The sequence below is a fragment of the Castanea sativa genome, chromosome 2, assembly GCF_040712315.1.
Source record: "Castanea sativa cultivar Marrone di Chiusa Pesio chromosome 2, ASM4071231v1".
Classification (NCBI taxonomy): domain Eukaryota; kingdom Viridiplantae; phylum Streptophyta; class Magnoliopsida; order Fagales; family Fagaceae; genus Castanea; species Castanea sativa.
The window spans coordinates 30,236,959-30,308,732 of record NC_134014.1 but is presented as its reverse complement, the minus strand read 5'-3'; the positions used below and the strand labels follow the sequence as shown (position 1 = coordinate 30,308,732).

Below are 71,774 nucleotides of genomic sequence, written 5' to 3'. Positions count from 1 at the left end.
CATTAGACTTCTTAAAAAAAATAAGGATTACACGGATTAGATGAAGAATTTGGATTATAATTAAATTAAGATTTTTATTAACTTAGAAATTCTAGGAAAGAAAAATTATATATATTTTTTAAAATCTAAAAAAAATAACACTTTAAAATTTGTTAATGTTATTAGATTGTTATTAGAATTATTTTTTTTTTTTTTAGTTTACATTAAAGCTAATAAATATTAGTTTTTTTTTTGTTATTTATTCCAAAAGAAAAAAAATTGAGAAGAAAAAATAATACTTTTAAATTTGTTACTTTATTATTAGGAAATAGATGAAGTAGGATAAATGTTTATCCCAAAAAAAATAAAATACTAAGTAAAATATTTTTTTATAAAATTAAAAGAAGAAGAAGAAGAAGAAGAAGTTCATTAGAACACTTATTGTTACTTTATCCAAAGAAGTTGATAAAGATATAAAAAAAAAAAAATTTGTTTTTATCTAAAAACTTAAGTGAATGAATTTATTGAAAAATCTAAAAATCTAAAAAATATTCTGCAATTTGGTGAAGCCACTTGGCGCAACCACGGAAAAAAATATTACAATTCTAAACATATATAATAATTTAAACTTAATATAACATATTACATGTGTTCCATGGAATGAGGATGTACATTTTTTTTAATATTCTTTGATATTTTCAAATTAGTCAACCGATCATGGTATATTTTTAAAAAAATCTTTTTAATAACATCTTCTCTATTTATATTACATTTATCATATATATAAAACTTATAAAATTGAAAAAAATTATTTAATTTATGTATTGTTGTTGAATGCAAAATACACTATTTAACTTATAAATTTTACATTATATTATTATAAAATACTTATATTACATTTCTCTATATATCGCGTGGATTTATTTATATATATATATATAGACAAATAATATATATTTTTTTGTTCATATTTGTATATCAAATATGATATTATGTCTTATAAAAAAATGATATTATGAAATTGTACGGTTAACAATGTTCATTCTATTTTTATTAAAATAAATTAAAGATTTTATTGCATAGAAAAAACTATACAATAGAGTCAGCCATGCTCCTTCTCAACAAAGAGTTAGCCATGCTAAGGCTGTTTCTACCGAGGGACCAATCCCTTAAACAATACTAGTCTCATCACACGCACTTCGCACATGCGATGAGGCTCTTTTTTTTTAGTGATCCTATTTTTTAAGAAAAAAAAAACTGTATTTAATTATTTTATATAAATAATTTTTGTTTTAAAATTTTAATTTATAAGTGAATAAATCAATTTGAAAATTAATGAAAGAGTGGTCCTATTTTTTAGGTAATGTTTTAGTGGGAGTTAGAGTTGCATTTTTACCAGATTGTCCTTTAGTTTTTATCTCTACTTAAACATAGGACGGGTTGTTTAACTTATTTTTCTATTTAAAAAAAAAAACAATAAATGTATAGTTACTTTGAAGAAGTGGATTAGTGGTAGGCAATATTTTAGTGCAAGTTAGACATGTATTTTTACCAGAGTCCTTTAGTTTTGTCTCTACTTAAACATAGGACTGTAGGAGTATTTTTGAACTAAAAAATGAGGAATCCAAATAGAGAAAACCCCTTAAATAATAGTCTAGATAAAATATTGATAGATAACTTCAGGTAAAGTAAAGTAACGTTAAAGACCTAAAGCAACGGAGCACATCTCCTCCTAAACTTACGGCCACGATGGCCATACTCCTAAAACTAAGACACCACTAACACTAATAACACAATCCAAATACAAATCAGATACTAACAACTTCCTACTCGCACAAATCCCTATCTTAACAAATACCTATATACATGATAATTCTCGATAAACATGAAACAACTAATAAATAAACATTAATATTATTTCCTAACAAATTAACATGCGCCATTGAAATCAGCCTTTGTCCTCAAGGGCTTAATCTAAAATTTATTGTTTGATCTTTTCGGGTTGCTTCTCACTCGCTAGATAACTTCTTGGATGAGAAAAGTCGAGGTGGTACAACTTTTGGTTCAACAAAAATGTCTTCAACCTGATCAAAATATTGCTCCATGAAAACTAAAACTCCAACAATTAGTCTAATGGACCCACAATTCCAAATACATGTACGTTTCATTCCTCTCCCCTTAAAAAAGACCCTTGTCCATAAGTAATTGATCATTTATATTTTGATCATTAATCGAATTTTCAAAATTACATTTTAAAAAAAAAGAAAAAAAAAGAGAGTTAACGTGATACATATAAAAAAAGAAAAAGAAAAAAAGTAGAACTCATAAACCAAAGAAAAGAAAACAAAGAGGAACTTGCAAAAGATAGAACTTGAAAATTTGTTGGTTGAATGTTTCTTTTGTAGCATAAGGCAACCCTGTTTTTGGATCACAATACCTACAACATGAAATGACAATTCATTAAGAAGTATAGTGGTAGAGTATATGAAGGAACCATTCATTTCAAAATTACATTAAAAAAAAGATTTAACATGATACGTAAAAAAAAAAAAAAAAAAAAAAAGTAGAGCTCAAAGAAAGTCAATCATAAACCAAAGAAAAGAAAACAAAGAGGAACTTGCAAAAGATAGAACTTGAAAATTTGTTGGAGCCTCTGAGAAAAAATGTCTTTAATTGAAGAAAAAGAAAGGAGGATGTAGATCTAAACTAAATATCTTTAATCTGAAGAAGAATGAGAGATAGAAAGTGAGATAGAAATTGCAAAGCGTATGTGAGTTTGTGGGTTTTAAAGTGTAGGAGTTTTAATTTACATATTTATTTTCGTTAGTTGAAAACTTGTAAGTGGATATGATGAGGGTACTTTAGGCATCCAAAATGTGGAATCTAAACAGAAGAAGCCCCTTAAATAGTAGTATAGATAACTTGGAAAAGAGTTTGACAAAGACCACTTTGCCAAGACGTGCAACTTTGTTAGTATTCTTCTACATCCAATTAAACTCCAGCTACTCCTACTATCTCGCACATATAGGGTGCACAAGATCTTTGACGAAATCCCAGTATACTAATACAACTAGCAAGAGAGAACTCAATATCAAACCAAATTTGAAATCAACCAAATCCCAACAAAAAAGAGAGAACAAACCAACAAATAGGGGGAAAATAACAAATTGCCACTGAAACCAGAATAAACGGATCGAACTGCGCCGTCTCCCTTTCTCGCAAGTCATGGATGATTGGAAAAACAAAGAGCAAAAAACAAAAAAAAACAAAAAACAAAAGAAGAAGAAGAATAATACCAATGGCAAGACAATGATAGTAATCATGGTGGCCGTCAACGACGGTTCTTCTGGTTTTAACTGTGTCTCTCTTTCTCTGTTAAGCCCTAAGTTGCTCTCTCCTCTCACCCGTTTAGCCCTTGGTAATTTATCATTTTAAAGCTTGAGTGAGATGCACATAAGTATTTCCATTTTGAGTTTTTAACGAGAGAGTAACAGATGTGTTGATTTGACCAAGGGCGTAGATAGAAATTTTTGCTTGAGGGGCCAAATAAAACAATCATATTGATTCGTAATTCAAGAAAAATTCAAAATATGACATTCATATATATATATATATATATATATATATATATATATAGTGTTTTATTAACGTTTGCCTTTAGGGTATAAATTAGTAAACCACTTTAAATAATTTTTTATGGAAAAATGAAAAAGTAATTAACTGATTTAACAGTTTTTTTATTATTTTAATTTCCATAAAAAAGTTTCCTCCAATAGTTTTCAGAAATTGCAGAACGTAAATACAGTATTTAAAGTGTAATTCATTAGGTTTCTTAATTAAATTCAAATACATGTTTACCATGACAAATAATATACAAACAATATTATCATTTCTAAGGACAATTAAATTCAATACAGAGTTTAATTGGGAAACATAATGTACTACACTTTAGTTTTATGACTTTATCCTATTAGAAAAAATGAATAACTAAAAAGTGGTAAAATTGAGGGGGTAAAACTGTAGTAAAGGACATGGACATCAGGACAGGGGATATGGTCTTAGGTTCTTAGCAAAATAATAATTAAATAAATAAAGAAAGGATTTGCCAGTGGCTGTGCTTTTAATGGAGAATGGAAAAAACAAAATGAATGAATCTTTTTGGCTGAAAAGTGGGGATTTGAGGTGAGGGAATGGAATTATTATGAAAGACGTGTAGGAAGGGGGGGGGGAGTTTTTTATTTTGTGGGGGCTAGCTCTTAAATCAAAGGGACTGAGGACTAGTTTTACCTATAATTAGAGAGGATTTAAAAAATTTTGGAGGGGCCATGGCCCCCCCAATGCATTACTTAGCTCCGCCCTTGGATTTGACAGTTGTGTGAAGTTTATGGAATAAATTGGCTAAAATTAAAGTTCAAGGAGTGTCATGACCGCTAGTTTAAAGTTCAAGGGGTGTTTGGGCATTTTTCCCCATGTAATATATGAAATACAAAATTTTTAATTCAACATTTACACTAATTGCAAATCTCTCCCATGACGTCTTATTCAAAAGTTTCAGGGGAGTAGATTAAGGGATATTGTATAGTCGTTGGAGACTTGGAGCTGCAACTAATATAGTTGCTGAATTGTGGACTCTTAGGTTATGTTTGGTTAGAGGTGAAATAGAACAGATAGAAAAGAAATGAGAGTAAATAGGTTTTTGGGTTGTTTGGTTAGGAGAGAAAAATAGAATGATTTTTGGTTGGACCCAAGCATTTTCTCCTCGGACCCACCAAAAAAACAAGTCTCTCAAAAGAAAATAAGGTGGAAAACTTGGTTGTTGGGTGCCAATTGTTTTTACAAAATTAGCCCATTTCTTTAAAATTAGTTACCTTACAAGCCTCATCTTGCTTTCATCAATCTTTGTCTTTTCTTCATTTATTTTTGTCTTTATTAATTTCTATCTATATGCAGTAAGGTGTTAACTCTTTTCTTATTCTTTTGTTTCTCCGGTTCTTTGCTTTTATTTTTTAAAACATTGGGCATGATTTTTTTTTAATGAAGGAAGTTTTAATATTGATTGTTTGTTTATTTTTATATTGAGCACAATACTTTAAAAAGGGCATATGAGTCAATTTATACCAATTTTATTTTCCATCCTCTCATTTTTCTTCTCAACCAAATAAATGAGTTTTTCATCTCTCAACTTTTCTATCCTCCCAATCTAACTAGTTAATATTGAAGGTTCATTTGAATATTCAAAATTTAGTAGTAGAGCTTGATGCTAGTTTAGTAGTCTCTTTTATGAAGGGTACTGGTGTAGCTAATGGTGAGCTTATTGCAGTTATTGATGGTTTCAAGATTTCATTGAGAATGTTTCCTCAAGTTGGGATTAAGCATTGCTATAGGGAAACAAAAGTTGTGTTGATGCTTTAACAAGGAGGGAAGCTTGTTGCAAATCAATTTTATTTTATTGATTTTTATTCTCTCAATTATCTCTCTCCGAGTCTCACTCTTTCAATCACCCCTCTCTCTCTTTCTCTCTCTCTCTCTGTGTATTTGTGGTGGTTGGTTTGCCGATGGAAATTGACGTGATTGTTGGTTTGTTGGTGAAGATCAGCATGGGTTTGCTAGTTTGCTAGTGAAGATTGATGTTGTGTAACGACCCAAAAAAAAGTGCTAGCTACATCTGCACTATACTCAAAAGGACTAGTCAAAATTGAGGCTCTTTGTAGTTGTTAATAAAACCCAGATCTACCCAGTAAATACCCGATGTGGGATTCATCACACACCCACACATATCAATCAAATTGGGGCATCACAATCTCCCTCACTTAAATCCCTGATGTCTTCGTTAGGGCTCACTTTGTGGGGTAATGTCTCTAAGCCCACACGGAGTTACCAGGCTGGCTCTGATACCATATGTAACGACCCAAGGAAAAGTGCTAGCCACATCTGCGTTATATCTTAAAAGAACTAGTCACAATTGAGGCTTCTTGTAGTTATTAATAAAGTCTAAATCTACCCAGTAAATATCCGATGTGGGACTCATCACACACCTACACATATCACGCAATCAATTGAATTGGGGTATCACAATATATATGTAACGACCTAAGGAAAAGCGCTAGCCACATCTGCGCTAGCCACATCTGCGCTAGCCACATCTGCGCTATACTCAAAATGACTAGTCACAATTGAGGTTCCTTGTAGTTGTTAATAAAGTCCAAATCTACCCAGTAAATACTTGATGTGGGACTCATCATACACCTACACACATCACACAATTAATCAAATTGGGGCATCACAATCTCTCCCACTTAAATCCCTAACATCCTCGTTAGGGCCCACTTTGTGGGGTAGTGTCTCTAAGCCCACATGGAATTACTAGGCCGGCTCTGATACCATATATAACGACCCAAGAAAAAACGCTAGCCATATCTGCACTATACCTCAAAAGAACTAGTCACAATTGAGGTTCCTTGTAGTTGTTAATAAAACCTAAATCTACCCAGTTAATACCCGATGTGGAACTCATCACACATCCACACACATCACACAATCAATCGAATTAGGGTATCACAATTTCTCCCACTTAAATTCCTAACGTCCTCGTTAGGGTCCATTTTGTGGAGTAGTGTCTCCGAGCCCACACGGGGTTACTGGGCTGGCTCTGATACCATATGCAACGACCCAAGGAAAAGCGCTAACCATATTTGCACTATACCTCAAAAGGACTAGTCACCATTGAGGCTCCTTGTACTTGTTAATAAAACCTATATGTACCTAGTAAATACCCGATGTGAGACTCATCACACACCCACACATATCAATCAAATTAGGGCATCACATGTTGAATTGGGTTTTCTGGTTTTGAGAGTTGTGATTGTGAATGATATAGGTTTGTTATGGTTTTTTGAATGGGTTTGGTGTCCCTTTTGGTGGGTTGTGGAGATGGTGAGTTTTGTTATGGTAATTTTTTATTTGTTATTTTTTTGAAGGATGTGGTGGTTTCATTTTTTTTTTCTCGAGTGGTAGTGAAGCGATAGATTCAAATGGAGAGGAAGAGAGATAGAGAGAAGAAAGAGCTCTAGAGATAGAGAGAATAGGAATGGCAATGGGGTTGGGTTTCTTGTTTCCCACCCCACTCCACTTTCGCTTCGAACGCCTCCTTCTAGTGGGTACCCATCCCGTCACACCCAAATTAAAACTCATAAAACATTAAAAAAAAAAAAATTTCTAACATTTCAAAACCTTCTCAAAGCATAATAATACAACAATTCAAGTAATAAGAAATACAAAAACAGTTCAAACATAGCAATACAACAATTAAAAATATAAACAATGTAAATACGAAAACATAAAAGTATAAATTCAATAATGCAATATAAAAAATCATCATAAATTTTAAGTTAGTAGGCTAAAAACACATATGTATCTCTTATAAAAAAAACTTTTAAAAATATTTTTTAATTATTTAAATATAAACAGAGTAGGTGCAGAGGAAAATGTTAACCCTCTATCTCTTTCCTATTTGTTATGTGGAGTGAGTAAAACCTGTCCATCGAGAGCGGGTGAGGTGGATATCCTCAGGTGTGGGTTTAAATGGCCATCCCTAAAAGAGAAGAAAGAGAAAGAGAGAGTGAAATTAATAAATAAATGAATAGTTTTGTGACTTTTGCATGTTATGAAATAGAAGGGATTTTTTTTTTTCAAAATAACTACAAAAACCAAATAATTTTGTTAGCTAGCTACGTTTCCAAACTATTTAGGAAACTAACAAATCGATTATGTGAGACTCGATTTCACTGTAGCAAATCGAGTTTAAGAGACTCGATTTCTGTGTGCTGGCAAAGCTGAGGTGGGGTAAAAGATCCACGTGGAATTCGAGTCTTTAAGACTCGATTTCCTGTTCACCATCTTCTTCCTTCTTCCTTTGTTCTTTTTTTTTTTTTTTTTTTTTTTTTTTTTTCTCTTTCTCTCTCTCTCTCTCTCTCTCTCTCTCTCTTTTTTTTTTTTTTCATCTGCCATCCCACTCCCTTCTTCCAAGCCCCCAAAAACCCAAGATAGCGCTTCCTTCTTCATCTATATCAATTTCTCAAAATCCCAAATCCAAATCATGATCTCAATCGAAGCAAAGATCCAAACCCAAAAATCATTTCCTATCTTACTTCCTTGTTTCATGTTGCCCCACCACCGTGCCTCCTTTATTTCCACCGCCATTGCTGTAGTCGGTTTCACTCTCTCCTCGCCACCGGTCGTGGATCTCAACGACAGCCACCACCAATTCAAGCTCTGTTTCACAATCTCAATCTCCAAAAAACCCCTATTCTTTTCCACCAAGTAAATTCAAAAAAGCACACAACTCTTTTTGCTCTCTTTCGTAATTGCTACTACTTGATGACCCTGCTTTCATGGCCTCAAAAATCATCCAAATTGTTTCCTTTGAGGTTGAGAAGCAAACTGAGCTCTCTCTGAGGCAAGCCTTTGAGCTTTTGGAACCAAAACTTAAACTCCCATTTGACTTAACAATCCCAGACCAATTCTGGGTTACTGGAAGGAACTCGAGTCATAAAGACTCGAGTTCCACATGAATTTTTTTAATCCATGTCAGTATTATGACTCGAGTTTCACATGGATTTTTTTAATGCACGTCAGCCACACACCTCATGGAAATCAAGTATTTGAAACTCGATTTGCTATAGTGAAATTGACTCTCTCGGACTTGAGTTGTTACTTTCCTAAATAGTTTGTAAATGTTGCTAACTAATAAAATTGTTTGGGCTTTGTAGTTATTTTGAAAAAAAATCCAAAAAGAAGAAATGAGCTATGTTATCAAATAATGAACGGCCCAAGTGCAATTAAAAGCCCAAATAAGGTATAAACTGAAAAGCCCTAGTCCTCTAAGCCTAACTCTATTTGCTTCGTCTTCATTTCGCCCAAAATCCTAGGGTTTTTTAATTTTTAATTTTATCTCTTTCTCACTGTGAAAAAGAATGACGAAGTTGAGGAAGCTAAATCGGCCCACGGGGCACCGAATTTCCATGCTCAGGTTCTCTTTTCATTTCATTCCATTCCCTTTTTTTTTTTTTCTCAGGTTCTCAATTATCGCAATTTTTTTTAATAAAAATTTGCTATTTATATTTATTGTTCAGAACAATGGTGTCCCAGTTGGTGAAGCATGAGCGTATCGAAACCACTGTTGCTAAGGTACACTTTTTTCGTTTTGTTGTTGTTGTTGTGTGGCTGTTTTTACCATTTCAGGGTTTTTGTAGGGTTTTTAATGTTTTAATTTGATATATCAATCTGGTTCTGATTTTTTATGTTCTTTTAAATCATTAATGAAGTCTGTTTGCTTTTTTTTTAGTGAATTTGTTATTTACAGCAAGTTTTTTTACCCTGCTAACTGGGGTTATGGATTTGGGAAATCTGAATTTGTTTTTTGTTTTTAATAATTAATTGAAGGATTTTTATTTTTATTTTTAATTTGCAGGCAAAAGAAATTCGGCGGCTTGCTGATAACATGGTGCAGCTTGGAAAAGAGGTATATGTAACGGCCGGTCTGTGTTAATTTAGTGTTCTTTAAATGGTTGAGTGTTGTTTTCTTGATGCGATTTACCTGGGCATGTTGTTTGGTAACTGAAAGTTATCCAAGAAAATGAAGTTAGCTGTGTGTACTTATGTGCATATTATGACGTGTGTTAGTTTAATATTTGGATGGTATGGAATTGAATCACATAAAGCAAGAAATCAATATGATGTTTATTTATTTATTTTTGAAAAAGATGATAATTTTTGAAAACCAAGTCATATATTGATATGGTTTGCTATAATCTCAGAAATGCACAGAGGCCGATAGATCCAACTCCCTCACATATTTGTACTTGAGTTATTGCTGTGAAACAAAATCTCAAAATGGGTGGAGAAATATATGTGACAACATAATGAAAGATTAGTTACCTTTGAATAACAAAGATTTTTATTTATTTTTTTAAAATTTCTGAAATAACCAATTAGTTGGTTTATAATATGCACAGTATATTTCACAATGGCCTTAAGTTGCAACTCTGTGCTTCATGTAATCTTCACCATAAAGGATCAAGTTATAGATACTTTAAGCTCCCAAGGGTGCAACCCTGACGCCTCGGTGTGTGGAACGCGGAATTGAAATTCTTATAACTACTGTTTGTGAAGAAGTATTGAATCATCCTGACCTTGTTAATATATGAACATTGAAATCAACTTTAAGATTTAAAGATTTTCTTGATAAGTTGAATGGAGTTTAATTTTTGGGTACATACATTGCAAGATCCTTGGAAGTGAAAGGGGAAAAAAAGTGGCTGCCCTGTTGAAGTTTTATTAATTGTTTATTGAAAAGAGATTATATCATATGGTATTTTCCCCCAGCTTTCATTTGGGTGGTGTGTTGTGGAATAGGCATGTATGTTGATCAATATTTTTTTTAGGAATTAGGATGAGACCAAATTGCTTTTTTCCCCGTTTCCCTGAAATCTGTGTGCATTTCCCTCTCTTTGTAAATCATTCTATAAAATGTTTAATGCAAAGACTCAATAGGATATGGTGAAAATTTTCTTTCAAAGTGAAGAAATTCAGCCACTAAGTTTGGAGGCATAAAGGCCAAAAATATGAGAATGTAGAAGCAATTATATGAATGCACAAAGGACAAATAGAAAGATGAAACAATTAATTAAGATATTCTGAAGAAAAATGGCTTGTCATCTCTGTAATCAGTTCATCTTAAAATAGTAAGTATGGGGCCCAAGTTTCAGATGTTTGAACCTCGTATAAAAGAGCAATAAAAGGATCCGTGGAGGCTTGATTTGAGTGCTCAATAACTTTGTATGAGGAGCCAGCTGCATCAGCACCTCGTCTCTTAGCCTTAACCTAATGTAAAATTCATGAGCAACAGAATAAATTTTCTAATAATGTAGTGTGGGCCACATTCTTATGATTACAAGTATGACTCTTTAGGTGGCATTGTGTGGATCCAAAATCAGTGATATCTAGAGTAGCATAGAGTGACATGTAGTTCTTTATATAGTCTTAATTTACTAGTCTTTGGCTCTTCTTAAAAGTTATTTAAAAATTAGAAGTTACAATATGAGCATTAATGTCTTTTTTATAAAATGAGCTCCTCGAGGATCCTAAACTCGTATATTTTGAAATGTAGTGTTTTGGAGGTGCAACTTCATGAACTGAAGGTTTGAGTTTGAAAATTTATATTATAGTATTGCGACTGCCCTAATAAATTTTGGAGTGGAGGGCCTTGCAAGTTGTGATTCCCTCTCTCTCTCTCTAGGTGCTTTCATGTTGCATTTTCTAAATAACAGATTATGTCCCAAAATATTTTACATGCAATCTACTGGTATCTTAATCTGAAGAAATAACATAAAAGTTTAATTTAAAGAAGCTGATTACGTCTTTCAATCTGTTAACCAACCTGGGTTTTACTGTGCTGGCTATGTTTGTGAACTAGGAACTGAAATCCTGAAAATTGGCAATGCATCATTTCAATTGGAAAGTCCATCGTTTTTTGAATATGTCATGCCTATTAATATATTTAGTTCCTTTCTTATTACAGGGTTCCCTTTGTGCTGCTAGGCGTGCTGCAGCTTTTGTGAGAGGAGATGATGTCATTCACAAGCTATTTACAGAACTGGCTTATCGATACAAGTGAATCTCAAACCTGTTACTTTTTCAGTTATTATTCTTATATTTATTACATTGGGCAAATGTTGTGTTCCAGAGATAGAACAGGTGGATACACAAGACTACTGCGGACTCGTATTCGAGTTGGTGATGCTGCTCCAATGGCCTATATTGAGTAAGGCTGTAATTTATTTCTTGACTGGTAATTTTTGTTTGACTAGGAGACTGGTTTTCCATCTGGTTGAACTATAGGTATATATTTTTAATAGATGGATAGTGATAATAGTAATTAATTGGGTAAATTTTACTAACCTATCATGAGGTTTGGACTAATATCAACCAGGTCCAACGCATTTTAAAATTGACCCATTTGGTCCCAAAAACCAATTTGGTCCTAATTAAACACTGTTAGGCCCATCCCAATAGTCACTTAAGCTCAGATCTATTCTCTTTCTCCTCCCTCTGATTCTCTCGTCTACCTATCTTCTCTCATCTCAAATTTTCTCATCTTTCCCTAACCCTAAACTCAGATCCTCCAAAACCTCATGGCTACCACATCAAGCCACAGTCACCGTGAGCCTTTACCGCGGTGGCTCTCTCTCTCTCTCTCTCAAGCTCAGCCATGGCCAAACACCACAAAGCGCACACCACCACAAATGGCAGCTGAGCTCAACAGCACCACCTCAACCGCCGGCCACTGACTCTTACTCTTTATTTCTCTCTTATTCTCTTCTCTCTTTTTTTTCCTCATTTATTTTCTTCTTTTTTTTTTTCTCATTTATTTTCTAATAAACGAACCCCCTTTTGTGTTTGGTTTTTGGTTTGGTTAATTTAGTTGAGTTTTCTGTTGGCTGTAGGGATTTAGTGATTTTGATTTGGATTTGTAAAATGGAGTACTAGGTGTTTTGAGCTTTGGCTATTAGGGTTTTGAAAATGGGATTTTGGGGTTGATTTCAAAATGGGTTTGGATGTACTGTGTATATGTGCCTGAATCAGTGATGGGTAAGATTTGTATGTGGTGGTGAGGCAGTGATTTTGTTTGGTTTTGTACAGGAGAAGAGTTTGATGGATTCATTAGTCAAAATTTGTGTATATATTTTCTGTGTACATGTTTCACCAATTTGGTATTTGTTTGGCTGAGTTTGGCGTACAAACTGAGGAGAAAAGAGAGGGGTATGGGTTTGGCTAGGTATGGTGTACAAACAGGGAGAGAAGAGAGGGACAAAAGAGAAGATAGAGGGACAAGTTAGAATCAGAGAGAGGAGAGAGAGAAGAGAGGGACTACGGCATTAATGGTGTTTAGGGACTACATTGGTTTAAGGGACGAGGTTGTTTAAAATGTCTTGGACCTAGTTAGCATTAGCCCAAACCTCAGGATAAGTTAGTGAAATTTACCTTAATTATATTAGTGTCTTGTTTGTGGCAATGTTGACTGTCCTCTAAATAAGATGTTACAGTAAGGATTTTTTAACAATTGAAATTTTCAGTTTCAAATTTGTGATTCCATTAAGTTAGCTTGTTGGGGGCAGAGAATACATTTGTGATTCTTGTAAAAGCTTCGTTTGAATTTTTTTTATCAAGTTCCTAGGATAAGCTTCTTTTGAATGGATATCCAAGAGAATCCTTTTTTTTTTTTTTGGATAGGTAATATCCAAAAGAATCTTTATTCTATTTAATGGTTTATTTTCTCTTTTCATAGTTAGATGCATCATTGACACTTCTCAATATTTTTCTAAGTTAAAAAAAAAAGAAAAAAGAAAAGAAAACTATAATGTTGATGCAATGCAGTAGGAAATTCACTCATTTTCCTGAAACAGACTCATTAACTTATTTGAGTTTTTGCTGAATCTTCTGTGAGTTTGGTCTTGTTACTTAAATTGTTAGTCAATATCAAACAGGTTTATTGACCGAGAAAATGAACTTAGACAGTCGAAGCCCCCAACTCCTCAACCACCACAAAAAGCTCCCCTTGATCCTTGGACAAGATCCAGGCTCCAAAAGCAGTTCGCCCCACCTAAAGAGGAGAAATCAGAGCCTGAGATATGAATCCTTACATTGTGAACATCAGATTTTGTTTCATAGTTAGCTTGGAGCCATTGGAACATCCTAATTTCTTCTAGGCTCTATTCATTTTAGCTGAAGAGTGCTGTATGATGTAAAATAAATCATGTGTAAACCCCTTTCACACAGTTTTAAAAAAGTTCATCATCTGTTTTGTTTGGTTTTCATAGAAATATCAGGAGTCCAAGAGGGAATTGGAAGGTAGTTTGAATTCATGTTATAAGCACCGAATTAGTGAATTGCTGGTTATTATTGTTATCAGCACCTAAGGAATTGTACTTGCATATTTCTCATTACTCACCTACAAATATGTATATTTTAGAGAGGTGTGGTAGAGGGCACACATACACATTATAATTAGCGTCTATTAACTAATTTATATAGCAGAATTTGACACTCACCCACAGAAATGGCAATGTATGATATCACTTGAACTGCTGGGCATGCCTAATCAACCGGAGTCCACATCAAAAGAAAGTTGAGGATTGGAAACCAAGGCAACTTTTTAGCATGCTAGTTATAAACTACTATAAAGTTGAGGATTCACGCAACAAGCATAAAATATGGCCCATAGTCTCCTTGTTACTTTGTAGACATCCTTTAAACTTGGCCATATGCAGAGATTATGTTATATTATATCTAACGTTTGAATATTACAGAGGCTGCACGGTTTTGCTAGTAATCGAAACAAGCATTGCATTTTTTATATACTATTCTACCATAAAGACAAATGCAATAAGACCAATCTGGTCAATATATGTTACAGTTTAACCACACTTGACACAACATAACGTAACTCAAGTCGATCTTTTTCTTGTTGATACTCAGTTATCAAAAGCGCTGAGAAACCCACATCAAAATCAATTTGGTAGTGGTTCTCACATCTTATAGAATGTACAATAGTCAAAATCCAACACGTCAGTATGGACTATGGATGATACAAAAAAAAAAAGCCAGACTAGACTGCCATTCGGTCGCTTTGCTTCCAATACAATACAACATACAGACTGTGTTACGTCTCTATATTCCCATAGCCTTTTTCCTATTTTAGAGGGAAAATATATTGTACTCTTTTAAAATATAAATATAAATATAAAGTGTATTGTGAATACACGCTGCATGGGAGGGAGATGGAGTAACAAAGAGATACGTAGCGATGGGTGCACGGCTTCCATCAGAAAACAAATAGTCCCTACTCTTTTATCACATAAACGTGTCCAGTTGCCAACCGTGTTGCTCCAAACATTGCTTTCTTAGGCTTTGTACATCATTGTTTGAACTTTTAATACACTGTAAACCTTTTTTTTGTTTTTTGTTTTTGTGGATTGACTCTCTTTACGTGAATGCAAAGATTATAATAAGAGTTGGACCAGAAATGGGCGGTTCATCTTACATATAAGGCAATCGTACTTTTTCCTAATCTCTCTCTCTCTCTCTCTCTCTCTCTCTCTCTCTCTCATTCATTTTTGCCTATTTATTGTGGCTTTGACCAAGTTAATTATTTCTTATATTTTGTGTCTGGTGGCATAGTAGTTTGAAAAAGACCCTTAAACCTATATCACTTATCGAAAATCCATATTACTTATGTGATAAGAAAATTGTCATCTGTAATTATCTGCTTGATTGTCAGTTAGGTGTTGCATTGCATTGTCAGTTTGTCACTCCTATTTCTTGTAAAAACATTCAACGTTCATTACCTTTAAAACTTGACAGAAACTAAATTAATTTGAACTGAAAATCAGTAGTAACAAAATAACAATAACAATAACCACAACCACCTGCTGCTTAACCAATGCAATTGATAAATGAGAGATTAAGGAATTTGTCTAATCGGGTAATTTAAAACGGGAAATTCATGGATTGTATTATCAATCAGACTCATTTTGGGGAATGTTCTCAAAATGACTTCAAAATAATCATTACTTTCTCTCTTTGGTTAGTAAGACGGGACATATAACTCCTTTACTCCAAATCTAATTCAATATCAACTAAAACAGTTGTTTTCATCAACCTAATCTGCCTAGTTGCAACTACTTTCAAATAATGACATTTTTTTTATTGCCTTCTTTTAAAAATATAAGAAAAAAAAAAAGAAAAGAAAAACACTTAACTATAAAATAACTGTTTTATGGTGGTACTTGGTAACCGCACCATTTGATAGATTGGTGGCAACTTCTCTTTTGTTTTTTTTTCCCTCTCTCATATTCAAAGTAAAGAAAGTACTAATAACTAGTATAAACTTTTTACTGTCTTTTCTTGATAAGTTTACTTTGTCAGTGCTTAAATGTTCTATTTAAGGAATTTTAATGTAGTAGTAAATCTTATAAGGCTACCACCAATAACTGATTTAATTCCAAAACCAACAAGCTTAGGTCTAACATATAATGTTTGTCTAACTTGTCATGTTGCATACTAATTAAATCTGTCAACACTGCAGAAACATTAGAATGGATTAATCAACCAAGAAAAAAAATATTTGTCATGATTAATGAGTAACAAGTAACACAGATGAACTCAAGGTGTAACACAATCAGATGGAGACCACCACGTCTCAAGAATTGGAGATCACTAATTCTAATTCACTCTTCTTTATTCTCTGTGGGAGCAAAATACACTTATCCAAAATATGGTCGGAGGATTTTGTGCCTAATTGATGTCATTATTGCTTTTACATAAAAAATCCAACACGATTTGTGGTAAATTACTTATTTGCTAGTGACTGAAATTGCTAAAAAAAAAATAAAAATGCCCTTTAATTTCCTCAGTCCAAACTGTACTTCTAGGTAAAAAGGTGAAGAAAAGGTGCATAACTAAAAAAAATGGAAAAAAACAAAAAGGATAAGAAAAAAGTAGGTGACAAAAAAAAAAACTAAACAAAAATAAAAATTATGAAGTGGAAAGACATTTCAAATAGACGTTACTTTGTCTATATTGTCTCTGCTACCTTACTGTGCTCTCAACCTCCCTCCCTCAACCATCCTCTTATTTAGTAAAGCTCCAAGCATCACAGGTCTGCTATGATCTCTCTCTTTCTCTCAAATGCATGCTGCCTCTTTGTTGCATAGATTGATTCATAGGTTTGACATCTGAGTTTTAGAATTTGGTTTCTAAGTTCCTTGAGTTAAAATATGGTAGCTGCTCGCATGCTATTTTTCTAAAAGCATAATCTATCTTTATCTCTTTCTTATTCTATACATACACACACACACACACACACACACACACACACATATATATATATACACTTAGTTGCTTGTTGACTTCTGTTTTATTAAACCTCAACAACTTGTATACCCAATTCCTAAAGTTTGTATTAATTTTGATATCTTTCTTAAATCTTAAATTTATGTTTTTATTTTCTCACTTACTTCTAGACAGATGTTGCAATCTTCTTTTTCTGATAAATCGGTATGAGAGGAGCAATGGGTACATCCCCTCATGCTGTTGAGGCTAGACATCGGTTGTCTTCATCAATGTGAGTTTATTCTCCTTTGCTGTGCATTATTTACAATATAACAATTATAAAATAAAAAAAGCAACTTTAACCATGAAAGTTCCTATTTTTATGAAGTATCATTTCTGGTTAGATCACTACTTAGGCTCGCTGTCCATATGTTTTGATTCAATGCTTACAGAAATCATGACATGACACTTTCGAACTATAAAATGCTTACATAAAAGGGCTTGGCATTTTTCTTTTTATCTTGAATCTTTTTGTAATTATTAATGATTGAAGCTATTAATATGATATGAAATATGTCTTTCATTTTGTCATAATTTTTAATTGAGATCTTAAAGTTAGCACTTCTTACAAGCTCCTTTGTTTTAATGGGTCCTTTATTATTGAGAAACAGTTTATGCTTCAAAATAATTATTGCATTAGTTTTGCAGTTCCAAAATTTTCTGAGATACACTGTCATTTCATCAGATAAGTATTAAACCGTGTTATTAAGTTGATTGTATATTTGGAACTGATTTGAACAATGTTAATATTCAATCACATTGCCTAGGTAGGAAATAAACATTCCGAGTCTTGAGTTTGATGTATCATAATTGTGTAAGTTTTGAATTCTTGAAAAGATCTTTGGGTATATCTAATCTTAGTGCCGGCTTTCTCCAGATAGATTCCTGGTATAGCATTGATTCAAAAGATCTGCATTCTGAGCTTGACAAGTTTTTCCTTTGTTTGGATCTAAATCTTCTTTAAATTTTCAAAAAATGAACAAAGATTGGACTTCTAGTTTTAGGTTGGAATTATATCTGAAAATTATTAACTAACAGATGTTCTCCACCACGTCTGATTTAATATGCATACATGATGTGTGCTGATAACAATAATGAATTAGTCAGTATTAACACTTCCAATCAAGCTAGCAATAGGAAATTTACAAATTTCTTCCAGAAATCACATATTTGCAGAAATTATAAAGGTGTAAATATCACACAAGTACTATTTATAATTCTAGTGAAGAAATGGGAGTGAGAAGCTTCTAGATGTGTTTGTGACAAAAGCACAAAAGCTAGGCCAATACAACAGAAAAAAATAACATAAGGGAAACTACTGGATCTTGGAAACCTGACCCATATTAACTAAATGTAGGCTATACTGGAAACATATGAGAGAAATTTTCCAGGAAAAATAATATTTACTTTTAAAGAAAAGGTAAGAACTAGGAAAAAAAGAGCATTTGAGATAGGGACTATATATTTTTGGAAGGAGAATATTATGAAGAGTATGAACTCTGTGCCAAAGGAATTAAAATGATCATTTGAGAGGTGAAATCGTACTATCTTTGAAAAAGTTTTCTGAACAGTATAAACTCAAAAGAGAATGACCGGAGTAATTATTTGATTTGTTAACATAATTGATTCTAACTCCATGCCAAAGCATTTGAATTCATGCATGAGTTACGTAGGTTAAGCTTTTTGGTTACCCTAATCTGGAAGTTGACATTTTATAAAATTCTCACTTATGGGGAAAACAAAGAAAATTAAGTAAAAGTAGCATCAACTTAATGTATGTTCTAAAGCAGTTGTCAATTCCTTGTCTTCCATGTTTTCTTCTATTTGTTTGTTCTTTGGTAATACAGCCACTTGAAGCTTTTTACCATCTCAAGTTTCAGCATGAATGTCATGAAGTACCTTCACCATTTCAGTTACCCAGAATGTCATCAATTACACAAAACTTGTATTGATTTTTCTTTTTTCTTATTTATTTACTAATTTGTTATTGAATTTACAACTTGGAACAGTGAAGACATCTATAAAAGAAGAACAAACAAAAGCAAAGCTAAGCCTTTCCATATTTCCTTTCAAGAAAAAAGTTCAAGATGCAAGTTTCCTCTTCTGAAATTTGTCTTACTAATTATTGTATCTGGCACTTTTATAACACTCCTATACTCTCCAGAGGTTTACAATAACAATCAGCCAGTACATGCTGGTTCTAGGTATGTACTGTTCTATTCTTGAAAGTGATTCTACTGATATCTGAACTTTTGCTATGTCATAATTTTTCAATTTCTTCCCCTTGGGAAAGGACTAGAGCCAAGGTATACACACAAGAATAATATTCTAATGTGGTGTAGTGGGGAAAAAGATGAATTACATGTTGGAATCAAGATTGTCGGTAAAATTCTTGATGTATTTGTAAAATCATGCTATGCAATTCCACTATTTTTTGTTCACTCTTTAATCACTTGCTGACCTGATTTTCAATTGCGAAACGACATTGCACCAATGAAATCAAATATTACTAACTGGGTTATAGGTGTTATAAGTTGGCACTTGTAGTGAAGAAAAAAAATTAGCTACTGACTAAAGCAAAATTTAAATAATGCAGGCCGAGTTTCGTGAACAGCTGGATATGGGGTGGATCAGATCCTCGTTATATATCAAATCTTGATATTGACTGGGATGATATTATGAAAGTTCTTGAGAAGGTGACTGATAATAATGAAAATCAGGGAATTGGACTTTTAAACTTCAATGAGAATGAAATCAACCACTGGAAGCAGCTTATTCCTGATGCCAAAACCGTTGTTCTGCACCTGGACTATGCTGCAAAAAATGTGACTTGGGATTCCTTATACCCAGAATGGATTGATGAGGAAGAAGAATCTGAAGTTCCCATTTGCCCATCTTTACCAAGGCTTAAAGCTCTGGGAATACGGCTTGATCTCATAGCTGTTAAACTTCCTTGTCGAAATGAGGGGAATTGGTCAAGAGATGTGGCTCGGTTGCACCTGCAGCTTGCAGCTGCTGGTTTAGCAGCCTCTGCCAAAGGCTTTTATCCTGTGCATTTGCTTTTTGTTACCAGTTGTTTTCCAATACCAAATCTTTTTACTTGCAAGGACCTTGTTGCACGTGAAGGAAATGCATGGTTATACAAACCACGCTTGAATGCATTGAGAGAAAAAGTACAGCTCCCAGTAGGTTCTTGCGAACTTGCACTTCCTCTCCGGGGAAATGGTCAGTACAAATCTTGCATTTATATAATATCCTTAATACTCTCTCTCTCTCTCTCTCTCTCTCTCTCTCTCCCACACACACAATTCTTAATAGTACCATGGAGGTATTATCTCCTTGGCATGACAGCTCAAGTACACACCATAGCCACACTTGACTGGGGTTCTGTGTCATTTGCTTACTAGTCATCCCTCAACATGTTAACGATATGCATGATTGTTGCCAGCATCTTTTTGAATCATAACCTGGTAATTTTAGTTTTTAGAGGCCTTTTATCCTGCATTATGAAAAAAAAAAACACTATACCTATGCATGATGTGAGAACTCATGAACCACCAAGGCACACAGCTAAAGAAAACACAATTGAATTTGAGTCTCACAGGTCACAGCACTATAGCAATTTGTGTAAGAACTTAGAATATTGATAGAGTGATTTATTATTCTATGTGTTTTTGTTGAATTTTGCTAATAAAAAATTAAACTAGACATGCTACACACTCACTTGATAGGTATTGACTTGGTCATATGGTTTTCCATCTTCATTTTGATGTTATTAATGCACAAAAAGTTTTATCACTGAAATTAAAAAGAAATATATTCCTTCAAACATTTATTTAAATAGAAATCTAATGCAATCCTGGAAATACAGAGATGGTTTACACAGGCAATGTGCACCGAGAAGCATATGCAACAATTCTCCATTCAGCTCATGTTTATGTTTGTGGAGCTATTGCTGCTGCCCAGAGCATCCGCATGTCTGGGTCCACCCGAGACCTTGTGATACTTGTAGATGAGACAATCAGTAGATACCACAGAAGTGGACTTGAGGCTGCAGGATGGAAGATTAGGACAATTCAAAGGATAAGGAACCCAAAAGCTGAGAAGGATGCATATAATGAATGGAATTACAGCAAGTTCCGGTTATGGCAGTTAACAGATTATGACAGGATCATTTTCATTGATGCTGATTTGCTTATACTCAGAAACATTGATTTCTTATTTAAGATGCCACAGATTTCTGCAACAGGGAACAATGGTACACTTTTTAACTCCGGTGTAATGGTTATTGAGCCATCAAATTGTACTTTCCAACTTTTGATGGATCACATTAATGAGTTTGAGTCCTACAACGGAGGGGACCAAGGATACTTGAATGAAGTTTTTACATGGTGGCATAGGATTCCAAAACACATGAACTTCTTGAAGAATTTCTGGATTGGTGATGATGAAGAGGTAAAGCAAATGAAAACTAGGCTCTTTGGTGCTGAGCCTCCAGTTCTGTATGTCCTTCACTATCTGGGTGTGAAGCCATGGCTGTGCTTCCGTGACTATGATTGTAATTGGAATGTTGATATATTCCAAGAGTTTGCCAGTGATGTAGCTCATGAAAAGTGGTGGAAAGTACATGATGCAATGCCAATGCTGTTGCAGCAGTTTTGCCTGTTGCAATCAAAGCAAAAGGCACAACTAGAATGGGACCGTAGGCAAGCTGAGATGGCAAACTACACAGATGGTCATTGGAGAATTAAAGTTAAGGATCAACGTTTAAAGAAATGCATAGACACTTACTGCTCCTGGAAGAGCATGTTAAAGCACTGGGGTGAGACAAATTGGACAGATGAGGACCCTTTTACTCCATCGCCTCCTGCAATTTCAAGAGCATCCCTCTCTAGAATGTGAGTTATAGATTCTATTCTTCTCATCAAACTTTTGCCTTCAGAATCTGTGTCCTCACTATGCTCATGCCTTCATAATGTAAATCGCATAGTTCCAAGGACTTCATTTTTTTTCCCCATCTTTTTAATTCCTGAAAGTGTTTTTGACCCATTCTTTACTCTGGGTATTATAAACTTCCTCACCTTTGATAAGGTTGATATATTTACAGTTACAGATTGCTACCAGAATTACTAGTCATCTCATAAGAGAAAGCTTCCTGATTTTCCGCTATTTTATATCATTTCTCACTGTTCCATTTAGGCAACCTTATTTTCAGTTACCAATTCATGACATTGAGATTCAAAATTGACATGAACTTTCATGTCCACTTGATTACAATTATCAGAAGAGCCACTGTCAGAATGCTATAAACTAGAACATAGGTATTGCAGAATTCAAGGCTGATGTTCTTTATGGTGAACAGACTTTCTATAGAAGTCCATTAGTCCTCCCACCCGAACCTAACAAGCAAACTTGTGAAGTTTATGCAGTGGGCCAATGATTGTTGGAATACTTTATCCATTCATAACCTTGTTCTATTTTAATATCATTCATTATTACAAGCTACTCTGCTTTTCAAAGAGCACCAGACAACCTGGAAATTGATTACCAATTTCACCACCACACCAAATAGCGGAACAGCCCATTATTGCTTTCGTTAGTGGGTAAATATACTTGTTTCATCTTGAGAAAAGTAAGCTATAAAGCCCTACATAATACAAACACAAGATTTCTGAGTTAATTCGTAGGATCAACGACTTCTGCTATGCTTTAGACTATAGCAGTTTCTTAGGGAGTAATAGAATCACTAGTACCTAAGAATTTCATTCAAAAGTGTGTACGTACCCTTCAACTAACTAGTTTGCATATAACTTATCAAAAAACTAATTTGCATATAGGATACACTTTCCCAAGGAAATAACATGAAAACTGGCTAAAGCTCAAGTCATAGAGGAAATGAAAAGGATTGGAGTTATATGTTGACAAATGTATTTATATTATAAAATAAGACAAACTGGCAAAAGCTCAAGTCATAGAGGAAATGCATAGGATTGGAGTTATATGTTGACAAATGTATTTATATTAAAAAATAAAACAAAGAGAGAAGAAGGGAAACATACTCCAACAACTTAAATGAAGTGTTGGAAGTTTTACAAGTCATGAGTGAGGCCGTAGTCCGTGAGCATGTAGAGATGATTTCCAGGTCATGACTAACATAAAATTTCTGCTAGGTTTGCAGTAATAAACTAAAGCAATTGTGTTTGAAGTCATTTTAACAAGGAAGCAGGTCCACCTGCATTTCATGCAAAATTGAGTTTGAAATCTTTGAGGTTCAAAAGAGTTCTGATCATTTAAAATGATGAAATGCTGTGACTATATTGTGTGTAATCTATTTTGAAAACTGAGATTGCCTATTATAACATTTTGATGGCCATCAGCAGTAATGCTCCTTATCAATTCTTCCTAACACATCATAAAGAAAATGTTTGAATTTAAATTGTTGAGAATGAATCAAATTATTATTATTTTCTATATCAAATCAGCTCACTAATTTTCGTAGGCAAAAAGTCTGCTACCACAATAATTTCCACAACTTTTGCCATAACTTGCTCTAGTGGTGAGTCCATATGGGTTCACAATTTTATCACTCACAACTCAGTCAAAAGTTATGGCACCATATTTATTGATTTCATAGGTCAAATTCAAAATTGCTCCTTCCAAGGAGTTTATTTGACTATTCTATAACATGAATCCTGATAAACAATGTCATCAAAATCCATTGTTCTCTACTTGATATATTTTTTTCTATAAATAGACACATAGATGGTACCATTCACAAAGGAAACAAACAAATATATATATATATATATATAGGGTTGGTTTGAAGTTGCACTTAGTGTAATTCTAAGTAATGTTACATCACTAAATATTTTTTAATTGGATGCAAATTTTGACAAATCTACCGTTAGATTACATTATCTTCATATATTCTCAATACTTGCAAAATTTTAAAATGATCAAAGATTAATAACCATGTCATTAATCAAATTTTTTAAGTTTTTGTAGTATAAAATAATGCATAAAAGATGAGTTTATAGATCAAATAGTAAATAATATCCTCCAATTAACATGAAAATTGGCATGATTGTTAAGAACATATAGAACATATAATTCAATGGTGAGATTTTCAAAATTTGAATTCTATAACAAGTTATTGGGTGGTATAACATTGTTTAGAGTTACACCGGGTGTAACTTGAATCCAGCCTATATATATATATATATATATATATATATATATATATATATATATATATAATCCGTAGGAATATATAGCTAAAGTTATTTTATTTTCATAACTTTTTCTCTATCCTTTACAATGTATATTTTTCTATTGTTAAATTGTTTTAAATTGTTTACAAGTACACTATTGGGGGAACAACAATTTGACTCCCTATAACCGCTAAAGCAGGCCTGCATGGTGTGATGTTGAAGACCATAAAAGATTTAAGTGTCTTCCTCATCGCCAATTGGTTTTGAGGTGGAATGTCATAGTTCACAGTTAAACAAATGGTATCAGAGCCATGGTCATGGGTTTGAGTCACGGGAGCTACAACCACTTTAAAAACAGGCCCGTGTATGATGTCGAAGACCATAAAAAATTTGAGTGTATCTTCCTTATCATCAATTGGTTTTGAGATGGAATGGCATAGCTCATGGTTTGACATACTCCACATTCACATTCACATTCACATTCAAATTCAAATTCAAATTAATTGACAATTTAAGTATTTGAGTTCGCCACAGCCAGCCTAGCCATCATCGTAGCTTTCTCATAACTTGATTGGCTAATAAAGTTGGCAACCACCCCGACCCCTTGAATACTCTTCCACACATCAAGCAGCCTTTGATCCAAAGAACTAATCTTCTTATATAAACCCTCCTGCTTTTTAGCCATATATGAAATCAGCATTGCATTTATCCCAATCTTCAAATAAACCGCATAGCTCAGCTCAATAGGTAACCATTGAGGTTATAGCACTAGCTCCAAACAACTTGATCGATCTCAAAGTTGTATGCGCACCATGTTTGCCTCAATTGCTTTATCTTTTAAAACATATATTGAGCATAACTAATAACAAAAGGATAATATTTAGTTTACAACACTATATTTAGGTTAGATAAAAGGATCAATGTACTTACTAAGATACATGCTGAGCAATTGAATTTCCAAGATCCACTTTACGATATTTGAATGATAATAATTTTCCAATTTTCACAAAGAAAAGACGGAAGACATCGCAAGGCTGTCAAAGATAGTTCAACAAGTAAATACAATGAGAACACCTCTTTCAATAATAAATCCTCACTCCTATGGATCTATATCAAATTCATGAATCATCCCAAGAATTTTTCTTTTTGATTGTATAATTTATACTTATTATGTAAACCACAACACAAAATCGATGGTTATTCTATTTTCATATCAATTAGATCCCAAAGTACTGTACCAGTGTGTGTGTATATATATATATATATATATTTCCATTTTGGTAATTTACATCTCAAATTACAATTTTAATAAGTGTTAATCAAATGCTCAGTTTTTTTCAAAAAAACATTTTTAACAGCTTTTATCAAACACTATACATTTTTAAGAAAAAATCCAATTTCATATCGCACTTTATAAAACAACTATTTTTAAAAAAAAACTGAGTTTTTAAAAGCTGCATCAAAATTACCCTAAGTCTTCTTTTCTTTAAAAGGACCCATTCCTATAGATTGACTTGTCTAGGTAGAAGAAAATGCCCTAGATGCTTTTCCATGACCATTGCCATTATACTTCTCAATACACCAAATACTAATATACTCACTGGGTCACTCTCAGTCTCAATTCCGATTAAGCCATAGTCCTGAGTTTAAGGATGCTGTGAATGGCAAGCTCAAACAAAAGATGAACTCAACCTAGTTTGAAACCACCCTTAAATAAATAAATAAAGTTTGGGTTTAGGGTTTTGAATTTAACACTTAATCCCTTGCTGTATTGTCTTATGCGTAGACTATTAAACATACATACAAATAACAATAAATGGCTTATATAAAATCCTAAAACTTGTTTTCTTTCTTCTCTCTTGTCTCTCTTTTTCTCTTCTTTTCACCTCTCTCTTAATTAACCCTAATTCTCATAGTATACAATTAACCTTCACCTAACTACACCAATACCAAATTTCACAGGATTCCACCTAAACCTGTGCCAAATTTCCCTTCGTGTATTTTTCTACACAAAAGTAGAAACTACTTCCCCCCAATCCTCATTAAATTCCAAATATCAAATTTCTGATAAGTAGTTAGTGGCCACATAATTGAGTCCACGAAAAAAACAAAAAACTAAAATTACACAATTAATGAACATACAAATTAAAGACCCAAAACAATTGCAATTCATAGATGCCACTACACCGAGAAGAGTTAGCTTGTATGGGGATAAAATGTTTCAAAGAATGCCCCAAAGTTTGAGAAAAAATTTCAGAATATTCCAATATTATTTAGTTCCAAGTACTTTTGGAATACATCTTGTATGAAAAATACAGCTTAAGAGTTGAAATTACTCTCTTTTATGAGTTATGACTAATTAATTTTAGATGATGGCTTTCTCATCAAAAAGAATGATTAGGATGATGGAATCCACTGATCTCCTTGAATGAAATTCTCAACGGAATATGTGTGAACGCGTTCTGCAGGAATTTGGTTACTCCAGTTTACCCTTCGGGATGGAGTAAAACCCGGTCCAGAATTCCCAAATTCCCCATAATAAAGCGTTGGCAAGGCAAAACCGGCATCATTCCATGGCAGCCAGCCTTGTGGTGAAACAAGATCTTGTAAGTTGCTCTGTATGTAAACTGTTCTAGAGTACTCCTTCCATGGCCTCCCCAAGAAATTGCTGTGTATTTCAGGATTACTAGCGCCATGGTACAACTTCATGTATTCCTCGGTGCCGTTAATCAAACAATTATAAAAAACATAACCTGTTGATTGGGCAGGGTCTGTTCTGCCATGTGCAGTCATGTAATTCCTTCCGCCTTTTTCTGGAGCAGCTTGCCGAGGTTTGACTAGTATTTGGCAGTCTTGGAAAAAAGCTGCAGCGTTTCCGAAAACAAAATCCACGTTGCCTACGATGCGGCATGATTTGTAGAATTGGCGGAGGTTCTGAGCAAAGAGAGTATCTTGATTGCCTAGGAATTCGCAGTTTTCAATGACAGATAAATCGCTGCTTGATTTGAAGGCTACTGCTTGGTGGGATTGGTTGTCTTTATCAGCACCGGCTGTGTTCTGGAAGGTGAGACCGCTGGCCATGAATCCATCGCCAAGAACGGCTGCCCCAGCAAGCAAGCAAGATGATTAATTTATTTTTATCAAAACAAACAAACATTACATTACATTACATTGATTCATTAGATTAGACTCATCAAAGTAACTTACCAACTGTAGCACTAGAAGAGGTAGAAATCCCAGGCTGGCCCACAGCCAAAGAGCCCGTAATGACCGTTTTACCTATCCCATCTCCCAAAAACACGACGTTCTTCTTCTCCAACGGAACTCTTACTATCTCCTCATAAACCCCTGCCTTAATTCTTATCACAAACCTCTTTCCGTCAACAGTGTTGTTGGGCGCTGCGTTCACCGCATCCTGCACCTTCTTATAAGACCCACCACTTCCGTCCTTACTCACCGTCACGTCCACCTTCAAGTTTGCTGGAACCCCGCCTTTAAACCCCGCAATGCCACTGCCAGACTTCGCATTCACTGCCCCCCAAAACCCATCACGCTCGGTCCTCGGTGGAGTCCACGAAGCGGTGTCGTTTCCGAAATGGTCGTACGAAAACAACAGGCTCAACGTGTTGCTCGTAATGTTTGTCAACGAGGTCACCATCAAAAGCGTCTCGCCTGCCAACTTCGTGTCGTTTATGTTCTTGAGAGCTGAGCCGCAGTCGGTATGGTGAAGAAGGGAAGCGCTCATCCAAGTTCTAGCGCTTTTGAGGTTGCCACGTGGGAGAGCGTCATTGGCGGTAATAGAGATCCGGTAAAGTGAACTTTTGAGAACCTCAAGACAGTTTTTCGCGGCAATTGTGCGGTTTTGGTCCCCTGCGGCGGAGTTTAGGATGGCGTTCACCTTTGATTGGACTGCACGGGCAGTTTCAGAGGTGACAGAGAGTGATGAGTAGATGAGCTGGAGAGGAGTTGGGTTTGGAGGGAGTTTGGAATTCGATAACGAGCTCACGCATAGCTCAGGGAAGCGAGTAGCTGCTTTACAGAGTTGTTGGATAGAAGAGGTAGGGGTAGGTGTAGCATTGGTGTCTTGCTGCGAGGCAGAGGAGAGACAGAGGATGGAAATTAGGAAGAAGACAAAGAGACTAGTGGACATGGTCATATGTGAGTGAATGCTGATTATGGTTTTCTGTGATGATGAATGAATGTTGATTGTCATGGTGAATGTGTGTGTGTGTATATATAGTATGGCGAAGTGGATGATGGAATTAGGGGTAAAGATCATGGAGTATATTCTTGGTAAGGACTACAGTATTTAACATTTGAATAATTCTATTCAACTCAGAAAAATAGGGGAAAATACTAAAATTAGAAAACTGGCTTCTCGGGGTGTGTGTGTGCCTGACTGAGTCCCTGGGTTCATTTTGCTGTAGTGGGAAGTGGGAAGTGGAAAGTGCGGCGAGTGATGAGTCTCTGTGTGTTGTTGTCGGTGAAGGACGAATACGACAGAAGGAAACTATTTGGAGTTTTGGGTGTTTGGGAGAGATGCAAGGAAGGACAGACCCATTTGATTGGGTGGGTCAATTGTGTAATTAGTTGGTAAGTTGAAATTTTTTTTTTAATTTTTTAATTTTTTAATTTTAATCTTTACCATTACTAAATTATAGTGTGCAGCTTTTTTTTTACTTCACCTTTAGCTATTTTTTTTTTTATTATGTCCCGTATTTTAGAATCTTATTTTTAGCAAGTGTATTTGTATCTAGATTTTTTTATTATTAGAAAAGTCATATGACTAAAATTATATATAAATAGTTTTTTCAGTTGCTACATAATAGGTCCAAACAAGATATTCTCAACTGTATTTGGAGTTAAACTTGTTCCAAATAAAAATCAAGACAATTGAATAAGATCAAAAATTAAATTTCTTTAATAAAATAATTGCATAACTGCAAAAAATCTTCTAGGTTTTAGGTTGGTTGTCAAAGCACTCCTTGAAGTTGCAATTTTCATATTCTTTAAATTGACTTTTAGGACTTACTTTTATTAGCTTTTATTGATGGAAAAATCATGTGACTATCACGTAACGTAAATCATGAGTTTTCTTATTAAAGTGGTCATGTGATGGTCACATGATTTTTTTTTCCATAGAAGTTAACATAAATTGCTCTCAAGATCAAAGCTGGGAAGGTTTTTATGGTAACTTTTTTAGATTTTCAAAATGATATCTTAAATTACCTACAATAAAAAAAATAATTATTTTTGAGAAACTTTAATTTTTTATTTATTTTATAAATCATACACAGAGGTTTTGGGGGGGGGGGGGGGAGATTTAAACGTGAATATTTCCATTGAAAATATTGGGAGATCCCAACTAGTTGAGTTACAAAATTCTCGGCTTTTTTGAGAAACCTAACCATTTAATAGTTGAATATGTTTTATTAAGTGCATCTTTTTAAAATAAAATCTATAAAGGCTATTTTTTTTCATGGCTACCTATTGTGGGGACTCGAGGACCAAAGATTAGAAGCGTCACTGTAGCCTTCAGTTGTTCCTCACGAAGATGCATTTATAGCCAGATGAGTGAGGTTGCCTGAGGAGAGAATGGGAAGTGACAGAGCGTCCTGAGGGAGTATCAGAGGTGAAGGTGTGTGCCTTAAGGGTTAAACAAGATATTTGTGGGAGGTTTCTTGTAAAGTCTCACTTGTTCTCCTGCATTAAATGGCTGGCAGGTAATAGCTTTATTAGCTACATTAATAAGGAAGTGACTTGAATAGTAAATTCATAGTTAAGCAGCTCCTTCCACCACCTTCAGCAGAAGTCTAATGGGACAAGTGTCCTAAGGAGATTTAGGGGGATTGGAGGGTTAGGATGCAAGAAGTCATGGAGTATATAAAGGAAATGGACTCTCATATAAAGGGGATCCATAAAGAATCAAGGAAAAAAGATCAGAGCTAGAACAATAATTAAGAGAAAGAGAGTGAACAGTGTATGTAACAACCAAGAATATTGTCATCGGGCAAGCTTGTAAAGACCCATCTATACATGTAAATCTTAGACTTCTGACTCTTCCTTCTTTATCTGTGTCTTCGGGCGAAGCCTAAACTTGTTCATCCCATTCTCTTTACAAATATTTATTGACTTGGGCTGGGTTTGGGAACATCAATCTCACTATTCTAAATGGGCTTAGGCAACCAAGATTTCGTGCTCTTACAATTGGTGCCATCTATGGGAAATAAGGTTTTGTTATGGCTTTGTTCTGGTAAGTCATGGCTAACCTGAAGCAGAATAGAGAAGAATCTGTTGCTTTATAGAGGGAGAATCTGTTTGTTAATCTGGAACAGAGGAGAGATAGGCACCATACACCAAGTGTTGTGGTAGAATCATACCATATGCAATGCACTGAGAGGAGTCATTCAAGGTTAGGGAGCCAAGTTTTGCATAATCAAGAGACACAAAAGTTGCAGCGTGAGAGATCACATGCGCAAGAAACTGCGGCGTATGGAGTGTGTTAGTAGGAATCCATCACCCTCATCAAGTGATGGATCGGAAGGGAGTAGAGATAGCTCATATCGCCCGAGGTCTAGAACCCCACCCAGTGAATCCTTCTCAGCATCTTCACATCAGGATAAACCGAAGAAAGGCAAGTACAAGTACAAGCAAGGGTCATCTCACCATAGCATGGGGAATGACGTAATGAGCAAACCACTTCAACAAATCTCTAAATTACCCTTTGTTAGGGGGATCAACAGGGCCAAGCTTCCCCATCGATTTTCGTAGTTAACTTTTACCATTTACAATGGAAGGTCTGACCCTGTGGAGCATATGAGCCATTTCAATTAGAAGATGGCAGTTCATTCTGGCAATGAAGCCTTCATGTGCAAGGTTTTCCCCTCTAGCCTCGGACTCTTGGCTATGCGATGGTTTGACGCTTTGGAAGAGGGGTCAATAAGGTCCTTTGAAAAGATGACAAGGGCATTTGGTGCTAGATTTATAATATGCAGTAGAGTTCCTAAGCCCTTAGACTCTCTTTTGTCCATGGCAATGAGGGAAGGTGAGACTCTCAAGAATTATTTCTCTCTCTCTCTCTCTCTCTCTCTCTCAATTCTTAATAGTACCATGGAAGTATTATCTCCTTGTTATGACAGTCTCAAGTACACACCATAGCCACACTTGACTGGGGTTCTGTGCCATTTTCTTACTAGTCATCCCTCAACATGTTAATGATATGCATGATTGTTGACATCATCTTTTTAAATCATAACCTGGTAATTTTAGTTTTTAGAGGCCTTTTATCCTGCATTATGAAAAAAAAAAAAACACTATACCGATGCATGATGTGAGAACTCATGAACCACCAAGGCACACAGCTAAAGAAAACACAATTGAATTTGAGTCTCACAGGTCACAGCACTGTAGCAATTTGTGTTAGAACTTAGAATATTGATAGAGTGATTTATTATTCTATGTGTTTTTGTTGAATTTTTCTAATAAAAAATTAAACTAGACATGCTACACACTCAGTTGATAGGTATTGACTTGGTCATATGGTTTTCCATCTTCATTTTAATGTTATTAATGCACAAAAAGTTTTATCACTGAAATTAAAAAGAAATATATTTCCTTCAAACATTTATTTAAATAGAAATCTAATGCAATGCTGGAAATACAGAGATGGTTTACACAGGCAATGTGCACCGAGAAGCATATGCAACAATTCTCCATTCAGCTCATGTTTCTGTTTGTGGAGCTATTGCTGCTGCCTAGAGCATCCGCATGTCTGGGTCCACCCAAGACCTTGTGATACTTGTAGATGAGACAATCAGTAGATACCACAGAAGTGGACTTGAGGGTGCAGGATGGAAGATTAGGACAATTCAAAGGATAAGGAACCCAAAAGCTGAGAAAGATGCATATAATGAATGGAATTACAGCAAGTTCCGGTTATGGCAGTTAACAGATTATGATAGGATCATTTTCATTGATGCTGATTTGCTTATACTCAGAAACATTGATTTCTTATTTAAGATGCAACAGATTTCTGCAACAGGGAACAATGGTTCACTTTTTAACTCCGGTGTAATGGTTATTAAGCCATCAAATTGTACTCTCCAACTTTTGATGGATCACATTAATGAGTTTCAGTCCTACAACGGAGGGGACCAAGGATACTTGAATGAAGTTTTTACATGGTGGCATAGGATTCCAAAACACATGAACTTCTTGAAGAATTTCTGGATTGGTGATGATGAAGAGGTAAAGACAATGAAAACTAGGCTCTTTGGTGCTGAGCCTCCAGTTCTGTATGTCCTGCACTATCTGGGTTTGAATCCATGGCTGTGCTTCTGTGACTATGATTGTAATTGGAATGTTGATTTATTCCAAGAGTTTGCCAGTGATGTAGCTCATGAAAAGTGGTGGAAAGTACATGATGCAATGCCAATGCTGTTGCAGCAATTTTGCCTGTTGCAATCAAAGCAAAAGGCACAACTAGAATGGGACCGTAGGCAAGCTGAGATGGCAAACTACATAGATGGTCATTGGAGAATTAAATTTAAGGATCAACGTTTAAAGAAATTCATAGACACTTACTGCTTCTGGAAGAGCATGTGAAAGCACTGGGGTGAGACAAATTGGACAAATGTGGACCCTTTTACTCCAACGCCTCCTGCAATTTCAAGAGCATCCCTCTCTAGAATGTGAGTTATAGATTCTATTCTTCTCATCAAACTTTTGCCTTCAGAATCTGTGTCCTCACTATGCTCATGCCTTCATAATGTAAATCGCATAGTTCCAAGAAGGACTTCATTTTTTTTCCCCATCTTTTTAATTCCTGAAAGTGTTTTTGACCCATTCTTTACTCTGGGTATTATAAACTTCCTCACCTTTGATAAGGTTGATATATTTACAGTTACAGATTGCTACCAGAATTACTAGTCATCTCATAAGAGAAAGCTTCCTGATTTTCCGCTATTTTATATCATTTCTCACTGTTCCATTTAGGCAACCTTATTTTCAGTTACCAATTCATGACATTGAGATTCAAAATTGACATGAACTTTCATGTCCACTTGATTACAATTATCAGAAGAGCCACTGTCAGAATGCTATAAACTAGAACATAGGTACTACAGAATTCAGGGCTGATGTTCTTTATGGTGAACAGACTTTCTATAGAAGTCCATTAGTCCTCCCACCCGAACCTAACAAGCAAACTTGTGAAGTTTGATATATTCACACTTACAAATTGCTACCAGAATTACTAGTCATCTCATAAGAGAAAGCTTCCTGATTTTCCACTATTTTATATCATTTCTCACTGTTCCATTTAGGCAACCTTATTTTCAGTTACCAATTCAAGACATTGAGATTAAAAATTGACATGAGCTTTCATGTCCACTTGATTACAATTATCTAAAGAGCCACTGTCAGAATGCTATAAACTAGAACATAGGTACTGTAGAATTCAAGGCTGATGTTCTTTATGGTGGACAGACTTTCTATAGAAGTCCATTAGTCCTCCCACCCGAACCTAACAAGCAAACTTGTGAAGTTTATGCAGTGGGCCAATGATTGTTGGAATACTTTATCCATTCATAACCTTGTTCTATTTTAATATCATTCTTTATTACAAGCTACTCTGCTTTTCAAAGAGTACCAGACAACCTGGAAATTGATTACCAATTTCACCACCACACCAAATAGCGAAACAACCCATTATTGCTTTCGTTAGTGGGTATGTTGGTGCAAACACAATGATAATAGAAATAACACGAAGAGAAACTGAATAATACTTCTGAATTTTTTATTAATTTAAAGAAAGAGATTACACAACACTATTTGGACTGAGGCGCGACACTCGCTCTCTTTAAGGAGATTCAAGTCCTTGGTTGGCTAAACTTTGTAATCGGTGTAGACCATCTCTGACTTGTATCCTCCAGGATAAAACAACCCAACAAGTGTCGTATGGCTAGAATAAGCTCTGCACAAAGTGTTCGAGCCAAAACTCCACCAGAAAGAACACCCTTTCTTGCCAAGAATCTCTCTATTTTTTTAGTGTGTATTGCAGTAACTTGGATTGTGTCTGAATTGGTCTATTTATAGGCTCAAAGGGCCTTATGAAATTACTACCCAAATTAATCTGATTAATTAGGTCCATTATTCTGATATAGTGGGTGTTATAAGATTAATTGTTGGATATTATTTTGATGGGATAGAGTTACACAATTAATGGTGAGATAAGGAGTTTTCTGAATAATTAAAAAGGCCCAAACGGATAGTCCATTAAGTGGGTTAATGGCTCATTATTTTCCATAATAAAAATGAAATATTAATTCGGGTCATTTACTCACCAACGGATATGGTAATTACTCTGAATGGGTTGTCAAGTAAGAGGATCCATGGTGCTGATTTATTTCCAAATTTGACACCTCCACCTTTCACCTCCCCCTTGCGCACGTATCTGGCTCAATATTTGAGACAATCCATGTTAGCCCATTAATCACTACAATTAAAAAGAACAAAATTGTCTCTCTCATTTTTAATGTGAGATTAAACATTTTCACTAACTCCTCATCTTCCACATTCACTCCCACATCTTTACATTTATGTTATAAAATTTGTTCATTTTAATTATTTTATATTAAAATGCTCTAACAATCCCCCACTCATTTTAATATTAAATTTTTAGTTAAAGAGAGATTACCAGGCAAAGATGGGTCACTATGCATCATGAAGGTGTGTTCTGCATTGAACCTTCACTTAGTAAAACAGCGATCTCAACTCCAGAGTCATAGTGGTCTCCGACTTGAATTAGGACTGCTTTAGGGAAATTAAGCGTCACTGCTTACACATAACAACCCAGGTGTTGACATGAGCTTTTGTAGCTAGCACTTTACGGCCATGTGCTGATCTCGGTTTCATGAGTATATTTGAGATTAAGTCCAAATCTCATAGAAAGCAGCCCCACCCCCACACTTACATAGGTGAAATTTTGTCAAGAGTGCTTTTGTAATTCTGACACTCCACTCATACGAGTTACAAATTTCATTAAGAGTTTTTTACTCAACCTCTCTACATTACAGGATAAATGCACTTACATCATAGGGATGAACAATTAAAAAATTATTTACAAAATAAATAATTAACAAAATTAATTATGCATTTCTTACGACTATCGTATGATTCGTTTTTCCCATTGAACCCAATTCTCAGGATCTTTGGTCTTTGGGTTGGGTATCCTCATACATGGCTCATGATTCTATGGACTTTAGTCCCATCCCCCTCGATGTATTCCAGACTCTATCTTTTGCCAAGGCCTTGGTAAATGGATCTATAAGATTATCATTAGATTTAATATAATCTACAATCATGATGTCACTACTCAAATAAGATCGCACAGTACTGTGCTTTCTTCTTATAGGTCTAGATTTACCATTGTAATAACGGTTTTTAACTCTACCAATTGCAGCAATGCTATCACAATGAATTAATATAGGTGGAATTGGCTTTTTTCAAAGTGAAATTTTATATAACAAATCTCTAAGCCAATTTGCCTTTTCACTAGCTGAAGCTAATGCTATTAATTCAGCTTCCATTGTTGAATTAACAATTATTGTTTGCTTTTAAGATTTTTAACAAATGGCACCACTACCTAAGGTAAAAATATAACTAGTGATAGAGAGAGAATCACCTGATTAAGTATTCCAATCGGCATCACTAAAACCTTCAATCACAGTAGGGTATTTTTTATAAAACAAACCATAACTTTTGGTACTAATTAAATATCTCATGACTCGCTCAATTTCTAGCCAATGATCTTTACTATGCTTGCTAGTAAATCTGCTTAGCACTTCTATTGCATATGCAATGTCAGGTCTAGTACAATCAGTAGCATAATGCAAACTACCAATGATGCTAGCATAATCTTTTTGATTAAAAATTTTATCATCATTATTCACAGGAAATAAATGAACACTAGAATCAAAAGGAGTAGCTACACTTTTGTGATCATGAAAATTATATTTTCTCAATATTTTATCAACATAATGTGATTGATCAAGATATATTTCATCACATGTCTTTGTAATTTTCATGCCCAAAATAAAATTAGCCTCACCAAGATCTTTCATATCAAAATGGCTTTTAAGCATATTTTTTGTCTCATTTATAACACACATATTTGAGCCAAAAATCAACATATCATCCACATAGAGGCTAATAATAACATGTAAATTATTCCATGATTTAAAATAAATACATTTATCACATTCATTTGATTTATAACCATTTTCAATCATGCAAGAATCAAACTTTTCATGCCACTGCTTAGGTGCTTGTTTTAAGCCATATAGGGATTTAGTTAGCTTACATACCTTGCTTTCTTGTCCAGGCTCTACAAAGCCTTTGGGTTGATCCATATAAATCTCTTCCTCTAGGTACCCAATTAGAAAAGTAGTCATTACATCCATTTGATGAATTTTCAAATCAAAGATTGCAGCAATAGCAATTAACAATCTATTAGATGTAATTCTCGTTACCGGAGAAAAAGTATCAAAGAAATCAAGATCAGTTTTTTGTTTAAAGCCTTTTACAACAAGTCTAGCTTTAAACTTATCTATTGATCCATCCGGTTTCAACTTTTTTCTAAGAACCCATTTACAACCTATGGTCTTACAACCCGGTGGAAGATCTACTAATTTCCAAGTTTTATTAGAAATTAGAGATTCCATCTCATCATTTACAGTCTCTTTCCAAAATATAGCATCAGGTGATGTTAAGGTCTCTTTTAAATTTTTGGAATTTTCCTCAATGTTAAAAACATAATAATCAGGACCAAAATCATTTTCAACTCTAACACTTTTACTCCTTCTAGGTTCCATTTCAAAATTTTCTTGATTTTGTAAATGTGAAGTAGAAGAACTAGGCTGTGACAAAATATTTTCTTTACCTCCATTATTTTTCAATTTAAAAGGAAATTTTTCTTCATGAAAAATTGCATCACCAGATTCAAAAATTATTTTGTTTTCAAGATCAAAAAAATCTATAGGCTGCACTATTAAATGTATAACCAAGAAAAGCACAGGTAGTAGCTCTTATACCTAATTTAGGTATTTTAGGGTCAGTAAGCCTTACATAAGCAAGACAACCCCATACTCTCAAATATCCCAAATTTGGCTTATGTCCTTTCCATATCTCAAAAGGTGTGATGTGTAACTTTTTATGTGGCACCCTATTCAAAACATGACATGCAGTTAAAATAGCTTCACCCCAAAAATGTAAAAGTGCACCAGATTCAATTAACATGGCATTTGTTAACTCAATTAAAGTTCTATTTTTTTTTTCAGCCACACCATTAAAAGCAGGTGAATATGGTGCAGTAGTTTTATGGATAATTCTCAAAGACTGTACAAATGAGTTGAATGCACTTGATTCATACTCACGGCCTCTATCACTTTTTATTTTTTTTTTATTTTTCTATCGAATTGATTTTCAACTTCTTTTAAAAAATCTTGAAAATTTTCAAAAGCATCACTTTTATTTTTCAACAAATAAATAGTTGTATATTTTGAGAAATCATCAATAAAAGTGATAATATATCTATTTCCTCCACGAGTTAAAATTCCCTCAAATTCACATAAAATCGGAGTGAATTAACTCAAGCAATTTGGTATTTCTTACAACACTTTTATGAGGCCTTTTTGTAATCTTAGCTTGATTACAAGTTTCACATTTTTCAAAATCTTTTGACAATCTTGGAATTAATCTTAAACTACTCATGATTCCCACATATCTACTATTTATATGACACAAACAAGCATGCCAAAAATTAACAAAAGAAAGCATATAAACTGAACTGGTAAATGCTTTATTATTTTTAACATTCAATTTAAACATTCCATCACAAGCAGTTGTCCACAAATAATCCATTTTTAGTGATTACATAATTATCAAATTCCATAGTTTGCTTGAAGCTAGCCTTGTTAAGCAAAAAATTTGACATCAAATTCTTCCTTATGGACGGAGTGTAAAGTATATCTTTCAATGTTAGTACACGTCCAGAAGTGAATTTCAATTCAACCTCACCACTTCCAAGAACCTTGGTTTTGCTAGAGTCACCAAGCATAACAGGTTTTTCTTCTTCAAAAGGAGTGTACAATTTGAACCAATTTTTGTCATAGCAAACGTGCCTATTAGCACCAGAATCTGCCCACCATCCTTCAACATATTGCACCATGTTGATGTCTGTAATCATAGCCACTAAAGGCTCTTCGGTTACGTTAGCCTGTGGGATAGATTCACATTTCTGAAATTTACAAAATCGAGCAATATGCCCACTCTTGCCACAGACAAAACAAGATCTATTAAATTGATCTTGTGAAGGGGGTCCTTGGTTCTTTTTGTAATTTTTATTCGGGTTTCCCCTTCCTTGAGGTGATCTATTATTGTTTTTAAAGGCTTTCTTTTTTGGCTTCAATTGACTATTTCTAGGAAAATGATTTTTGGGCATATTATTATTATTATATGAAATAAGGTTTACCTTTGTGGTGGAACTACCATTGCTCTCTTGTGTCATGAGTGCATCTTGTCCTTTAGCCTCCTCCTCCACACGGATGCGTGTGATCAAAGTTTCCAAAGATGTCTCTTTTTGTTTGTGCCACAAAGTCTTTTGGAACTCCCTCCAAGATTGTGGTAGTTTGTCAATTATGCCGGCTACCACCAAATTGTCTCCAATCTTTATGCCTTCGGATCTCAATTCTGCTACAATCATTTGGAAGTTTTGTACTTGATCCACCACTGATTTTCCATCCACCGTTTGATAACGGAAAAATCTACTAGCAGTATACTACTTTGCACCTGCCTCCTCGGTATCATACTTGCTTTGTAAAGCTTTCCAAATTTTTTTAGCAGACTTGTAAGTTGTATCATAATAATCATAGAAATGATCGGCAAGACAATTCAATAGATAAGAGCGACAATTATATTCATCTTTTGTATACTTATCTATTTTTTCTTGATGGAGAATATATTCTTCATCACTCATCTCATCAGTAGGAACCTTTGACGGATTCTTCTCAGTAAGGATGTAGGCAACTTTGAGAAGGCTCAAGTAGAAGAGAACCTTTCCTTTCCACCTCTTGAAGTGGGCTCCCTTAAAGTGAAAGGGCTTGTTAAGATCTCCAACAGACTCATTTAGTTTATCTCATGTAGACTCCATGTGTTGAATCTTCTTAAAATTGTTGGTGCAAATACAATGATAATGGAAATAACATGAAGAGAAACTGAATAATACTTCTGAATTTTTTATTAATTTAAAGAAAGAAATTACACAGTACTATTTGGACTGAGACGTGGCACTTGCTCTCTTTAAGGAGATTCAAGCCCTTGGTTGGCTAAACTTTGTAACCGGTGCAGACCGTTTCTGACTTGTCTCCCCCAGATAAAACAACTCAAAAAGTGTCGTATGGCTAGAACAACCTCTGCACAAAGTGTTCAAGCCCAAAGCTCCACCAGAAAGAACACCATTTCTTGCCAAGAATCTCTCTATTTTTTTTAGTGTGTATTGCAGTAACTTGGATTGTGTCTGAATTGGTCTATTTATAGGCTCAATGGGTCTCACGAAATTACTACCCAAATTAATCTAATTAATTAGGTCCATTATTCTGATATAGTGGGTGTTACAAGATTAATTGTTGGATATTATTTTTGATGGGCTAGATGAACGTTTTGAGATCAATAATCAATATCACTGAATCAATTTCAAGATTTGTGTTCATAGAGATTTAATGGCAAGCTACAAAGATATATTTTCACGAAATTTGAAGCAAATACCGCGCCATTGTCGGAGTCCACGCCCTTGGAGTTGGAAGAATTGTCCTCCAAATCACGCCGCTTCCTCGACCCACCGCCATGAACACCCCGCTGGTCCAAGCTCATCGGATCGTTACCCGAAACTTCCCGATTCGTCGCACCGTTTACATTGCCGAACTGAGGCCTCCTCAGGCCCATCACCAATTCGCCGCCGCCATTCATCGGCAGAAACTGCCAGATCTCCGACAACTTATACGGCGACCCTTCATTCATCATCGCCGGCGGATCCATTCTGAAAAGTCTTTTCACATTTATATATAAACTCAACTTAACTTAACTTAACTAACTTCAAAATCTCCAAAGCAAAAGCTTAAAAGTGTTGTTTTTTTAAAAATTTCCAAATTTGACACCTCCACCCTTCGCCTCCCCCTTGAGCACGTATCCAGCCCAATATTTGAGACAATCCATGTTAGCTCATTAATCACCACAATTAAAAAGAACAAAATAGTCTCTCTCATTTTCAATATGGGATTAAACATTTTCACTAACTCCTCATCTTCCACATTCATTCTCACATCTTTACATTTATGTTATAAAATTTATTCATTTTAATTATTTAATATTAAAATGCTCCAACAGGGTAAATATACTTGTTTCATCTTGAGAAAAGTAAGCTATAAAGCCCTACATAATACAAACACAAGATTTCTGAGTTGATTCATAGGATCAACGACTTCTACTATGCTTTAGACTATAGCAGTTTCTTAGGGAGTAATAGAATCACTAGTGATGTGGGATGAAAACACTCAACCCGTCCCTGGACGGTCATCACCTCGGCAGCCGTCCAGAAGTTATCCTCAGGACGAGGGTAACGGACAAGGACGTCCAGAGGGTGATAGCGAAGCTACATCCCTCGTCCGTGGGATGCGCACAGCCCTACCCTGAGAGGACTCGTCCATGTAAAGATTCGTGGACTAGGATGTTACACTTGGAATTAACAGGTGCACTCGACGAAGGAATTCCAGGACGAGGGTATCATACTTAGGAGAATCTCCGAATATAATGCGACAATCCCTTATCCCACGCATAACGGTCATGTATCCGTTGTGAAATAGAAGTGTAACTCCTAAACGGTTATGGCAGTTACGTTAAGCCTCCTTGAATCCAGGAGAGGTTCCTATTTCGATAACCGTCTATGAAGGCGCTATATAAAGACTGGTTCAGGCAAGGCAAAGGTATGCGTAATTTCGACTCCAAAAAAGTTGGAACTCCCAAATACATAGTGAGAAGAACTAACTTTACCATCAGAGAGTTTTTGGCCGGCAGCCCCGGTCGCCTTTGATTGGCTTCTTTTTCTTTTTCAGGCCGCAGAGAGAGCAACCGGTCCTATCAAGTCCGAAGCATCCAGCCTACTGATCTTCTTGGCATCATCAACTAGTACCTAAGAATTTCATTCAAAAGTGTGTACGTACCCTTCAACTAACTAGTTTGCATATAACTTATCAAAAACTAATTTGCATATAGGATAAACTTTCCCAAGGAAATAACATGAAAACTGGCTAAAGCTCAAGTCATAGAGGAAATGAAAAGGATTGGAGTTATATGTTGACAAATGTATTTATATTATAAAATAAAACAAACTGGCAAAAGCTCAAGTCATAGAGGAAATGCATAGGATTGGAGTTATATGTTGACAAATGTATTTATATTAAAAAATAAAACAAAGAGAGAAGAAGGGAAACATACTCCAACAACTTAAATGAAGTGTTGGAAGTTTTACAAGTCATGAGTGAGGCCGTAGTCCGTGAGCATGTAGAGATGATTTCCAGGTCATGACTAACATAAAATTTCTGCTAGGTTTGCAGTAATAAACTAAAGCAATTGTGTTTGAAGTCATTTTAACAAGGAAGCAGGTCCACCTGCATTTCATGCAAAATTGAGTTAGAAATCTTTGAGGTTCAAAAGAGTTCTGATCATTTAAAATGATGAAATGCTGTGACTATATTGTGTGTACTCTATTTTGAAAACTGAGATTGCCTATTATAACATTTTGATGGCCATCAGCAGTAATGCTCCTTATCAATTCTTCCTAACACATCATAAAGAAAATGTTTGAATTTAAATTGTTGAGAATGAATCAAATTATTATTATTTTTTTCTATATCAAATCAGCTCACTAATTTTCGTAGGCAAAAAGTCTACTAGCACAACAATTTCCACAACTTTTGCCAGAACTTGCTTTAGTGGTGAGTTCATATGGGTCCACAATTTTATCACTCACAACTCAGTCAAAAGTTGTGGCACCATATTCATTGATTTCATAGGTCAAATTCAAAATTGCTCCTTCCAAGGAGTTTATTTGACTGTTCTATCACATGAATCTTGATAAACAATGTCATCAAAATCCATTGTTCTCTACTTGATTTTTTTTTTCTATAAATAGACACATATATGGTACCATGCACAAAGGAAACAAACAAACAAATATATATATATATATATATATATATATATATATATATATATATATATATATATATATATATATATATATATATATATATATATATATATAGGGTTGGTTTGAAGTTGCACCTAGTGTAATTCTAAGTAATGTTACATCACTAAATATTTTTTAATTGGATGCAAATTTTAACAAATCTACCATTAGATTACATTATCTTTATATATTCTCAATACTTGCATAAAGTGATCAAAGATTAATATATTCTTTGTGATCAAAGATTAATAACCATGTCATTAATCAAAATTTTCATGTTTTTGTAGTATAAAATAATGCATAAAAGATGAGTTTATAGATCAAATAGTAAATAATATCCTTCAATTAACATGAAAATTGGCATGATTGTTAAGAACATATAGAACATATAATTCAATGGTGAGATTTTCAAAATTTGAATTCTATAACAAGTTATTGGGTGGTATAACATTGTTTAGAGTTACACTGGGTGTAACTTGAATCCAGCCTATATATATATATATATATATATAAAATCCGTAGGAATATATAGCTAAAGTTATTTTATTTTCATAACTTTTTCTCTATCCTTTACAATGTATATTTTTCTATTGTTAAATTGTTTACAAGTACTCTATTGGGGGCACCACAATTTGACTCCCTACAATCGCTAAAGCAGGCCTGCATGGTGTGATGTTGAAGACCATAAAAGATTTAAGTGTCTTCCTCATCGCCAATTGGTTTTGAGGTGGAATGTTATAGTTCACAGTTAAACAAATAGTATCAGAGCCATGGTCATGGGTTTGAGTCACGGGAGCTACAACCACTTTAAAAACAATCCCGTGTATGATGTCAAAGACTAAAAAAGATTTGAGTGTGTCTTCCTCATCATCAATTGATTTTGAGATGGAATGACATAGCTCATGGTTTGACATACTCCACATTCACATTCACATTCACATTCAAATTCAAATTCAAATTAATTGACAATTTAAGTATTTGAGTTCGCCACAGCCAGCCTAGCCATCATCGTAGCTTTCTCATAACTTGATTGGCTAATAAAGTTGGCAACCACCACCACCCCTTGAATACTCTTCCACACATCAAGCAGCCTTTGATCCAAAGAGCTAATCTTCTTATTTAAACCCTCCTGCTTTTTAGCCATATATGAAATCAGCATTGCATCTATCCCAATCTTCAAATAAACCGCATAGCTCAGCTCAATAGGTAACCATTGAGGTTATAGCACTAGCTCCAAACAAATTGATCGATCTCAAAGTTGTATGCGCACCATGTTTGCCTCCATTGCTTTATCTTTTAAAACATATATAGAGCATAGCTAATAACAAAAGGATAATATTTAGTTTACAACACTATATTTAGGTTAGATAAAAGGATCAATGTACTTACTTAAGATACATGCTGAGCAATTGAATTTCCAAGATCCACTTTACGATATTTGAACGATAATAATTTACCAATTTTCACAAAGAAAAGACGGAAGACATCGCAAGGCTGTCAAAGAAAGTTCAACAAGTAAATACAATGAGAACACCTCTTTCAATAATAAATCCTCACTCCTATGGATCTATATCAAATTCATGAATCATCCCAAGAATTTTTCTTTTTGATTGTATAATTTATACTTATTATGTAATCCACAACACAAAATCGATGGTTATTCTATTTTCATATCAATTAGATCCCAAAGTACTGTACCAGTGTGTGTGTGTATATATATATATATATTTCCATTTTGGTAATTTACATCTCAAATTACGATTTTAATAAGTGCTAATCAAATGCTCAGTTTTTTTTCAAAAAAACATTTTTAATAGCTTTTACCAAACACTATACATTTTTAAGAAAAAATCCAATTTCATATTGCACTTTATAAAACAACTATTTTTTCAAAAAAACTGAGTTTTTAAAAGCTGCATCAAAATTACCCCAAGTCTTCTTTTCTTTAAAAGGACCCATTCCTATAGATTGACTTGTCTAGGTAGAAGAAAATGCCCTAGATGCTTTTCCATGACCATTGCCATTATACTTCTCAATACACCAAATACTAATATACTCACTGGGTCACTCTCAGTCTCAATTCCGATTAAGCCATAGTCCTGAGTTTAAGGATGCTGTGAATGGCAAGCTCAAACAAAAGATGAACTCAACCTAGTTTGAAACCACCCTTAAATAAATAAATAAAGTTTGGGTTTAGGGTTTTGAATTTAACACTTAATCCCTTGCCGTATTGTCTTATGCGTAGACTATTAAACATACATAAAAATAACAATAAATGGCTTATATAAAATCCTAAAACTTGTTTTCTTTCTTCTCTCTTGTCTCTCTTTTTCTCTTCTTTTCACCTCTCTCTTAATTAACCCTAATTCTCATAGTTTACAATTAACCTTCACCTAACTACACCAATACCAAATTTCACAGGATTCAACCTAAACCTGTGCCAAATTTCCCTTCGTGTATTTTTCTACACAAAAGTAGAAACTACTTCCCCCCAATCCTCATTAAATTCCAAATATCAAATTTCTGATAAGTAGTTAGTGGCCACATAATTGAGTCCACGAAAAAAACAAAAAACTAAAATTACACAATTAATGAACATACAAATTAAAGACCCAAAACAATTGCAATTCATAGATGCCACTACACCGAGAAGAGTTAGCTTGTATGGGGATAAAATGTTTCAAAGAATGCCCCAAAGTTTGAGAAAAAATTTCAGAATATTCCAATATTATTTAGTTCCAAGTACTTTTGGAATACATCTTGTATGAAAAATACAGCTTAAGAGTTGAAATTACTCTCTTTTATGAGTTATGACTAATTAATTTTAGATGATGGCTTTCTCATCAAAAAGAATGATTAGGATGATGAAATCCACTGATCTCCTTGAATGAAATTCTCAACGGAATATGTTTGAACGTGTTCTGCAGGAATTTGGTTACTCCAGTTTACCCTTCGGGATGGAGTAAAACCCGGTCCAGAATTCCCAAATTCCCCATAATAAAGCGTTGGCAAGGCAAAACCGGCGTCATTCCATGACAGCCAGCCTTGTGGTGAAACAAGATCTTGTAAGTTGCTCTGTATGTAAACTGTTCTGGAGTACTCCTTCCATGGCCTCCCCAAGAAATTGCTGTGTATTTCAGGATTGGTAGCGCCATGGTACAACTTCATGTATTCCTCGGTGCCGTTAATCAAACAATTATAAAAAACATAACCTGTTGATTGGGCAGGGTCTGTTCTGCCATGTGCAGTCATGTAATTCCTTCCGCCTTTTTCTGGAGCAGCTTGCCGAGGTTTGACTAGTATTTGGCAGTCTTGGAAAAAAGCCGCAGCGTTTCCGAAAACAAAATCTACGTTGCCTACGATGCGGCATGATTTGTAGAATTGGCGGAGGGTCTGAGCAAAGAGAGTATCTTGATTGCCTAGGAATTCACAGTTTTCAATGACAGATAAATCGCTGCTTGATTTGAAGGCTACTGCTTGGTGGGATTGGTTGTCTTTATCAGCACCGGCTGTGTTCTGGAATGTGAGACCGCTGGCCATGAATCCATCGCCAAGAACGGCTGCCCCAGCAAGCAAGCAAGCAAGCAAGATGATTAATTTATTTTTATCAAAACAAACATTAATTACATTACATTAGAATCATCAAAGTAACTTACCAACTGTAGCACTAGAAGAGGTAGAAATCCCAGGCTGGCCCACAGCCAAAGAGCCTGTAATGACCGTTTTACCTATCCCATCTCCCAAAAACACGACGTTCTTCTTCTCCAACGGAACTCTTACTATCTCCTCATAAACCCCTGCCTTAATTCTTATCACAAACCTCTTTCCATCAACAGTGTTGTTGGGCGCTGCGTTCACCGCATCCTGCACCTTCTTATAAGACCCACCACTTCCGTCCTTACTCACCGTCACGTCCACCTTCAAGTTTGCTGGAACCCCGCCTTTAAACCCCGCAATACCACTGCCTCCACTACCAGACTTCGCATTCACTGCCCCCCAAAACCCATCACGCTCGGTCCTCGGTGGAGTCCACGAAGCGGTGTCGTTTCCGAAATGGTCGTACGAAAACAACAGGCTCAGCGTGTTGCTCGTAATGTTTATCAACGAGTTCACCATCAAAAGCGTCTCGCCCGCCAACTTCGTGTCGTTTATGTTCTTGAGAGCTGAGCCGCAGTCGGTATGGTGAAGAAGGGAAGCGCTCATCCAAGTTCTAGCGCTTTTGAGGTTGCCACGTGGGAGAGCGTCATTGGCGGTATTAGAGATCCGGTAAAGTGAACTTTTGAGAACGTCAAGACAGTTGTTCGCGGCAATTGTGCGGTTTTGGTCCCCTGCGGCGGAGTTTAGGATGGCCTTCACCTTTGATTGGACTGCACGGGCAGTTTCAGAGGTGACAGAGAGTGATGAGTAGATGAGCTGGAGAGGAGTTGGGTTTGGAGGGAGTTTGGAATTCGATAACGAGCTCACGCATAGCTCAGGCAAGCGAGTAGCTGCTTTACAGAGTTGTTGGATAGAAGAGGTAGGGGTAGGTGTAGCATTGGTGTCCTGCTGCGAGGCAGAGGAGAGACAGAAGAGGGAAATTAGGAAGAAGACAAAGAGACTAGTGGACATGGTCATATGTGAGTGAAGGCTGAGCTGATTATGGTTTTCTGTGATGATGAATGTATGTTGATTGTCATGGTGAATGTGTGTGTGTGTGTGTGTGTATATATAGTATGGCGAAGTGGATGATGGAATTAGGGGCAAAGATCATGGAGTATATTCTTGGTAAGGACTACAGTATTTAACATTTGAATAATTCTATTCAACTCAGAAATTAGGGGAAAATAGTCAAATTAGAAAACTGGCTTCTCGGGGTGTGTGTGTGTCTGACTGAGTCCCCGGGTTCATTTTGCCGTTGTGGGAAGTGGGAAGTGGGAAGTGGAAAGTGCAGCGAGTGATGAGTCTCTGTGTGTTGTCGTCGGTGAAGGACGAATTCGACAGAAGGAAACTATTAGGAGTTTTGGAGGTTTGGGAGAGATACAAGGAAGGACAGACTCATTTGATTGGGTGGGTCAGCTGTGTAATTAGTTGGTAAGTTGAAACCTCTTTATTTTTTTTATTTTTTTTTATTTTTTTTTTTTTTACCATTACTAAATTATAGTGTCCAGCTTTTTTTTACTTCACCTTTAGTTTTTTTTTTTTTTTTTATTATGTCCCGTATTTTAGAATCTTGTTTTTAGCAAGTGTATTTGTATCTAGATTTTTTTTATTATTAGAAAAGTCATATGACTAAAATTATATATAAATAGTTTTTTCAGTTGCTACATAATAGGTCCAAACAAGATAGTCTCAACTGTATTTGGAGTTAAACTTGTTCCAAATAAAAATCAAGACAATTGAATAATATCAAAAATTAAATTTCTTTAATAAAATAATTGCATAACTGCAAAAAATCTTCTAGGTTTTAGGTTGGTTGTCAAAGCACTCCTTGAAGTTGCAATTTTCATATTCTTTAAATTGACTTTTAGGACTTACTTTTATTAGCTTTTATAGATGGAAAAATCATGTGACTATCACGTAACGTAAATCATGAGGTTTCATATTAAAGTGGTCATGTGATGGTCATGTGATTTTTTTTTTCCATAGAAGTTAACAAAAATTACTCTCAAGATCAAAGCCGGGATGGTTTTTATGGTAACTTTTTTAGATTTTTAAAATGATATCTTAAATTACCTACAATAAAAAAAAATTAATTCTTTTATGGTAAATTTTTTAGATTTTTAAAATGATATCTTAAATTACCTGCAATAAAAAAAATTAATTAATTTTTTTTGAGAAACTTTAATTTTTTATTTATTTTATAAATCATACTCAGAGGTTTAGGGGGGGGGGGGGAGGGGGATTTAAACGTGAATATTTCCATTGAAAATATTGGGAGATCCCAACTAGTTGAGTTACAAAATTCTCGGCTTTTTTGAGAAACCTAACCATTTAATAGTTGAAAATGTTTTATTAAGTGCATCTTTTTAAAATAAAAGCTATAAAGGCTTTTTTTTTTTCATGGCTACCTATTGTGGGGACCCGAGGACCAAAGATTAGAAGCGTCACTGTAGCCTTCAGTTGTTCCTCACAAAGAGGCATTTATAGCCGGATGAGTGAGGTTGCCTGAGGAGAGAATGGGAACTGACAGAGCGTCCTTGGGGAGTATCAGAGGTGAAGGTGTGCGCCTTAATGGTTAAACAAGATATTTGTGGGAGGTTTCTTGTAAACTCTCACCTGTTCCCCTGTATTAAATGGCTGGCAACAGCTTTATTAGCTGCATTAATAAGGAAGTGACCTGAATAATAAATCCATAGCTAAGCAGCTCCTTCCACCACCTTCAGCAGAAGTCTAATGGGACAAGTGTCCTAAGGAGATTTAGGGGGATTGAAGATGGATGGTTAGGATGCAAGAAGCCATGGAGTATATAAAGGAAATGGACTCTCATATAAAGGGGATCCAGAAAGAATCAAGGAAAAAAGATTAGAGCTAGAACAATAATTAGGAGAAAGAGAGTGAACAGTGTATGTAACAACCAAGAACATTGTCCTCGGGCAAGCTTGTAAAGACCCATCTATACATTTAAATCTTAGACTTCTGATTCTTCCTTCTCTATCTGTGTCTTCGGGCGAAGCCCAAACTTGTTCATCCCATTCTCTTTACAAATATCTATTGACTTGGGCCGGGTTTGGGAACATCAATCTCACTATTCTAAGTGGGCTTGGGCAACCAAGATTTCGTGCTCTTACAATTGGTGCCATTTGGGGGAAACAAGGTTTTGTTATGGCTTTGTTCTGGTAAGTCATGGCTAACCCGGAGCAAAATAGAGAAGAATCTGTTGCTTTATAAAGGGAGAATCTGTTTGTTAATCTGGAACAGAGGAGAGATAGGCACCATACACCAAGTGTTGTGGTAGAATCATACCATATGCAACGCACTGAGAGGAGTCATTCAAGGTTAGGGAGCCAAGTTTCGCATAATCAAGAGACACGAAAGTTGCAGCGTGAGAGAGATCACATGCGCAAGAAACTGCGGCGTAGGAAGCGTGGTAGGAGGAATCCATCACCCTCACCAAGTGATGGATCGGAAGGGAGTAGAGATCGCTCATACTGCCCGAGGTCTAGAACCCCACCCAGTGAATCCTTTTCAGTATCTTCACATCAGGATAAACCGAAGAAGGGCAAGTACAAGTACGAGCAAGGGTCATCTCACCATAGCATGGGGAATGACGCAATGAGCAAAGCACTTCAACAAATCTCTAAATCACCCTTTGTTAGGGGGATCAACAGGGCCAAGCTTCCCCATCGATTTTCGCAGTCAACTTTTACCATTTACAATGGAAGGTCTGACCCTGTGGAGCATATCAGCCACTTCAATTAGAAGATGGCAGTTCATTCTGGCAATGAAGCCCTCATGTGCAAGGTTTTCCCTTCTAGCCTCGGACTCGTGGCTATGCGATGGTTTGACGCTTTGGAAGAGGGGTCAATAAGGTCCTTTGAAAAGATGACAAAGGCATTTGGTGCTAGATTTATAATATGCAGTAGAGTTCCTAAGCCCTTAGACTCTCTTTTGTCCATGGCAATGAGGGAAGGTGAGACTCTTAAGAATTATTCGGACAGATATTCAGAAACGTACAATGAAATAGATGGAGATTTCGAGGACGTGGCAATGAGAACTTTCAAGGTAGGGCTCCCAATAAAGCATGAGTTGAGGAAATCACTAACCATGAAGCCTACCCTTCGTATGCGCTAGCTTATGGATCTCATTGATAAGTATAAACGAGTGGAGAAATATTAGACCCAAGGAAAGGGTAAAGCTAAGGTGTTCCTAAAGAAAAAGGATCCTCGGGGATCAGGATATCATAATAACTGTCCTAGAAGGGACTTCCCCAATTGGACATCATCAACGGGGGCTCAGGTGGTTAACTCATCATTTAAAGAGCCAACCTATCAGATATTGGAGAAGATAAAAAATGAATCATATTTCAAATGGCCCAATAAGATGGGTGGGGATCCGTCTAGGAGGAACCAGAGCCTTTGCTGCCATTATCATCAGGAAAAAGGGCACAAAACAGAGGATTTTAGGACTTTGCGAGATTACCTAGGTCTACTGGTGAAGGTAGGAAAGCTAAGTCAGTACTTGCACCAGCCAACAGGTTAGATCGGGCATTCAGGAGTTGGGTATCAGAGGGGTGTAGCTCCTCGGCCAACTTTGGGCACAATTAATGTGATTTTCGCTAAACCTAGGGGCAATGCTGGGACCAGTTCGGGGGTCATGTCTATGGTTGTAGGCCCTGATTCAGATGATAGGAGCCAGGCTCTCAAAAAGGCCAAGGTGGTGGCGACCCCCACTTTGGGTTTTTTAATGGAGGATAAGAAAGGAACACTCCAGCCACATGATGATGCCTTGGTAGTTACCATAAGGATTGGTAGGTATGATGTAAAAAGAGTATTGGTAGACCAAGGAAGTAGAGCGAAGATCATGTACGTTGACTTGTATAAAGGGTTAAACCTAAGGCCCGATGACCTAAAGAAATATGACTTGTCGTTGGTGGGCTTTGATGGGAGGATGGTAGTCCCTCGTGGGATGATAAGGTTACCTATGCAGGCTGGAGACGAGGAGGTGCAAGTCAGTTTTATTGTAGTTGAGGCCTATTCTCCTTACACAGCTATTTTGGCTAGACCATAGCTTCATGCTATGGGTGCGGTGTCCTTAATTCTACATCTGAAAGTCAAGTATCCTACACAAGGAAAAGTAGGGGAACTCGTTGGTAGCCAGACAATGTCTGGTGGTAGCCATTACATAGCATCATGTGGATCCTGTTACGATGGAAAAGGAGCAAATCCCATAGCAACTAGAAGGTCCCGAAGTGGGACTTGGGACCGAGTCGCATGGAGTGTTGTCTGAGGAACTTGAAAGGGTTGTGATTGGATGAGATGAAGAAAAATACTTTAGGTGGTGTCTCAATTTCCATCCTTGGAAAAGGTAGCGTTGGTGAAAATTTTGGAAGATAATATTGACATGTTTTCCTGGAGTACTTATGAAGTACCCGGGATAGATCCTGAGTTTATATGTCACTGGTTGAACGTGAGTCCAGAGGTGATCCCACAAAAGCAACATCCTCGGTGTTCATCAAAAGAGCATGTTGAGGCAGAAAGGGTAGAAATGAATAAACTTAAGCAAGCAAGGGCGATCAAAGAAATCCTTTACTCCGAATGGTTGGCTAATGCCGTGGCGGTAAAGAAGAAGAACGGGAAGTGGCGTGTGTGTGTAGACTTTACGGATTTGAATAAAGTTTTTCCGAAGGACCCCTTTCTTGTTCCTCAGATTGATCAACTGGTAGATGCCACAATTGGACATCCTCAGATGTGTTTCTTAGATGCCTTCCAAAGGTATCATCAGCTACCTTTAGCATTATCTAATCAGGAAAAAACTGCTTTTCGCGCTCCCACTAGAAATTACCATTATCATGTGATGCCCTTTGGCTTTAAGAATGCAGGATCCACATATCAAATAATGGTGACATTAATGTTTGAGTCACAAATTAGGAGGAACATAGAGGCGTACATTGATGATATGGTGATAAAGAGCAAGCAAGTTGTAGAGCACTTAGCTAATTTGGGGGAGGTGTTCTCGGTGTTGAGGGAACATGGGAGACGCTTAAATGCATCTAAGTGTTCTTTTGGGATCAGCTCGGGAAAGTTTCTAGGCTACATGAGAGCACATAAAGGAATTAAAGTCAATCCTGATCAGATTAAGGCCATTAATAGCTTGCATCCTCATTGGAACCCTAAGGAGGTACAATAGTTAATAGGAATGGCAGCAATTCTCAATAAGTTTATCTCTCGATTAGCAGATAGGTGTCGTCCATTTTTCTAGCTCCTCCACAAGTGGAAGTACTTTCAATGGACCGAGGAGCGTGTGTTGGTCTTTGAGGAACTCAAGCAATATTTGTCACGCCCTCTAGCCCTTTCTAGGCCCAAGAAAGAGGAAGTACTATATGCGTATTTGGCAGTCACGAATTATGCCGCTAGTCTAGTTCTGGTCGGTAATGAGAGTGGGGTACAAAGACCTGTATACTATGTTAGCAAGTCCTTGCATAAAGCTAAGACACGTTATTTCCCCTTGAGACGATGGTGCTGGCCATTGTACACGCCACGAGAAAGCTTCCACATTATTTTCAGGTGGATACTGTGGTGGTGCTCACCTAGCTTCCTTTACAAGCACTCTTACAAAAATTAGACTACACAGGCAGAATTACTAAATAGGGAACCATGTTGGGTGAATATGATGTCGGATATATGCCTCATACTGCCATAAAAGGACAAGTCTTGGCACATTTTGTGGCGGAGTTTACTGAGAGTGTGGACAGTGAGAAAAAAGGAACAGTTGATGTTATGACAGCCTCAGCCTTTGTTGTTCCCACTTGGGAAGTGTACATTAATGGAGCTGCTAATCGAAAAGAGGCAAGGGTAGGGATTGTGTTGGTAAACCCTAAGAAGCCTGTAATGGAAAAATCATTGCGGTTGGGTTTTCTAGTTATGAATAATGAAGCTGAGTATGAGGCTCTGTTGGCTGGAATGGCAATGGTTGATCAATTAAGGGGAGAAATTGTAGAGTTACATTTAGATTTGCGGCTGTACTGGGCCAAGTCAATGGGTAGTTTAAAGCTCGAGACGAATGAATGCAAGGATATTTTGCTAAAGTTAGACAAGCTCAGGTTCATTTCAAGAGCTTTATGCTAAAGCAAATCCTGAGAAGACAGAACTCTCATGCAGATTCTTTGACCATGCTAGTAATGTCCCTGGGGTAAAATTTGCCCCGGGTCGTTATTGTTGAAGACATGGCTAATTCTAGTCTTGTGAAGAAGCCCTTGGTGGGTGTGCACAGTATTCAGGTTGGACCAAGTTGGATGGACCCCTTGGTTACTTTCTTGAAACAAGGGCTGTTACTCGAGGATAGGGGCGAGGTAAAGAAGATATGTAGGAAGGCTCCCTGTTATTAGTTGTCCGAGAAACAGAAGTTGTACAAACGGTCCTATTCAAGATCATATCTGTTATGTATGCATCCTGAGGTAGTGGAACCCTTGTTAGAGGAACTGCATGAGGGAATTTTTGGAAGTCATATTGGTGGGAGATCGTTGGCCTATTGAGCCATTACTCAAGGATATTGGTGGCCAAGCATGCAAAAAACTTCCCAAGATTATGTAAAGAAATGTGATTAGTGCCAGAGGCACTTCCCAAATATTCATCAGCTAGGAGGGGCCTTAAACCCACTTTCCAGTCCTTGGCCATTTGCTTAGTGGGGCTTGGAAATTGTGGGGCCATTCCCACGTGCCAAAGGAAATCGAAGATGGCTCCTCATAGGGATGGATTATTTTACTAAGTGGGTGAAGGCAAAACCTTTGCTAACATCAGGGATGTGGATGCTAAGAGGTTTATTTGGGGAAACATTATCACCAGGTTTAGGGTCCCACATGCATTGATCTCGAACAACGGGCTTTAGTTTGATAGTAAGGCCTTTCGAAGGTATTATGACGAGTTTGGAATTAGAAATAGGTATTCTACTCCTGCTAATCCACAAGGGAATGGGTAGGCCAAGGCTACAAATAAGGCCATAGTATCTAGGCTAAAGAAAAGGTTAGATGATGCCAAACAAAGATAGGTAGATAAACTGCCCCACATGTTATGGACTTATCGCTCTACACCCTGACAATCAACTAGAGAGACTCCTTTCTCAATGACCTATAGGGCTGAAGCAATGATTCCCATTGAATCATGATTCCCAACCTTGAGAATTGAACAGTTTGGTGTTGAGGGTAATAATGGCGTATTGTCCACTAGCTTGGAAGTGGTTGAGGAAAGGAGAGAGGTAGCTACGGTGAAGATGGCTCATTACTAGCAAAGGCTCAAGCAAGGATATGATAAGGGAGTGAAACTGAGGCCATTAGCCCTAAGAGACTTAGTCTTAAGAAAGGTTGTAGGAACAGCGAGGAATACATCCTGGAGGAAGTTAGGCCCCAATTAGGAAGGCCCATACTGGATAACATCAGTGGTAGGGATTAGGGCTTATTACTTGGAGGATTTGGATGAAAATGTGGTTCCAAATCCTTGGAATGTAAACAATTTACATCGTTACTATTATTAATAATATGATGTCCTCTTCATTCGTTACTAGTTTATTTATGTATTATTGTAGATGTGGCTCAACTCCTAATTACCTGATGTGAAATTTTCTAAGTGTTAAACAGAATCTTGGTCATACTTGATTTCTCGGACCACGTACCTTAGGTAAATTAATGCTTTTCTATCTTTATAAGTGTTAAATAGAACTTTGGTTATGCCAAGTTCCTCGGACCACGTACCTTGAGTAAATTAATATTTTTCTATCTTTCTAAGCGTTAAATAGAACCTTGGTCATGCCTGGTTCCTTGGAGCACGTACCTTGGATAAATTAATGCTTTTTTACTGTGCTAAGAGATCCTTGGTCATGTCTGGTTCCTCGGACCACATATCTTGGGTAAATTAGTGCATGATCCATCTGCAGTGGATGACTAAGACCCTTGTCATAAAACCTAATTGAAGAAATATCCATTAGCATCACTTAAAGCATTTGCAAGTATATCCATGAGATACTCTTGGGTAAATTAACCTTTATGTGGAAGTTTCTAAGTGTTAAACAACACCTCGGTCTTGTTCGACTCCTCGGGTCACAGACCTGGGACCAGTTAACTCTTATGTAAAATTTTCTAAGTGTTGAGTAAAATCATAAGTCTTGCCTATTTCATCAAATCATAGGTAATGAGTGGATGGGTCTACTAGCTTTCTAAATTCAAAGTAAGGTAAGGGTTGCTTGAAATTTTTATTAAGTGATAGAATGCTGTTACAAATTGCCCTAAATGTTAGTTCGATAACTTTCTTTAGGTTTATTCGAGATTGAATAGGATGATTAGATAAAGGCTAGCACGTTCCAAATAGTACTAAAAAAGGGAAATAACATAAGATATGCTTAGACAAATTAGACTTAAATAAATGGAAAAGTGCACAATAAGAATTGAATGTGTTCATTGAAGTTCAAGAGTCGGATTACAATAGAGGAAAGATGGGGCATCAACTAAGCTTAGGCCCAATTACAAAATTATCTAAAAACTCTTAATCTATGACTAAGTGAGGTTGAAGTCTCTTATTCTTCTCTTTATCCTTCTCCTTCTCCTTCTTCTTGCTCTTTAGCTACCCCACTTCAGTTGCCTCCTCTGATTCAACGTCCACAACAGTTACAAGAGGTGGTTGATCTTGCTTTTTCTCTGTAGTAGGTGTGACAGTTGGAGTGGTGGTAGGCTAGGCTGAGGTGAATGCAGAGCTAGGGTCAACAGAAGACTGAGGAGGGGCAAGGTGTAAAGCTAGAGGATAGTTTACTTGATCATGAGCTTTAAGCTCTGATTTAGTACTAACCTTAGCTGTAGTGAGGGCCTGGCCCCATTCCTTTAAGCAAAAGGCCCGAGCAACATCCCGGAGCTGGGCTGTCAAACTTTGGGCAGTCTTGGTTATGCTCGCGACATAGGCTGCTTGCTCAGCCTTAGCCTTCTCAGCGACCTTGGCCTCCAGCTGTTGTTGTTGCTATTTGACCTTTTCCATGGCCAGGGCCAACTGACTCTCAGCCTCTTTTTGGGCTGCCAAGGCCTCTGTAGTCTGCTTTTCAAAATTGGTTAAGGTGGACTCAGCATCTTTCCTATACTTCTCCACCTCAGCCAAATGAAACAAAGTTTCTTTAAATCTCTGCTCTGCCTTGGCCTAGGCCTTCTTGAGGGACAAAAAGACCTCCATCTTCCTTAGAGATTGAAGTTCATGCATATTCTCGAAGAGGAGAAGGGCCTTCTCAAGGCATTTAGAGAGAATGTCTGATCTTCCTTGCTGAGTGTCCCTTAAGGTAGCATCACTCATGACGGGGTTCCTCGAGCTCAGCATGAATGTTGGTTTCTAGGGGAAGGCCTTTGGTGGTTGTCTCCCCTCTGAACCCTTGAAGGTCCCAGTAGAGGCACCTTTCTTCTACTGAGCCCTTGTTGTTCGGGGCTCCTTGGTGGGGGGCTACTGGGACGAGCGTGAAACCTCCCCCACTTCAGCCCCTTCAGACCCTTTGCCTCCTTGACCCCTTTTTCCCTTTTTGTCTGTGGTGTCACTAGAAGACGCACATTTGGGAGTAGAATTTGGTGGTTGGGGCACCACCGGTAACACCAGAATCCCTAGCGTGGGCTTTGAGCAAGGCCAAGAGGTCTGGAGTCTTTTCCTCAAGCACCATTCCTTTTGGGATATTGGCTTCCTCTTAGCTGGTGTTGACTCGAGCAGGTAGTAAATGGTGGTGAAAGGGGGCGGGAGTGTCCTTGGGATCTTCTTGCTAGTAAAAGACCTTAAAGTCTTTATCTGTGACTTCTTGAGTGGGCTTCGGACTAAGATCCTCTACTTTGTCGTCTAAAGGAATGGGTTGCTCCTAGGAGTAAAGAAGCTTAGTTATGAGCGAGGCTGGGAGTTGAGCGTCTTGAGTTCCGGATGAAGGAGGCTTTGTTGTCCGGAAGCCGTGAACTGCTACATCAATCAAAGCTAACTTAGGGTCCTTAGCTTTAATTACATGCTTGGGACTTTGGAAGCGTTTGGAAATGGAGCTAAACTTGAGGATCATGTGTACCGCCTGAAGTTGACCGTCCTTATGAAGGAAAATCTCTAATCTGAGGATTCGATTTAGATCGGGAAAGTTCACGAAGTGCTTGTTCGAGGCGATGTGATGTTCGTCTACCAATAAATATGGAACATCAGTTATGTATTAGGGAAAGATTCTTATAAAATTTATTCTTTACAAAAATGAAAAAATCCTACGCACATTTAATGTATGTGGGAACCCTACTTGGTTCCCCCTCTTAGGTGGGACAGTGCAATCCATCATCCTAGTTTCCTGAGACGATGAAAAAACCCTCGTCCATAACCTTGTTTAACTCAAGCATACACGAAATTAGCTTAACGGCTAGGACCCTACATTTGATGTAGTAGTTGGTTTCCTTCCCTTTTTGCCCCCTTTGACAATTGTATGCCCAAGTCACATCATGCCATGTAAGATTGGTCCCCATATTACGGTTTATCATATCTACACTACCGAGGACCCTAAATATGTTGGGGGTGTATTGCGTAGGAGTCAACCTAAAATTTATAAGGAAGTCCTAGTGACCTTACCCATGGGGATTTCCATCCTGCCTTCTATGAAAGGCGATCATCAAAATTACCATTGAGCCTGGAGCTCTGCTCATAACCAACCATTCTCCTAAGTCACAATGTTGGAGTACAAAACCATCAAGGATTCTATATTTGGCCTTAAAGGCAGTCATGCCTTCGGGTGTATCTACTCTCTTAGTAAATGTACTCATGGATTCTTATGGTGTGGGTAATGAAGAATCTAAGTATAAAAATAAATGAATTTGGAAGCACCTACAGGCAATAGAAAAATCTCTCCTCGGACTGCTGCTTCAACAAAAATTACAAAATGGATAAATGGGGAAAAGTTATCTCCAACCCCTCCTTTTATAGAGGTGAAAAATGAGCAGTAAATTTTGCTCATAAATTTGGGTGTACGAGGACTGAAGGATCATCATCTCACCGTAGAATGTGGGCAGACAAGGAGCCGCCTGAATGACACATCGTGGATACCGAAGCGTCAAGATCATGTTGAGGATAGGTGAAGAGACGTTACCACGTGGGAACGTGTTCGGCATGTACGGACTGTGGTAGTACTACTGAAACTTTACTTTTTACCTTAGAGGTAGTAGCAAGGATTTAGGGGGCTATTATGGAGACCCCAGGACCAAAGATTGGAAGCGTCACTGTAGCCTTCAGTTGTTCCTCACGAAGAAGCATCTATAGCTCGAGGAGTGAGGTTGCCCGGGGAGAGAATGCGAAATGACAAAGCGTCCTTGGGGAGTATAAGAGGTGAAGGTGGGCGCCTTAAGGGTTAAACAAGATATTTGTGGGAGGTTTCTTGTAAAGTCTCACCTGTCCCTCCGCATTAAATGGTTGGCAACAGTTTTATCAACTGTATTAATGAGAAAGTGATCTAAATGGTAGATCCACAGCTCAGCAGCTCCTTCCACCACCTTCACTAGAAGTCTAATGGGACATGTGTCCTAAGGAGATTTAGGAGGATTGAAGATGGAGGGCTAAGATGCTAGAAGCCATGGAGTATATAAAGGAAGAGACTCTTAGATAAAGGGGATCCAGAAAAAATCAACGAAAAAAAATCAAAGTTAGAACAGTAACTGAGCGAAAGAGAGTGAACAGTGTATGTAACAACCAAGAACATTATCCTCAAGCAAGCTTGTAAAGACCCATCTACACATTTAAATCTTAGACTTCTAATTCCTCCTTCTCTATCTGTGTCCTCGGGCGAAACCTAAACTTGTTCATCCCACCCTCTTTACGAATATCTATTGATTTAGGCTGGGTTTAGGAACATCAATCTCACTACTCTTTGTGGGCTTAGGCAACCAAAATTTCGTGCCCTTACACTTATGAATTATTATAATCATTTAGATTAGAATGATTCCATTTTTAGGTGTTTTAATATTAATTTTTTATTTAATTTTATATTCACGAACGAATGGTGAAAAATTAATAAACCAATTAATACATAATTATGATCGTGGTAGGTAGGGCTGTTCACAGGTCAGGTTGGAGATCAAGTTTGGAGCTGACCCATACTCGACTCGATTGAGTCAGGTGATTGAGAATTGGACTCATATTAGACCGAATATATGGATTGGACCTAGTGTTTTGGGTCGATTGGGCAGGTCAAAATCATCAGTTTGGCGGCTTTGGGTTACACATTAGGCAATAAAATGTACAAACAAATTATCAATAAATGAACCAAACAAATGATCAATAAAAACACAAATCAAATAAACGAAGAAAAAATGTGTTAGGGTTCCAATTTTTTAAAGTTTGGGTTTTAATTTTTTAAGTTAATGTTTCAAGTGTGATAAGTGATAACTTAAATCTATGACCAAATAAATCAAATCAATAACTATAAATCTTTGAGTTTTAAGTCATTTGAACAAACTATAAACTCATATCTCAAATTAGAAATAAATAAAAAAGATGAGAAATGAAGAAGATATATTGAGTCTTAACCCATTTTGACTGCGGTGGAAAGAAAGTGAGGTAGTGACATGGTGATGGCGGAGGCTGCTAGAAAGGAGTCTAGAGATCAGAGAGAGCTTGAAAAGTGCAAAGTGAAAATGAGAGAGAGAGAGAGAGAGAGAAAGAGAGAGAGATCCAAATTTTATATTTTTAATTTGAGTTGTTGTTTTTTATTTTGCATGTAAGTCTCATACTAAGTGCAAGAACACTTTATACAACTTGCCTAGAAACTAATGAGAGAAGAAATAATAACAATTTTTGAAGATAGGTGGTAGATTTTCTACCATTGAGGGTAAAACATGTGGGGAAAGATCTTAAACCTTATTACTTTGTCTAAAAATTGGTGAGGATTGAAATAAATTTAATTTTTGAAGATAAGGTGGTAGATTTTCTACCAATGAGAGGAAGACATATGGGGTAGAGAGAAATTTATAACACATTTCAATATACTTCGATCAGGTTGGGTTATGCAGGTCTTAATTTCTATAAACCGCCACCCGAACTGAAGTTTTGGTTTTTAAAGGAAACAGATTCATATCCGACCAACCAGGCCATTCGAATCCACCTATTGGGCTTCGGTTCAGTTAGATTCGGTCAGTTTGGTAGGGTCCCTGGCTCGCTGGATAGCCCTAATGGTGGGTGTGATATCTTTAAATATATATATACATATATAAAGAAAATTTTATTTTATATAAATATAGAAATAATTTTTTTAAAAATAATATTTATTTTAATATTAATGATATTACAAAATTTAAAAATAATTATATTATCTATAAATCAATTAAGATATTCAAGAATCTTATAACTCAACTAGCAACTTTTTTGTGTTTCCATAAAAAATATTTCATGTTCAAATCCTCCATCTTTAAGTATCAAATTATCAAATAAATAAGTAATTTGATTAAGATTTGACCATTAGTTATCATGAACTATGTGAAAGTGTCCTTGACATTAACATTAGTGAATATACTTTAGGGGTTGCAATTTCCTCATCTTGCCTTATGTGAATTTTCTTGTCTTGAAGAATTAGGTGGGGACTGATTTAATCATATTCCTGCCTCATCCCATTTCTCTTTACCCACCCAAAATGAATGCGTGTGAGAACACACATACACGCACGTGCGTGCGCGCACACACACACATAACGTCCAAAACACTTGTCTCTCTTAATACTCCCATTGCTATAACTTCTCATTCTCTTTTATACATATTTTTAGGCAAAACTGGAAATTTTATGTTGATATCATATTTTGTTTGCCTCGATTTGTGTGTCAAAATCGCATTTTTCATAAAAACAATTACAAAAAAATTACCATTTTTATCACGAGACTGTGAAAATATTTAAAATCCTGGAATTTATCCCAATTGGATGGCATGTTACCTAGTTTTTCATGCTTAATCCAAAATACTCATGTTGACCTTTTTGGACGAGTTAACTAGCAGTCAAATTAAGTCAAAATTTTACCCAAATGTAAACTACATCTTTTCAAGTTAAAATTAATTTTTTTTAACTAATCTTCAAAATTTTGACCAAGTATAATTGTAGTCAACCCATTTTTTGACCCTGTTTTGACTAAAAAATATCTGAACTTCTGATTGGAATAATTTCTAACTCATGTCGTCGATAATTTTATTCCCTTTAATTTTATAGTTGATGGGCCCAAATCGAACTAAAACGATAAACATATCACGATAGAGCCACGCAGTCATCGCTCACAAATAAGGTGGCTGCCTCCTCCGGGGAACTTGTTTAAGATAAATTTCGACGGCGCGGTGTTCTCAAATGAAAATATTTCAGGGATTGGCGTGGTGGTCAGAGATGAAAATGGATTGGTTTTGGGCTCCTGTACTAAGCGTTTGTCCCAACCTTACAGTGCAATGGAGACCAAAGCAATGGCAGCGGCTACAGCTTTAGTGTTCGCAAGCGAGTTGGGCGTTAGACAAGCTATCCTTGAGGGAGACTCTTTGGCTGTCATTTAAGCTTTGATAGAGTTTGAGTATCCTTTATCTCCATCAGGCTTTTTACTGGAAGATGTAAGAATGTTCTCACAAAGATTTGACACAATGCTTTACTCTCATACAAATAGAGAATGCAATTTCGTAGCACATAATTTGGCTAGACATATTATTAGCATACCAGATTTTTTAGTATGGATGGAGGATGTTCCACCACACAGTCAGAAATTTGTACAAGCTGATTTGGCTTCATTCAATTGATAAAGTTCATGCCTTTTCCTTCTAAAAAAAAAGAAAGAAAAAATTTATTGTCGATTAATTTTTGACGACACGTCATTTAAGTTTAAATAAAGTTCAATTAATAGAATTATAAGCAAATGACCTCAAAATAACCCAAATAAGGTACTATTGGAAAGGTCTTGCGATGAATTTCAATTTGGTTAGATTGATTTAATAAAATCTCTTTCATATAAATGAATTTATCAAAAACTCAAAAAACTACCTACTATGATTTTTTTAAAAATTTAAATCTTGTTTTTTAGCCATTTTTCCAAAGTATCAAGCTCACTCAACTTGAAAGTTTGCGATAAAAATTAATGATTTTATGGAAGTATACATCATAAGATTTCCAATGAAACCTTTTTTTTTTTTTTTGATAGGCAATGAAACCTCATTTGATCAAAATGGAGGCTGAAAATTTTAAAAATATTTAACAAAGAAATAGGCCAAAGTTAAGGAAAACAGATAAAAATGCATTTATGGTACTAATTTGCGTGAAGAGTTTGAATGGTCTAATTCACGCTTCCTTGTTAAAGCTTTAATCTCGGCATTAATGTTTGCTGTTTTCCTTTATTCATTTATGTTTTACATGTCATATGTTAATCTTTGTGTAGATATGCCTATGTTTAGTTTGGAAAGTTCAATCTTTAGATTAAATTTTCTACCTTTGACTTAAAGATTGCATCTTTCTTTGGTTGTTGTAATGTTTATAACTCATTTGGAGTCGATACCGCCAATGTTGAGTCAAAACATGGTGTTGTTGCTATTGATGATCACCTATTCTAAATTGGCACATCTTTGGAGGGCATGTTGTAATGGCTTCATGATTTTCCAGTCCTCAACTTCACATAGCCAAGCTTGAGACAAGAGAAAAACGGAACCATTAGTTGCTTCAACGGATCACAGTTCACTACATAAAAAAGCTGCCTATAACCGTGTTTTTTTTTTTTTTTTTGGTGGCGTTCACAAAAAAGGCCACTATTGGATTCAGCTAAAGAGACAAGATGCCTATTGTCTCTTTCAGCTAAAGTTTTGGATTTAGGATTCAGTAGGTCCAACCTATAAAATTACATTGGCATGTGCAACACAATCGGGTTACTCTCTTCTACTAAGTATTAACATTCTTCTTTTAGTTTTTCTTCAAAATGTGACACTGCCTTTTAAGTAAGAGAAAATCTTAGCCTATAGTGGTGTACGTTTCAATAAAACTCTTTGTTATTTAGCCTTGTAATAAAAATGTACATTTCAATAGAATTTTTTCATTCTTTGATCAGACTCTTTTCTTGTTTACATCTCCTTTCTTGCATCACATTGTATTGTAATACATCAGATTGTTCAACTTGAAGCTTTACAATTAATTAAAAATAATAATCAAATGATGCATCAAAGCAATTGGCCTAAAGTAAGACTTTAGTAAAGAAAATTTCATTATGTTAAGAATATATCAAAGTTTAACTTGTAGCTACTCAAAACATGCATTTATAAAAACCAAGTTGGAGTAGGTTAATAAGTGAACTACAGAACTGTAAGTGCCACAGGCTGTACATAAAACTATTTAAAGAACTGCTATAAGCTTTTATTTTTATTTTTATGTATGAGTGGTGACCTGAGTTAATTAGCGTCTTTCACATGAGCGTGACCATAGTAAAAAAAATTCTCCAATATGCTTTACAAACTATTCAAGATACTTCAAAGTGTATTGTCTTTTAATGTGGTAGAATCCTAGAAAAAAAAAAGTCATATTCTTTATAAAAAAAAAAAGTAATAGATCAATTCATACGATAAAGTTCAAGTTTAAAAATTACTTGATTCAATTTTGGCAACACTCAAGTAAGCTTCGTACCCATTATCAAAATATTATAATCTCCACAATAACTCAACCAGTGATTGTGGACGCCCAATTTTTTCCCCTTTTGGAAGATGGGTCTTCGGTTTCGTCTCACATTGGATTCTTGGGGACGTGACTCTTGTGTGCTTGTGTATTTAGAGTGCTGTGTGTGAGTCTCTTTTTATTATTTTTATTTTAGGAGTCGCCACCAACCATTGGTTTGTATTATGTGTGAATTTTTTTTTTTTTGAAGAAAGTTTCAACCTATGGCGTCCGCTCTTGATGATAACTCTTTATCATTAAACCAAGACACCAATCAGTTTTTGGTGTAGGTGGGGATTGAACCCTAAATCTCTCATTCAATTATCATAAATTTTCTAGTTGAGTTAACTGAAACCCATTGTATTAGGTGTGATTGGTTACCTAGAAATCTAATTTATTTTAGGTTACCTAATTAACTAAACCAAATTTTAAAGATTCATTAATTAAGCTAAACCAAAAGTATTTGAACCAAAGATCTTGGACTCGGAAGTTTGGCACCGTGTGAAGGAGAGGGCATACTAGTATACCATACAATAACATGTGAGTATCTATTTGTTATATAGCTAGCATGTGAATACTATAAACTATACAAAACACACACACACACACACACACACAAACGCACACACAACATAACAAAAAGAGAGGATTGGAAGAATAGCACCCTGTTGTTATCCACCATTCTCTCATTTTTTTTATCCATGCAAAAAAATGATAAAAAGAAACTTATTAGTGCCAAGAGTTTTTAGGGACAATGTAAGCTTATTGGATGTTCAAAAACTCAAGAGAATAAGCCTTGAACACAAATCCACAAACTGCACCTATTCTAAGAAAAGCTTGGAAAAAAAAGTTACAACATTAATTTGATTATTTTAGAAAAGCACTTTTTTTTTTCTTAGAAAAGATTTTATTGTGAGGTTTGAGAAAAAATGCTTTTTTTTTTAAAAAAAAAAAGGAAAAATCCAACGCGGTAAAGCATATTTGTCTTGAAAAAACTTTTTTTTATAACATTTAAAAAAAAAAACACTTTGGAAATTATTTTTTGAAAACATTTGTATTTTTTTTAAGAAAAAATATTTCTAATGAAGTCACCACCTAGATCAGGTCTAGGAACTATATTAGGCCTTTTGGGCCAATCACTTGCATACATGGATCCACATACCAGATTATGGGTCCGAAGTTTAGGTACTGCATGGGAAGATGTTAGGCACCCAAGACCATTCGGCTTATGGTCTGGTCTCCATTATGTGTTACTAGGCCATATTTAATTAAAGAATTTATTAAGAGAACCCTAATCTTTAACCTAAACATACATCATTCACTTAAGGAGAATGAAATACACAACATGTTACAGATCACATCACAATATAATAGGAAATAAATAAAACACAATCAAACAAAATAAATTAAACATGGCAAGTTGACAATTAGATAAAACACAAAAGGAAAGACTATCAAATAGACTAAACATGGGAAAAAAAAAAACTAAAACAAATATGGAAAATAATTAAACATAAATAATTAACCTAAAATAAAGTCAAACAGAATCAAATAACATGTTAAAAAATGATTAAAACAAATAAAAATAAGATTTTGCTCTAATCTAGATTTAGGGTGCATATGCATACTCAAAGATGCATACGCATCCTTTAACACAGATTCAAAAAAATTACATTTTTACAGATTTAATCATTCAAAGATATTAAAACATAAATCAAACAAGCGTGTTAGAGCCCTAAACACTAAAACTAACATGAAGCAAACAAAACAAGCATCAATATAAACAAATAAACATGAAACAAAACAAATAATTATACTAAACTAATATCAACTCAATTAACATGTCAAACTTTACATGGAACTAAAATAATAAAGCAAGAACAACTAAAAAATATTATAAACATTCTAAAATCATATAAAAACATATCAAACATAATCATGAACATCAAACAAACAAATATAACAAATATAGAAACTATGTTAAGAAACTAATGTGAATCCTATTAAACAAAGGAAAAGTTCATGGAAAAAACACTCACCTTATCACAACCACAAAAAATGCACTGGGAGAGACAAAAAGTTGGAGTACAAGTGCCACCATCCAAGCTTAACAAAGATTGTACTTGCTATTCATAGTTCCTCACGCACACCCAAACCTTCTCACAAAGGGAAATCACAAAGTCAAATGCAACCTATCTAAGAAAGGTGAAATTTCTAGTTAAACATTAGTCTCTGACCACGCGTGTGAAACTCTTCTATTTTTTTTTTAGTTAAATCTTAATAATTTGCTTCTATTATAATTTTAGATTGCTACATTTTTCAATCACAAAAAAATTTATGAGTGTGGTGAAAAATTATTTTACCCACAAACACATAATACTCATCACACTCCTATATATATATAGTGATTAGAACCTGTAGTAATCTCAAATTATAATAGTTGAAAATTATTAACATTTACCAAAAAAAACCCTCTAAGAACATGTGCTTTAGAGGCTAGTCTTATTACAATAGATCTTGTTGGTGTTGTTTGGGGCCTTGGGCATCATGTCTTATAGGAAAGAGGCCTAGTTTCATTTATAAGATGTGGGTAGGGAAGTTTCATGTCTTTCACATGGGCCAATCTCTTCCACCGAATTAGACTTGAATACAGCTCGAACAACCTTCTAATGATGTAGTTGCCTCCACATTTCCACGTCATGGGATAAGATGATATCATCTCCCTCTTATTTGTAGATCAACTATATCCTTTAGGATTAGGATCCGCTTTTTTTACTTTTTCAAAATTCTTAACTTTTTATAAACTCTGAACCTTTTTACCTTTTTATCTTCCTTGATATAATAGTTGGTATCAAAAGTTTACTTTTAAACTTTTAATCTGAACCATGTAGAAGGTATTTGCACGTTCCTAGTCATGTCTTGATTAGGAACTTCCATGGACACTTCCTTAACCACCATCATAGCAGTATTGGGCTCAATATTGCTCTCCTCTTGTTGTTCAATAGTTTATCCGTTGGTTGGATCTCCATGAGAGTCATTAACCTTAGTTGAATTTCTTTGAGTTCTTGTTTGGGGAGAAGGAAAGGAATTGAATGCAAATGAATAAAAATAATAATTTTATCACATTTCTCATTTTCCTTTGTTTTGGAGTTTTAACAGATACCTTGTTTGGAAGTTTAAGTGAGAGATAATAGAATCGATACGAGGGAACATGCATTCTTCTCTATTCGTTCAAACCTCAAATTTTCATTCGTCCCAAAATTGAGAGGAATTGGAGAGAATGGAATGAGGTTTAATAAAATTTACACTAATAATTTAAATCATTTCCTTTTATATTACTCTCAACTAAGAGTATTAACCTTCTATTCTTTTCCATTTCTTTATTTTAAAACTATCAAATATTCTATAGGTTCTAGTTAGCTTAACTGGCAAAGTTTTTTGTCGTTGAATAAGATATTTGGAGTTTGATTCCTGCTTATAAAAACAAGTTGATATTTTGGTCTAATGATAAAAAGCAATCATTATGAGCGAATTTCATAAGTTGAAAATCTTTAAAAAAAATTCCAAATAATGTTACTTAATTTCATTCTATTTCTTTCTTCTCATTCCCTTTTCCATTTCCTTTCTAATACTTAAATGCATTTTATTTCATTCCATTCTTTTATGAGCTCCCAAGCGTGAGTATCATACAAAGATTTTTAACTTGGATACTATAGGCAAAGCCCTCAACCATGCTCCATGAAGTTGGCCTTCCTACTGTTCTCATTACATATTAGCCATTCATCACATGCTATACCATTGTGGCCTAGGCAACCACAATAATATATAATAAAAATTCAATAGCCTTTTTATATTTAAAGTATACTCAAATTGATTCTTTTCTATCCAAACTCCAAAGTTTCTAAAAATATTTTATTTAAATCTTATTCTAATTTCATATAATTTATTAAACCCTCAGAGTTTGGGTAGGTTTCCTTAAACTTCAAAATTTTAAATAAATTTCATTGAAACCAATTTATCACATGACATTTAATGTAGTGAATGGAAAAAATATAATATAAGATTTAATGTTTAAATAAGGGTTTGATTTACCTCCGGTACTTTTTTAACTGGCTATCTTCTCTTGTTTTAAATATACAATGACAAGTTCTTCTTAAAAAAAAAAAATACAATAACAAGTGGTAGTGAGTTTTAATTACCACATTTTATTTAGTTAGTGGGTGATATGACAATTTCTCAATAAAACAAAAGTAGATTCCAGTTAAAAAAAAACTGGAAGTAAGCCGCACCCAACAAAACAATCTCAAAACTCTCTTATTTGGATGGTGGAATCCACTGATCTCCTTGAATGAAATTCTCAACTGAATATGTGTCAATGTGTTGTGCAGGGATCTGACTACTCCAATTTACCCTCTGGGACGTAGTTGAACCTAATCCGGAATTCCCAGATTCCCCATAATAAAGCGTTTTCAGCCCAAAATCGGCATCCCATGGCAGCCAGCCTAGCGGTGAAACAAGATTTCCTATGTTGCACTGTATGAAAACTGTCCGGGAGTACTGCTTCCAGGGCCTCCCCAAGAAATTCTTGTGTACTGTGGGATTGCTATGGTACAATTTCATATATTCCTCGGTGCCATTAATCGAACAATTATGAAAAACAAAACCTGTTGATTGGCCAGGATCTGTTCTGCCATGTGCAGTGACGGCATTAGTCTCCCCTTTTTCTGGATCAATTTGCCGAGGAGCGACTAAGATCTGGCAGTCTTGGAAAAAAGACGCTGAGTTTCCAAAAATGAAATCCACATTGCCTCGAATGCGGCATGATTTGTAGAATTGGCGGAGTGAGTGAGCATAGAGAGTATCCTGATTGCCTAGGAATTCACAGTTTTCGATGACAGATAAATCACTGCCTGATCTGAAGGCTACTGCTTGGTGGGCACCGGGACCGGCTGTGTTCTGTATTGTGAGACCACTAGCCATGAATCCATCGCCAAGCACAGCTGCCCAGGAGTGGATGATTAGAATAACAAGTGATTAACGAAGCAAAATTCATATGCATGTAGTAGTATGTATGTATGTATGTATCATCAATCCTTTCTTTTGTTATCAAAATAAGGACTGTAGACTAGAAAAACCAAAACAGGCAAATGCACAGAAAAACTTACCAACTGTAGCCGTAGCGTAGGTAGTCATCCCAAGAAGACCCACATTCGAAGAGCCGGTGATGACCGTTTTACCAATCCCATCCCCCAAAAACACCACATTCTTCTTGGCCAACGGAATTCTCACCGTCTCTTCATACACCCCTGCCTTTATTCTTATCACAAACCTCTTCCCACTACCGTCCTCCGGCGCTGCGTTCACCGCCTCCTGCACCGTCTTATAAGACCCACTTCCGTCCTTACTCACTGTCACGTCCGCCTTCAAGTCCGTCGGGACCCCACCTTTAAACCCGCCACCGCCACCGGACTTCTTCACCGCCTCCCAAAACCCATCACGCTCGGTCTTTGCTGGGACCCACGCAGCAGTGTTGTTTCCGAAATTATCGTACGAAAACAACAGGCTCAGCGCGTTACTTGTCAAGTTTGTTAACGAGTCCAAAAACGACATGGTCTCGTTCGTCAATTTCGTGTCGTTTGCGTACTTGAGAGCTGACCAGCAGTCATATTGGTTAAGAAGAGAAGCGCTCATCCAAACTCTAGCGTTTTTAAGGTTGCCACGTGGGAGAGCGTCATTGGTGGTAATAGAGATCCGGTACTGTGAATTTTGGAGAAATTCGACACAGTTGGTCGCGGCGTTTGTGCGGTTTTTATTATCAGCGGAGGAGGCTAGGATGGACTTCACCATTGATTGAGCTTTAAGGAGATTTTGAGAGGAGACAGAGATTGATGAGTAGACAAACTGGAGAGGAGTTGGGTTTGGAGGGAGTTTGGATTGGGATAGGGAGCTCACGCATTGGTCAGGGAAGCGAGTGGCTTTACAGACTTGTTCGATCGAAGTAGTGGTGGAGGAAGACTGGTCATTGGGGTGGTGAGAGGCGGAGGAGAGAGAGAGGAGGGAAATGAAGAAGAAGAGACTAGTGGACATGGCCATGGCCATGTTGGGTGATATCTGAGAAGTAGTAAATAGTAATTAATTAAGGTATATAAGAATGTGCATTTTGGTTTTCTGTGATGAATGTTTGTAGTGTGTGTATATATAATAGAGTATGGGTGATGTTGGATGATTTGGATCGATGTGGAATTGGGGTAAAGAGATGGTCAGGATTTAACAGTTGAATAATTCTCTTCTACACCAGATAGGCGCAGAAGGAAAAGGAAACTATTTGGAGTTTTTAGGAGAGATTACAAGGACGGACAGACAGACAGACAGACAGACTCGCTATAGAAACTTCCTAAACAACTTGTAGGAGTTTGAAATTATCTTTTTTAATTCATTACAATTATTAAATTATATTTTCCAACAAATTAGTCTCCCTAACTTTCTTAAAACTTCACTTTAGCTATATTTTATTATGTTTAATTTTTTTAAACCTTACTTTTAATTGGTGTCTAGTATTGTTTGTGTCCATATTTTTTGTTAGAAAAATTATTTGACTAAAATTACATATGAATAGTATATTTTGTTGCTACATAATAGGACAAACCATTAAAAGTAAAATAGTTTCAAATATATTTGAAGTCAAACTTATTCTACATAAAAATCAAGACAATGAGTTAGTTTGAAAATATAAATTTCTTAAATAAAATAATAGCATAATTGCAAAAGCCTTTCCTAAGTTTTGGGTTAGTTGCAAAAACTCTCCTTGAAGTTTTAATTCTTCTTTTTAAATCATGGAGTTTTCATACCCATCAAATTTACCAATACTACTTACTTCTAGGCCATAGCATTTATGGATGGAAAAATCATGTAGCCATCACATAACATAAATCAATTGATAAGACTTTTTAAAGTGGTCATGTGATGGTCACATAATTTTGTCCATTGAAGTTTAAAAAAAAAAAAAAAAAGTCTTAGGGTCAATTTAGTGGCTTTGGAAATCTTAAGAAGTTATAGAAAAATAATTGAAATTCTAAAGGGGTGTTGTTGCATTCTAGCTTTAATATATATATATATATATATAAAGTAGCATGATTGTGAAGCTATTTAAGATCTAATATTTTTCTTTAAATTATGTTTTTAAAACACAATTTCAACACAAAAATATTACTATTTTACATCTCAAGGGGAGACTATTTTAACTCTTAAAATTTCACTTTTCAATAAACAATTTCAGCAAAAAAGATTCCCAAATAATATCAATATAATGCTACTTAAATTATTATTATTATTATTTCCCAAATTTTGCAATTGGTAACTTAAAAGAATAAAATAAAAGGTAGAAATCCTATATATCTTAGAATTTATGGTAAATTTTTTAAACTTTAACCCAATATAATTAAACATTTTTGGTCCAATAAATATTCCTTCTCTTTTTTCATGGTAACTTTTTTATTTTTAAAATCTATTCTTAACTTTCCTATGATTAAAAAAAATTATTTGAGAATTTTTTTATTTATTTATTTTTTTTATAAATCATAGTTAGGGGTTGGGGAGATTTGAAATATGGATGTTTCCATTGAAAACAACGGGAGATGCCAACTACTTGTTACAAAATTCTCAGTTTTCTTGAAAAACCTTACTATTTAATAGTTGAATATATTTTATTAAGTGCATTTAAAATTAAAATTTTTAATTGTACCTATAGAGGTTTCTGTTAATGGCTACCTATGAAGTATTTTACTCATTCAGATTGGAATGATTTTTTTAATAATTGAAGAATGATTTATTTTTAAGTGTTTTAATATTAATGTTTAATTTAATTTTATATTCACGCTGAAAAATTAAAAAACCAAGTGGTGGGTATCATATCCTTAAAAAAACAAAATATAAGAAAATTTTATTTTATATAAATATAAAAAAAAATTAAAATTAGTATTTATTTTAATATTGATGATATTATAAAGTTTAAAAATAATTAAATTAACTATAAA

General features: G+C 35.6%; 6 protein-coding genes and 1 pseudogene across 10 annotated transcripts; 3 read left to right on the top strand and 4 right to left on the bottom strand.

Annotated features, from left to right (window-relative positions):
* Positions 1–8,849: 8,849 nt before the first annotated feature.
* Positions 8,850–13,988, top strand: LOC142624299 (uncharacterized). The gene is made up of 6 exons (XM_075797830.1): positions 8,850–9,007; positions 9,111–9,165; positions 9,449–9,499; positions 11,558–11,649; positions 11,723–11,800; positions 13,524–13,988. The coding sequence occupies exons 1-6, from the start codon at positions 8,952–8,954 to the stop codon at positions 13,669–13,671; spliced, it is 480 nt and encodes a 159-aa protein (XP_075653945.1). The 5' UTR covers positions 8,850–8,951; the 3' UTR covers positions 13,672–13,988.
* Positions 13,989–16,621: 2,633 nt separating this feature from the next.
* On the top strand, positions 16,622–22,103 carry LOC142624298 (UDP-glucuronate:xylan alpha-glucuronosyltransferase 1-like). 5 transcript variants are annotated; one of them, XM_075797824.1, is made up of 5 exons: positions 16,622–16,696; positions 17,061–17,161; positions 18,939–19,133; positions 19,526–20,154; positions 20,801–22,103. In XM_075797824.1, exons 2-5 carry the CDS (start codon positions 17,097–17,099, stop codon positions 21,829–21,831), a joined length of 1,920 nt encoding a protein of 639 aa, XP_075653939.1. In that variant the 5' UTR covers positions 16,622–16,696; positions 17,061–17,096; the 3' UTR covers positions 21,832–22,103. The 5 variants fall into 5 exon arrangements, with proteins under 5 accessions (XP_075653939.1, XP_075653944.1, XP_075653941.1 ...); XM_075797829.1 differs by having other exon boundaries at positions 16,630–16,696; positions 17,065–17,161; XM_075797826.1 differs by lacking the exon at positions 16,622–16,696 and adding an exon at positions 16,709–16,763.
* A 4,304-nt stretch (positions 22,104–26,407) lies between these two features.
* On the bottom strand, positions 26,408–27,920 carry LOC142626410 (putative pectinesterase/pectinesterase inhibitor 51). Its single transcript, XM_075800232.1, has 2 exons — positions 27,348–27,920; positions 26,408–27,241 (listed from the first exon to the last, which is right to left on the bottom strand). The coding sequence occupies exons 1-2, from the start codon at positions 27,883–27,885 to the stop codon at positions 26,538–26,540; spliced, it is 1,242 nt and encodes a 413-aa protein (XP_075656347.1). The 5' UTR covers positions 27,886–27,920; the 3' UTR covers positions 26,408–26,537.
* Positions 27,921–31,644: 3,724 nt separating this feature from the next.
* LOC142623206 (UDP-glucuronate:xylan alpha-glucuronosyltransferase 1-like) lies at positions 31,645–33,094 on the top strand (annotated as a pseudogene).
* A 6,796-nt stretch (positions 33,095–39,890) lies between these two features.
* On the bottom strand, positions 39,891–40,232 carry LOC142625190 (transcription factor BPE-like). Its single transcript, XM_075798884.1, has one exon. The coding sequence runs from the start codon at positions 40,230–40,232 to the stop codon at positions 39,891–39,893; it is 342 nt and encodes a 113-aa protein (XP_075654999.1).
* Positions 40,233–45,297: 5,065 nt separating this feature from the next.
* LOC142626147 (putative pectinesterase/pectinesterase inhibitor 51) lies at positions 45,298–47,328 on the bottom strand. Its single transcript, XM_075799933.1, has 2 exons — positions 46,098–47,328; positions 45,298–46,001 (listed from the first exon to the last, which is right to left on the bottom strand). Exons 1-2 carry the CDS (start codon positions 47,053–47,055, stop codon positions 45,298–45,300), a joined length of 1,662 nt encoding a protein of 553 aa, XP_075656048.1. The 5' UTR covers positions 47,056–47,328.
* Positions 47,329–68,055: 20,727 nt separating this feature from the next.
* On the bottom strand, positions 68,056–69,840 carry LOC142626470 (putative pectinesterase/pectinesterase inhibitor 51). Its single transcript, XM_075800299.1, has 2 exons — positions 68,907–69,840; positions 68,056–68,741 (listed from the first exon to the last, which is right to left on the bottom strand). Exons 1-2 carry the CDS (start codon positions 69,838–69,840, stop codon positions 68,056–68,058), a joined length of 1,620 nt encoding a protein of 539 aa, XP_075656414.1.
* Positions 69,841–71,774: the final 1,934 nt, after the last annotated feature.

Coding starts and splice junctions, on each gene's coding strand:
- LOC142626470 (XM_075800299.1), bottom strand. CDS start 69,840: ATGGCCATGGCCATGTCCACTAGTCTCTTCTTCTTCATTTCCCTCCTC. Junction 68,742..68,906: donor CTACGCTACGGCTACAGTTG/GTAAGTTTTTCT, acceptor ACTCCTGGGCAG/CTGTGCTTGGCGATGGATTC.
- LOC142625190 (XM_075798884.1), bottom strand. CDS start 40,232: ATGGATCCGCCGGCGATGATGAATGAAGGGTCGCCGTATAAGTTGTCG.
- LOC142624299 (XM_075797830.1), top strand. CDS start 8,952: ATGACGAAGTTGAGGAAGCTAAATCGGCCCACGGGGCACCGAATTTCC. Junction 9,008..9,110: donor CACCGAATTTCCATGCTCAG/GTTCTCTTTTCA, acceptor TTTATTGTTCAG/AACAATGGTGTCCCAGTTGG. Junction 9,500..11,557: donor TGGTGCAGCTTGGAAAAGAG/GTATATGTAACG, acceptor TTCTTATTACAG/GGTTCCCTTTGTGCTGCTAG.
- LOC142626410 (XM_075800232.1), bottom strand. CDS start 27,885: ATGAGCGCTTCCCTTCTTCACCATACCGACTGCGGCTCAGCTCTCAAG. Junction 27,242..27,347: donor CTCTTCTAGTGCTACAGTTG/GTAAGTTACTTT, acceptor TTGCTGGGGCAG/CCGTTCTTGGCGATGGATTC.
- LOC142626147 (XM_075799933.1), bottom strand. CDS start 47,055: ATGACCATGTCCACTAGTCTCTTTGTCTTCTTCCTAATTTCCCTCTTC. Junction 46,002..46,097: donor CTCTTCTAGTGCTACAGTTG/GTAAGTTACTTT, acceptor TTGCTGGGGCAG/CCGTTCTTGGCGATGGATTC.
- LOC142624298 (XM_075797824.1), top strand. CDS start 17,097: ATGAGAGGAGCAATGGGTACATCCCCTCATGCTGTTGAGGCTAGACAT. Junction 17,162..18,938: donor CATCGGTTGTCTTCATCAAT/GTGAGTTTATTC, acceptor AACTTGGAACAG/TGAAGACATCTATAAAAGAA. Junction 20,155..20,800: donor ACTTCCTCTCCGGGGAAATG/GTCAGTACAAAT, acceptor CTGGAAATACAG/AGATGGTTTACACAGGCAAT.